General features: G+C 44.5%; 3 protein-coding genes across 4 annotated transcripts; 1 reads left to right on the forward strand and 2 right to left on the reverse strand.

Annotated features, from left to right (window-relative positions):
• Positions 1–11,164: 11,164 nt before the first annotated feature.
• cip2a (cellular inhibitor of PP2A) lies at positions 11,165–24,002 on the reverse strand. 2 transcript variants are annotated; one of them, XM_084187641.1, is made up of 22 exons: positions 23,875–24,002; positions 23,412–23,514; positions 18,482–18,629; positions 18,212–18,324; positions 17,546–17,640; positions 17,332–17,428; positions 16,358–16,480; positions 16,106–16,251; positions 15,691–16,006; positions 15,385–15,547; positions 15,163–15,310; positions 14,984–15,083; positions 14,785–14,903; positions 14,522–14,705; positions 14,208–14,282; positions 13,650–13,760; positions 13,481–13,537; positions 13,240–13,379; positions 13,031–13,144; positions 12,862–12,944; positions 12,407–12,546; positions 11,165–11,569 (listed from the first exon to the last, which is right to left on the reverse strand). In XM_084187641.1, the coding sequence occupies exons 2-22, from the start codon at positions 23,511–23,513 to the stop codon at positions 11,423–11,425; spliced, it is 2,721 nt and encodes a 906-aa protein (XP_084043767.1). In that variant the 5' UTR covers position 23,514; positions 23,875–24,002; the 3' UTR covers positions 11,165–11,422. The 2 variants fall into 2 exon arrangements, with proteins under 2 accessions (XP_084043767.1, XP_084043768.1); XM_084187642.1 differs by having other exon boundaries at positions 14,208–14,276; positions 23,875–23,951.
• A 5,462-nt stretch (positions 24,003–29,464) lies between these two features.
• LOC311143081 (lipase member H-like) lies at positions 29,465–49,659 on the forward strand. The gene is made up of 12 exons (XM_084178888.1): positions 29,465–29,512; positions 39,819–39,871; positions 42,720–42,825; positions 46,240–46,522; positions 46,664–46,772; positions 46,954–47,055; positions 47,140–47,229; positions 47,647–47,814; positions 47,959–48,048; positions 48,990–49,098; positions 49,189–49,362; positions 49,482–49,659. The coding sequence occupies exons 2-12, from the start codon at positions 39,820–39,822 to the stop codon at positions 49,564–49,566; spliced, it is 1,368 nt and encodes a 455-aa protein (XP_084035014.1). The 5' UTR covers positions 29,465–29,512; position 39,819; the 3' UTR covers positions 49,567–49,659.
• Positions 30,207–32,098, reverse strand: LOC311137343 (SH2 domain-containing protein 1B2; the record flags this gene model as incomplete). Its single annotated transcript, XM_084171791.1, has 4 exons — positions 30,207–30,247; positions 30,420–30,588; positions 31,241–31,304; positions 31,959–32,098. The coding sequence occupies 4 exons, from the start codon at positions 32,096–32,098 to the stop codon at positions 30,207–30,209; spliced, it is 414 nt and encodes a 137-aa protein (XP_084027917.1).
• Positions 49,660–56,880: the final 7,221 nt, after the last annotated feature.

Raw genomic sequence — 56,880 nt, forward strand, 5'->3', positions numbered from 1 at the left:
TTGTAACAAGTTTCAGTAAATTATTTTTGGTAGCATTTCTATGTAGAAAAAAATTATTTGGTGCATTTTTCCCCATATTCCATCCAGTTCACTTTATTTTTTATAATATATTACACTTGATCTTTCTTGAATAATTTCCTCCATTTATTTTTTCCTCTAACTTATTCTGAGCCTCTATGGTACAGTTGTTATTGCTATCTATCTGTAATGTTAGTCCTTCCATTTCCTTTATTAATATGGACTCTTTTGACCTAAATTGTTTTTGTTTTAGAGATGAGTACTGAATTACATGGCCTCTAAATGCACATTTAAAAGTGTCCCATACAATAAGGGATCTGCTTTACCTATGTTGTGTCGGAAAAAGTCAGTTATAAATTCTTCTGTCCTAGTTAAAAACAAGTTATCATCCAATAGGCTTCGATGAAATTTGCATTATCCTCGCCCACGTGGAAATTCTGTAAGAGTAATATATATGGCAATTATTTGATGGTCCGACCACATTCTGTCCCCTGTCAACACTTTTTAAACTTTTGGTGCCAGAGAGAATGACATACAGTTGAAGTCAGAAGTTTACATACACCTTAGCCAAATACATCACAATTCCTGACATTTAATCCTAGTAAAAATTCCCTGTCTTAGGTCAGTTAGGATCACCACTTTATTTTAAGAATGTGAAATGTCAGAATAATAGTAGAGAGAATGATTTATTTAAGCTTTTATTTATTTCATCACATTCCCAGTGGGTCAGAAGTTTACATACACTCAATTAGTATTTGGTAGCATTGCCTTTAAATTGTTTAACTTGGGTCAAACGTTTCGGGTAGCCTTCCACAAGCTTCCCACAATAAGTTAGGTGAATTTTGGCCCATTCCTCCTGACAGAGCTGGTGTAACTGAGTCAGGTTTGCAGGCCTCCTTGCTCGCACACACTTTTTCAGTTCTGCCCACAAATGTTCTATAGGATTGAGGTCAGGGCTTTGTGATGGCCACTCCGTAGTCTGGCTTTTTTATAGCGGTTTTGGAGCAGTGGCTTCTTCCTTGCTGAGCGGCCTTTCAGGTTATGTCGATATAAGACTTGTTTTACTGTGGATATAGACACTTTTGTACCTGTTTCCTCCAGCATCTTCACAAGGTCCTTTGCTGTTGTTCTGGGATTGATTTGCACCTTTCGCACCAAAGTACATTCATCTTTAGGAGACAGAACGAGTCTCATTCCTGAGTGGTATGACGGCTGCATGGTCCCATGGTGTTTATACTTGCGTACTATTGTTTGTACAGATGAACGTGGTACCTTCAGGCGTTTGGAAATTGCTCCCAAGGATGAACCAGACTTGTGGAGGTCTACTTTTTTTTCTGAGGTCTTGGCTGATTTCTTTTGATTTTCCCATGATGTCAACCAGAGGCACTGAGTTTGAAGGTAGGCCTTGAAATGCATCCACAGGTACACCTCCAATTGACTCAAATTATGTTAATTAGCCTATCAGAAGCTTCTAAAGCCATGACAGTCTGGAATTTTCCAAGCTGTTTAAAGGCACCGTCAACTGGAATTGTGATATAGTGAATTATACGTGAAATAATCTGTCTGTAAACAATTGTTGGAAAAATTACTTGTGTCATGCACAAAGTAGATGTCCTAACTGAGTTGCCAAAACTATAGTTTGTTAACAAGACATTTGTGGAGTGGTTGAAAAACGAGTTTTAATGACTCCAACCTAAGTATATGTAAACTTCCGACTTCAACTGTAGGTCCCAAGAAGCAAAGTCGTCTCAAAATAAATAAATGTGAAGGATCTCGGCGTTACTCTGGACCCTGATCTCTCTTTTGACGAACATATCAAGAATATTTCAAGGACAGCTTTTTTCCATCTTCGTAACATTGCAAAAATCAGAAACGTTTTGTCCTAAAATGATGCAGAAAAGCTAATCCATGCTTTTGTCACTTCTAGATTAGACTACTGCAATGCTCTACTCTCCGGCTACCTGGATAAAGCACTAAATCAACTTCAGTTAGTGCTAAACACGGCTGCTAGAATCTTCACAAGAACCAAAATATTTGATAATATTACTCCAGTGCTAGCCTCTCTACATTGGCTTCCTGTTAAGGCTAGGGTTGCTCCTACCGATCTCTCCGATTTGTTCCTGCCATACATACCTACACGTATGCTACGGTCACAAGACGCAGGCCCCCTTACTGTCCCTAGAATTTCTAAGCAAACAGCTGGAGGCAGGGCTTTCTCCTATAGAGCTCAATTTTTATGGAATGGTCTGCCTATCCATGTGAGAGACGCAGACTCGGTCTCGACCTTTAAGTCTTTACTGAAGACTCATCTCTTCAGTAAGTCCTATGATTGGTCCAGGGGTGCGAAGGTGAACGGAAAGGCACTGGAGCGACGAACCGCCCTTGCTGTCTCTGCCTGGCCGGTTCCCGTTTCTCCACTGGGATTCTCTGCCTCTGATCCTATTACGGGGGCTGAGTCACTGGCTTACTGGTGCTTTCCATGCCGTCCCTAGGAGGGGTACGTCACTTGAGTGGGTTGAGTCACTGACATGATCTTCCTGTCCGGTTTGTCGCCCCCTCGGGCTTGTGCAGTGGAGGAGATCGTGGGCTATACTCAGCCTAGTCTCAGGGTAGTAGGTCGGTGGTCTGTTGATATCCCTCTGGTGGTGTGGGGGCTGTGCTCTGGCAAAGTGGGTGGGGTTATATCCTGCCTGGTTGGCCCTGTCCGGGGGTATCATCGGACGGGGCCATGGTGTCTCCCGACCCCCCCTGTCTCAGCCTCCAGTATCTATGCTGCAATAGTCTATGTGCCGGGGGGCTAAGGTCAGTCTGTTTTATCTGGTGTTATTCTCCTGTCTTATCCGGTGTCCTGTGTGAATTTAAGTATGCTCCCTCTAATTTTCTCTCTCTCCCTCTCTTCCTCCCCTCCCGGAGGACCTGAACCCTAGGATCATGCCTCAGGACTACCTGGCCTGATGACTCCTTGCTGTCCCCAGTCCACCTGATCGTGCTGCTGCTCCAGTTTAAACTCTTCTGCCTGCGGCTATGGAACCCTGACCTGTTCACCGGACATGCTACCTTGTCCCAGGCCTGCTGTTTTCAACTCTCTCTCTCTACTGCACCTGCTATTTCAACCTCTAAATGCCCGGCTATGAAAAGCCAAGTGACATTTACTCCTGATGTACTGACCTGTTGCAATCTTTACAACCACTGTGATTATTATTTGACCCTGCTGGTCATCTATGAACGTTTGAACATCTTGGAGAAAAATCTGGCCTTAATGGCCATGTACTGTTATAATCTCCACCCGGCACAGCCAGAAGGGGACTGGCCACCACTCAGAGCCTGGTTCCTCTCTAGGTTTCTTCCTAGGTTTCTGCCTTTCTAGGGAGTTTTTCCTAGCCACTGTGCTTCTACATCTGCATTGCTTGCTGTTTGGGGTTTTAGGCTGGGTTTCTGTATAGCACTTTGTGACATCTGCTGATGTAAAAAGTGCTTTATAAATACATTCGATCGATTGATAAGACAGTAGTCAAGACGACTAGCTTGATTGAGCCTCCGCCATGTATATCTCACTAGGTCAGGATATTTAAGCCTCCATATGTCCACTAGTTCCAATATATCCATGACATTTGTGATTTCCTTAAGTGCATGAGGGTGATAGTTTGTAGTGTTATTTCCTTTACGGTCCATAGAGGTATTTAAAACCGTATTATAATCTCCCACCATAATAATAGAGTCTTGTATTGCTTGTAGGGTTGATAAATTATTATATATATTTTCAAAGAAGCGTGGATCATCCTTATTTGGACCGTATAGGTTAATGAACCATATCTGTTTATGGTCCAATAACATATTTAAAATCATCTACCTTGAGGATCTGTTTGGACAATTTGCACATTCGGATCAAAATCACTGTTAATTAATATCATCACCCCTTTTGAGTTTCTTTGCCCATGGTGTCACACCTTGATTTGTTTCACCTGTCTTGTGATTGTCTCCAACCCCCACCAGGTGTCTCCCATTACATAATGTGTATTTATACCTGTGTTTTCTGTTTGTCTGTTGTCAGTTCATCTTATCCCGTCAAGTCCTACCAGTGTGTTCTTGTGCGCTAGTTTTTTGCTTTGTCTAGTCTTCCCAGTTCTGACCTTTCTGCCTGTCCTGACCCTGATCCTGCCTGTCGTCCTGTAACTGCCTGACTCTGATTTGGATTATGACTCTTTGCCTGCCTTGACCTACCGATTGCCTGCCCCTTGTACTGTAATAAACTCTGAGACTCGTACTATCCGCCTCCTGTGTCCGCATCTGGGTCTTAGCCTGAGCCGTGATAGTACGAACTGGCCATGACTTACCCAGCAGACTTGGACCAGCTCTGCAACGCTGTCTCCTCCCAAGGAGCCACCATTGGAAGACACGAAGGGGAACTACAAAGCCTTATGGAGGGACTCCACACCCTGGCAGAACGCCATGACCATGTGTTCAATACATTGCTGGAGCAATTCCTCGGATTCCCAACTAGACAGCAAGCCACAACAGTAACCCCCCCAGACTCTCAGCAACCCTGCCACAAGCTGCACTTATTCCCCGCCTACCCCGGTGTCCCGAGAACCTTGCTTACCTCCTCCGGAGCGTTACGCTGGAGATTCTGGAACCTGCCGGGCGTTTCTCTCCCAGTGCTCCCTCATCTTCGAGCTGCAGCCTTCTTCGGACCACTCGACGATGGCGTACTTGATAACGCTGATGTCCGGGAGGGCTCTCGCCTGGGCTACGGCGGTGTGGGAGCAACAGTCCACCGTTTGCCTCAGTCTGGAGGAGTTCGTGGCGGAGATACGAAAAGTGTTCGATTGTCCGGGAGAGAGGCTGCTCGTAAGCCGCTCCAACTACATCAAGACTCCCGTAGTGTGGCAGACTACACAGTGGATTTTCGCACGTTAGCGGCTGAGAGTGCCTTGAACCCGGAAGCCCTGTTCGACACGTTCTTTCACGGATTATCAGAGGTACAGTACCAGTCAAAAGTTTGGACACACCTACTCATTCAAGGGTTTTTCTTTATATTTACTATTTCCTACATTGTAGAATAATAGTGAAGACATCAAAACTATGAAATAACACATATGGAATCATGTAGTAACCAAAAAAGTGTTAAAACATATCAAAACATATTTTATATTTGAGAATCTTCAAAGTAGGCATTCTCTCAACCAGCTTCACCTGGAAAGCTTTTCCAACAGTCTTGAAGGAGTTCCCACACATGCTGAGCACTTGTTGGCTGCTAACCGGATGTTTGTCCCGGACTCTGCCCATGCTCCGGTCCTGGAATGGGCACATTCCTCAAGACTCACCTGTCATCCTGGCTCCCGTCCGACAACGTTTTTGGTGGCCCACCATGGTTCCTGACGTGTCTGTGTTCGTTGCCGCCTGCTCCCATATATCCTTGGACTTCGTCACGGGTCTCCCTCCGTCAGAGGGCAACACCACCATCCTTACGGTGGTGGATAGGTTTTCCAAAGCCACCCATTTTATCCCCCTTCCTAAGTTGCCCTCAGCTAAGGAGACGGCCCAGCTCATGGTGCAGCACGTCTTCCGGATCCATGGACTTCCGGTCGACATGGTCCTCAGTTCTCATCCGGGTTCTGGAAGGCGTTCTGCACCCTCATTGGGTCGTCGGCCAGCCTGTCCTCTGGTTTTTCATCCCCAGTCTAACGGCTAGTCGGAGCAAGCCAATCAGGACCTGGAGACGACTCTTCGTTGCCTCGTCTCCACCAATCCCACCACCAGGAGCCAGCAACTCGTATGGGTGGAATATGTCCGCAACACCCTTCCTTGTTCTGCTACTGGTCTCTCGCCTTTTGAGTGTTCCCTGGGATATCAGCCCCCGCTCTTCCTGGAGTAAGAGGAAGAGGTCAGCATACATTCTGCCCAGACGTTCGTCTTTCGCTGTCGCCATACCTGGAAGAGAGCCCTGGCCGCTCTTCTCAAGACCACCTCAGGGTATCGACGACAGGTGGACCGCCACCGGACCCCTGCTCCCCGCTACCGTCTTGGGCAGAGGGTATGGCTTTCCACTCAGGATCTGCACCTCCGGGTGGAGTCCCGCAAACTTTCCTCCCGTTTTATCGGCCCTTTCCCCATCCCTAAGGTCCTTAGCCCCTCTGCTGTTTGCCTTCTGTTGTCCCGCACCCTCCGTATACATCCCACTTTCCATGTATCTAGAATTAAACCCCTGTCTCACAGCCTTTTGTCTCCTGTTTCCAGGCCCACCCCTCTCCCCCGTCTCATCGACAGCCATCCGGCGTACATGGTGAGGCGCCTCCTGAGTGTTCGACCTCGAGGCAGGGGATTCCAGTACCTGGTTCACTGGGAGGGTTATGGCCCGGAGGAGAGGCGTTGGGTCCCCGCCAGGAATATCCTGGACCCAGCCCTCATCAACCAGGTATCTCCCACCATAATTGTATTGCTTGTAGGGTTGATAAATTATTATATATATTTTCAAAGAAGCGTGGATCATCATTATTTGGACCGTATAGGTTAATGAACCATATCTGTTTATGGTCCAATAACATATTTAAAATCATCTACCTTGAGGATCTGTTTGGACAATTTGCACATTCGGATCAAAATCACTGTTAATTAATATCAAATCAAATCAAATTTTATTGGTCACATGCGCCGAATTCAACAGGTGCAGACATCACAGTGAAATGGTTACTTACAGCCCTTAACCAACAGTGCATTTATTTTTAACAAAAAAAGTAAAAATAAAACAACAACAAAAAAAGTGTTGAGAAAAAAAAGAGCAGAAGTAAAATAAAATAACAGTAGGGAGGCTATATATACAGGGGGGTACCGTTGCAGAGTCAATGTGCGGGGGCACCGGCTAGTTGAGGTAATATGTACATGTGGGTAGAGTTAAAGTGACTATGCATAAATAATTAACAGAGTAGCAGCAGCGTAAAAAGGATGGGGTGGGGGGGCAGTGCAAATAGTCCGGGTAGCCATGATTAGCTGTTCAGGAGTCTTATGGCTTGGGGGTAGAAGCTGTTGAGAAGTCTTTTGGACCTAGACTTGGCACTCCGGTACCGCTTGCCGTGCGGTAGCAGAGAGAACAGTCTATGACTAGGGTGGCTGTAGTCTTTGACAATTTTGAGGGCCTTCCTCTGACACCGCCTGGTATAGAGGTCCTGGATGGCAAGAAGCTTGGCCCCAGTGATGTACTGGGCCGTACGCACTACCCTCTGTAGTGCCTTGCGGTCGGAGGCCAAGCAGTTGCCATACCAGGCGGTGATGCAACCAGTCAGGATGCTCTCGATGGTGCAGCTGTAGAATTTTTTGAGGATCTGAGGACCCATGCCAAATCTTTTCAGTCTCCTGAGGGGGAATAGGCTTTGTCGTGCCCTCTTCACGACTGTCTTGGTGTGTTTGGACCATGATAGATCGTTGGTGATGTCATCACCCCTTTTGAGTTTCTTTGCCCATGGTATCACACCCTGATCTGTTTCACCTGTCTTGTGATTGTCTCCAACCCCCACCAGGTGTCTCCCATTACCTCAGGTGTATTTATACCTGCGTTTTCTGTTTGTCTGTTGCCAGTTCGTCTTGTCCAACCAGCGTGTTCGCGTGTTTCCTGTGCTCTAGTTTTTGCTTTCTCTACTTTTCCCAGTTCTGACCGTTCTGCCTACTGTCCTGTACCTGCCTGACTCTGATTTGGATTATGACTCTTTGCCTGCCTTGACCTACCGATTGCCTGCCCTTTGTACTGTAATAAACTCTGAGACTCGTACTATCCCCCGCCTGTGTCTGCATCTGGGTCTTAGCCTGAACCGTGATACATGGGAGAAATATATTTCCCCCCCCCCAGTCCTTTCTCCACACAACTTCATCTAAAATAGTTGACTGAGTTTCCTGTAAACAATAGATATTATATTCCTTCTCTTTTAGCCAGGTAAATACTGATAGTCTTTTCTTATTATCTGCTAAGCCATTACAATTATAACTGGTTATACTTATTTTACCATAATGAGATACAAGTTTCAAATATATTTATCATAATATATGTTTGTAAACTCACCATTAAAAAGTACCATAGTGATTGAGTGTCCATGTAGCTGTACCATGATATTTGCATTGCTACTAAGTAAACCTCCAATTGATTAAGCATTTCCTTTGGGGATCTGGTCATTGAACAGGGTTGTTCTCCCTCTGTAAGGCTGGCTCTGTTGCTTGAGCTGATCTGTACTGTAGGAGTGGACGGTCAGGACCTTGTCTTCTGGTTTCAGCCAGTGAATGACTTCCTCACTGCCAGGCTGGAAGCTGCAGTGCAGGACACAGTCCTCTGACAACACACAGGTTACTTGGATGTCTGTAAACAGAAACATACACACACAGGTTCCATGGATGTCTGTAAACAGAAAAATACATGTAAACATGGACATCTGAGGCAGAAACATACACACACAGGTTCCATGGATGTCTGTAAACAGAAACAGACATGTAAACATGGACATCTGAGGCAGAAACATACACACACAGGTTCCATGGATGTCTGTAAACAGAAACAGACATGTAAACATGGACATCTGAGGCAGAAACATACACACACAGGTTACTTGGATGTCTGTAAACAGAAACATACATGTAAACATGGACATCTGAGGCAGAAACATACACACACAGGTTACTTGGATGTCTGTAAACAGAAACATACATGTAAACATGGACATCTGAGGCAGAAACATACACACACAGGTTACTTGGATGTCTGTAAACAGAAACATACATGTAAACATGGACATCTGAGGCAGAAACATACACACACAGGTTACTTGGATGTCTGTAAACAGAAACATACATGTAAACATGGACATCTGAAGCAGAGTGAAATAAGCAGAGTGTAAAAATGTATGCACACATGACTGTAAGTTGCTTTGGATAAAAGCGTCTGCTAAATGGCATATTATATTATTATTATATTATTATTATTATATTATAATACACAACAAAACAAATATATAATATACATCCACATATATATAGTCATTTATGCAGCATTTTGACAATGGCTACATACATTTATGATACTGAGTCTTAATCGGAAAGAGACTGAAAGAGAGACCCATTTGAGATCTAAGCTACAATTGTGTTTGTGATCAGAGAATACTGTAGCTAGTTCTGTTCATAATCATAAACCACTATTCCTACCTAAGTAATGGATTGGGATTTTGGCACATTACTAGTTAGATTAGACTAGATTATACAGTACTAATCCTGTAGTAAAATAGTGGTTTCTCACTTCCACCCTTGACAGTGTGTCAGTTGTACATATTTAATAAAAGCACACAAGTAAATATGTACATATGACTGTCAGAAACAATCTAGCTAGCTAACTGAACGTCACACATATTGAACGCAGGCCGTCAAACCCAGAGTGACTGAGCCTCATTGGAAAGACGATTAATGTTTTTTATTGGGTGTAGCATGGCCTTTATACGGTATGTGTGTACACATACGTGTGTGCGCGCATATTACACATAGCGTTGGTGTGTGTATCAGGCGTAGCATTTCTTCATTTGTTCTCCCTCGAAGGGTGGTTGTAGAAAATGATGATGGTGCCTGTTGTCATGACTGGGGTGACCAGGAACAGACACAGACGATCCACCGTACAAGCTCTGCCACTACAGTTATCCTTCTCCTACAGGGGGGAGCAGGTAAAAGGGGGCTGTCAACAAGCAGCGCTTTCATTTATGTCATGTTCACCTTTGCTGAGCCGTAATGATTCACTAACTCACTAGTGACTACAGACAAACTAATCCTCCCATGTCCTCCCCCTCTTTCTCTCCTCCCATGTCCTCCCCCTCTTTCTCTCCTCCCATCTCCCCCTTTCTCTCCTCCCCATCTCCCCCTCTTTCCCCCCCCCCCCCCCCTTATTTCTGTCCTCCCTCCTCCCCTCTCAAAGGCAAAGCGGGTCCGAACCGGTACTAGATGGGTGTACCTAATAAACAGGCCGGTGAGTGTATGTGAGCGTACACACAATGCGAGCTTTGCTTCACTAATGTGTGGCCTTGCATTAACAGAAATGGTTCATGCAAGCTGCATTACAGATATACTGAACAAAAATATAAACGCAACATGTAAAGTGTTGGTTCCATGTTTCTTGAGCTGAAATAAAAGATCCCTGAAATTGTCCATATGGACAAAAAGCTTATTTCTCTCAAATTTTTCGCACAAATTTGTTCACAGTGAGCATTTCTCCTTTGCCAAGATAATCCATCCACCTGACAGGAGTGGCATATCAAGAAGCTAATTAAACAGTATGATCATTACACAGGTGCACCTTGTGCTGGGGACAATAAAAGGCCACTAAAATGTGCAGTTTTGTCACACAACACCACAGATGTCTCAAGTTTTGAGGGAGCGTGCAATTGGCATGCTGACTGCAGGTACGTCCACTAGAGCAGTTGCCAGATAATTGAATTTGAGTTTCTCTACCGTAAGCCGCCTCCAACGTCATTTTAGAGAATTTGGCAGTACATCCAACTGGCCTCACAACCGCAGACCATGTGTAACCACGCCAGCTCAGGACATCTACACCCGGCTTCTTCACCTGTGGGATCGTCTGAGGGGGTGGTGAGGTGTATTTCTGTCTGTAATAAAGCCCTTTTGTGGGGTAAACCGAATTCTGATTGGCTGGGCTTGGCTCTCCAGTGGGTGGGCCTATGCCCTCCCAGGCCCACCCATGGCTGCGCCCCTGCCCAGTCATGTGAAATCCATAGTCGGGCCTAATGAATGTATTTAAATTGACTGATTTTCTTATATGAACTGTAACAGCAAAATATTAGAAATTGCAGCATTTATATTTCTGTTAAGTATACATTGAGGAGCGCAGAGTATAATTTAAAGAGCAAAATGCCTACTGAGTCCCTGTACACAGTGCTGTAGGTTTTGGATGGGTAAGTTGGATGTGTATAAAACTCTCCTTTATTGTCCTGTAACCCCCTGTGAGTCCAGCCTAATACAGCCACTCTGCTAAGAGGTCTGGACTTTGATAAGAGGTCAGGTCATTCTCCCCATAAAACACTGGGTTGCTGGTTCAAACTCTGCTCCTGCTGTTCCCCCATGTCTACAGAAGGACTGTAGGAGTTTTGATAAAATCATGAATACACTGATCATCAGACCAGTCAATATTTATTTCGACTTCAATACAATGGACAGAAAAACTGAGTGTAAAAGAATGATAAATGCAGGATATATGGACAATAGGTTTAAAAATGCAGATAGCGGTACTTTAAAATGACAGAAATGAGTTACTAATTTTGTTTTTAAAAATCCATTCCTTCTGATCCTGTGTGTGCAGATGTGACAGAGACAGATTGGTAGTGTGTGTGTCTCTCAGAGGGACAGGTTGACGTCGCTGTGTGTGTGTCTCTCAGAGGGACAGGTTGACGTCGCTCTTCTGTTTGCCAGAGCTGAGGCTGTGTATCATGGCGATCATAGAAGAGTGTTTGTTCAGCTCCTCCTCTTTCTTCTGTAGTTTGGCCTCCACCTGGGCTTTCTGCAGCTCCAGAGAGGACGCCTGGAGAGGAGAGGACAGGAGAGGACAGGACAGGAGAGGACAGGACAGGAGAGGTGAGGGGACAGGAGTGGGGAGAGAACCGGAGAGGAGAGAGGGAAGGAGAGGAGAGAGGACAGGAGAGGAGAGAGGACAGGAGAGGAGAGGAGAGGACAGGACAGGGGACAGGAGAGGAGAGGACAGGACAGGAGAGGTGAGGGGACAGGAGAGGAGAGGAGAGGACAGGACAGGGGACAGGAGAGAGGACAGGAGAGGAGGGAACAGGACAGGACAGGAGAGGGGACAGGAGAGGAGAGAACAGGACAGGAGAGAACAGGAGAGGGGACAGGAGAGGGGAGAGAACCGGAGAGGAGAGAGGGAAGGAGAGGAGAGGGGGAAGGAGAGGAGGAAGGAGAGGAGAGAACAGGACAGGAGAGGAGAGAGGACAGGACGGGAGAGGGAAGGAGAGGAGAGAACAGGACAGGAGAGGACAGGACAGGGGACAGGAGAGGGGAGAGAACCGGAGAGGAGAGAGGGAAGGAGAGGAGAGGGGACAGGAGAGGGGAGAGAACCGGAGAGGAGAGAGGGAAGGAGAGGAGAGGGGGAAGGAGAGGAGAGGGGACAGGAGAGGAGAGAACAGGACAGGAGAGGAGAGGACAGGGGACAGGAGAGGGGACAGGAGAGGACAGGAGAAAGGACACAGACTAAGCCAACTTCCTTACCAGAAACTACTTTGTATTAGAATCATTTAGATCTCCCCTAGTGGGTGTATGGAGTTGGTTATTAGCTTATCCAGTACGGTGTACAAGTCAGCTGGCAAGACCCTCCCTCCTCCAATACTTTACCAGTGTGTGTCCTTACCCTGATGCTGGCGTCCTTTCTGGCCAGCTCCGTCTTGTTGAGTTCCTTCCTCAGAATATCCACAGTTTCCTCTAGTTCCTCCCTCTCTTTCTCTTTCGCTCTCCCCCTCTCCTCCTGACCCCGCAACTCACCACGCAGACCTGAGAGAGGAGGAGAGGGACAGAGTTAGCGAGAGAGAGAGAGAGTTAGCGAGAGAGAGAGAGAGAGAGAGAGTCAGTAAAAGAGAGGGAGAGAGAGAGAGAGAGAGAGAGAGAGAGTCAGTAAAAGAGGGAGTAGGAGAGAGAGAGAGAGAGTCAGTAAAAGAGGGAGTAGAAGAGAGAGAGAGAGAGTCAGTAAAAGAGGGAGAGTAGGAGAGAGAAGGGGTTGGGAGAAAGAGAGTGAAGGAGGGACACAGAGGGTAAGAGAGTGGTAACTGGGGTATTGAGATAGCTCTTTCTGGTTTAGCTCAAACTGACCTGTGATGTCACGGTTTCTCTGCTGAAGCTCTGATTGGAAGGATTTAATTTGCTCCTCCCTCTCTTTCAGCTCACACACTGCCCTGAAAGAGAGAGAGCAAAAGAAAAAAAGCTAATTGTAAATAGTTGCCGAGGGAATGTTTTTATTGCTACTGTGTGCTTGTCTTACTTGTCGTGCTGTAGACGTAGTGTGTCCTGGCTCTTCCTCAGCGTGTCCATCTGTTTAGTGACGGAGATATGAGCCATCTGCAGCTCCTTCAACAGACGCTCGCTCTCATTAAACCTACACAGGAACAGGAAACGCGTCATGAAATACCTGCATAAGAAACATCTATGTAGAGAAGAATGTAGAGAGCAGTGTGTGTGTGTGGGTGTAACCTGTTAAGCAGCTGGTTATAGGATCCTTTGAGAGCCTGATGTTCCTGAGAGTCAGCCTGCAGTCTAGCGTTGTGTTGAAGCAGCTCCTCGATGTCTCCCTTCGACCTCTCTGCCTCCAGTACCTGGCTACCTAACTCTGCCTAACACAAACACACACACACTTTTTGGCATCTGCTAGCTAGTCTTTAGCAGAACAATAATGCTAAACCTCTTAGCATGTGCTAACTCTTCTGCTACGAACCTGCAGCTCCTCTCTCCTCCGTTCTGCCTCCTTCAGCATAGATGCTAGCTTACGTGCCTACAGAGAGACAGAGACAAAGGCCATCTGTGTTAGAAGCCAAGGCCTCTGTGTGTGTGTGTGTGTGTGTGTGTGTGTGTGTTACCTCGGCCTGGGTGTGTGTGTTTGTTACCTCGGCCTCTGCCTGAGCTCGTTGACAGCGGTACTGAGCGATGAGGCGATCGGCCTGAGAGAGAGCCAGAGCCTTGGCTTCTAACAGATCCTGTAACCTCCCCTCCTTAGACTGGAGGGGGGTGAGAGAGAGAGAGAGAGAATGAGAGAGAGAATGAGAGAGAGAGAGAGAGATTTATTTGCACATTGTTACAACACTGTATATATACATAATATGACATTTGAAATGTCTTTATTCTTTTGAAACTTCTGAGTGTAATGTTTACTGTTAATATTTATTGTTTATTTCACTTTTGTTTACTATCTACTTCACTTGCTTTGGCAATGTTAACACACGTTTCCCATGCCAATAAAGCCCTTAAATTGAATTGAATTGAAATTGAGAGAGAATGAGAGAGAGAGAGAAGGAAAGGGAAGCAGTTACAATACTAACTCAATTAAAATGTCTCATGGTGGTTACATCAAATGCAAAGAAATGGTGGAAAAGAGAGTTGACCACACCACCATGACCATCAGAGTTGACAGGTGTGGAGTTGGAAGATCTAGTGGGGATACTCACCGCCAGAGCGGAGATCTTCTGTTCATAAACATCCATGATCTCTGACACACGCACATCCTTCATCTGATCCTGCAACTACAACACATACACGTTAGTCATTCACACCTCCTTCTACAACACACGTCAGAATACAGACTCACACACACACACACACACACCCCATCTACAACACACGTCAGAATGCAGACTCACACCTCCTTCTACAACACACGTCAGAATACAGACTCACACCTCCTTCTACAACACACGTCAGAATACAGACTCACACACACACACACCCCATCTACAACACACGTCAGAATACAGACTCACACCTCCATGCCGTTCTGTAGTTTCTCTATGAGGCTGTGAATGCTGTGGGAGGGGCTGGAGGGAGAAGGCCCTGATAGGCTCTTCCCCATGGGGGCCGGGACATCCTGTTGCACAGCAACCCGTTTGACAGACAGCTCAGCCTCCCTCTGGCGATATGCGTTGTTGGCAGCAATGCTCTCCCCTAGACTGAGACACAGGCTGCCATCAGAATAAACACTTACATGACTGACTCATTCATTGTGTGTGTGTGTGTTCAATCACTCACACCAGCGAAGGGAAGTCTGGGAGAGGCGTGGCCTCAAACAGTAGGCGAAGCCCGGTCTGAACATGCTCTCTGTGACTGGACGTCAGAGCCAGAGAGAGGGGCGTGACCATCCTCTGGTCCTGTAGGGAGAGACATTTTATTATGGCAATCTTTTAGCTCGGCTCCGCAGGTAGGTAGGTGTGTGTGTGTGTGTGTGTACCTGTAGTATTCTGTAGAAGCTGGTCTCCATGTCCTTCACCTGCTGTCTCAGTTTACTCATCAACTCCACACTCTTCAGCACCGCCTCACCACACACCTGACTGGAACACCCCCACGCAGGTCTTTACAACTATGTTCTGTGTGTATGTGTGTGTTCTGAGTGTGTATGTGGTCACTGACCTGAGGCTGCTGTCGTGGCCGGTGGGGGGGCAGGTGAGCGGGTCGTTGTTATGGCAACAGGAGAGCAGTAGCTCCACCTGAGAGAGACAGAGCTGGGAGCTCATCTGACGAGACACCACCCTACACACCGATTCCTCACTACACAGCAGTGGAAGAGTTAAGGCTGATAACACACAGACACACAGACACACACACAGACAGATAGACAGATGTAAAGGATATTTAGCAGCAGGCTGGTGGTGTTTGTGGTACGTATGCAGTGTGTTCTGAGCTGGCTGTCTGGTGCGGCTGGGTCCAGCCCCTGTAGTAGACCCAACACCACTGGAACCAACAACTCAACGTAGCCCAACACACACACAGACACGACCTCTGAACCCAACGCCTCCTGGAGAGAAACACATAAGAAAGGACAAAGAGCAAATCAGTGCAAGTCACTTTTTCTGTAGGAGTCATCACTGTGCTAGACAGGATGTAGTGAAATCCAGGCTTCCACTTTTAGTTCTGTGTGTCCGTGTAGAGCTGTCGTACTTCCAGTAGCTCAGTCAGCAGCTGCAGGGCCTGTAGACAGCATAACTCCTCCCCCTCAGCCGGAGAGCTCAGCCATTGGATGAGAGCTAAGCCCGGCTCTGTTGTCTGCCCTGCGTCTAGGCCCGCCCCGTGTCTGCGGCTTGCAGCTCGGAGCCGAGGGGCGGCAGGACGGAACACGACCTCACACAGCAGAGACCTCAGGCCTGACACACCACACAGAGCCAGGAGCAGCTCCAACACCTTGGTAGCAGAGTCCGGGTCTTTGACATGTAGAAGACCCAATACCTGGGACAAGCACACTGAGAAGTGTTCATACCTACAGAGAGAGAGGAGGGAGAGACATACACAACATCACTTTTATTGTTCTATAAAAGTGTGAGTGAGTGTGTGTGTGTGTGTGTGTGTGTGTGTATACCTGGTCAGGCAGTCAGCCATCTTGGGGTTCTTTAACAGGTCCACCAGTAGGTCTACAGAGTACTTCCTGGTTAGGGTTCCATCACCATTGACGATGATGTTAAAGATCAGCTGGAATGTCTGGTGGATGTTCTTAGCATGGAACAGCTGACACACACACACACACACACACACACGTCACAGAGCCCAGACAGAGAGTTGTCACAACCAGAACTAAAGATAGAGAAAACCCTGGTGTGTGTCTGTGTGTTACCTTCTCCCCCACCTCCTCATTGAGAGTGAGGCTAGCCAGTATGGAGAGAGCGAACACCACCACCGTCAAACTGTTGTGGGCCAGGAAGTTAATCAGGGTACGGTAGAAAGTCTTCACATTGCTCTGTAGGAACACACACAGCCAGGTGTTAATCAACGTTCAATAGAACGCCTTCACATTGCTCTGTAGGAACACACACAGCCAGGTGTTAATCAACGTTCAATAGAACGCCTTCACATTGCTCTGTAGGAACACACACAGCCAGGTCTTAATCAACGTTCACTAGAAAGTCTTCACATTGCTCTGTAGGAACACACACAGCCAGGTGTTAATCAACGTTCAATAGAACGCCTTCACATTGCTCTGTAGGAACACACACAGCCAGGTGTTAATCAACATTCACTAGAACGCCTTTACATTGCTCTGTAGGAACACACACAGCCAGGTGTTAATCAACGTTCACTAGAACGCCTTCACATTGCTCTGTAGGAACACACACAGCCAGGTGTTAATCAACGTTCACTAGAACGCCTTCACATTGCTCTGTAGGAACACACACAGCCAGGTGTTAATCAACGTTCAATAGAACGCCTTCACATTGCTCTGTAGGAACACACACAGCCAGGTGTTAATCAACGTTCAATAGAACGCCTTCACACATTGCTCTGTAGGAACACACACAGCCAGGTGTTAATCAACGTTCACTAGAACGCCTTCACATTGCTCTGTAGGAACACACACAGCCAGGTGTTAATCAACGTTCACTAGAACGCCTTCACATTGCTCTGTAGGAACACACACAGCCAGGTGTTAATCAACGTTCACTAGAACGCCTTTACATTGCTCTGTAGGAACACACACAGCCTTCACATTACAACAACCCGTTCCATCAAAGACAAAGGAGAGAAAAGAGGGTGAGTAAGAGGAAAATAGAAAAGCTGGATGGACGGCGGTAGAGAGAGGGTGGTCCTCACCAGAGCTTTGATGTGAGTCTGTACTGACAGGTTGTAGCGACACAGGTTAGCCATCAAACCCAGGCACGGCATGGTGATGTCATCATTGTGCGACTGGCTAGAGGGGGGTATACAAAAGGGGACAAAATGAATACTTACATGTAAACATTCACCTCTGCTTTACTGTAGAGTGGGAGAAGAGAGAGGATGAGGGAAGAGAGGAGAGGTATCTTACATGTTGGTCATGAGAAAGTCTATGAGCTCGTGGATGTAGTTGGCACAGTGGAATATCCGTCCGTTATAGGTGAGCCTCTGCAGCAGCTTTAGACACTGAGACACACAGAGATACTAAAGCAGTAGTTGAACACATCACATCCTACAGACATGTTTACCACTGGAGCTTTGGCTTTGTGTAGCGCCGTAACTCTCCAAGACCAGGGTTCATGACCCCTGGTTTAGTCTCATCATGACCCCTGGTTTAGTCTCATCATGACCCCTGGTTTAGTCTCATCATGTCATTTTGGTGAGTAGCCTGAAGACCCGATGTTGAATTTCATAGAATTCTACATCGGGCAGAAATGAGCGTTTGGGTCAGGAGAGTTTCCTCTTACGACCTCTACAAGCCAGAATGCTGAATAAAATGATACTTTCCCAGTTGCCCGTGTGGTTGGTCATTTTGCAGGTAGGAATGTGTGACAATATATCCACAGGAAAGTAGAATTAAATCAACTTTTCAAAGTGCTGGTAGCGCGTTCAGATTTGCACAAGATGATAATACATGCATACTTTGTCGAGCTCATGCACACGTTTACATGGTTCTGCGCATGATTCAGGAGATAGAAATCTGAACGCACTTCCAAACAAACGCATGACAATGCCAGACTGTGAACCAGAGGTCTACCTGTAGTACGAGCGGCTCCCTGGGGGTGGTGCTGTGGCAGTGGATGATGGAGGCCAGAGTGCTGGTCAGGTTATAACTACTCTGGAGAACATCTCTGCTCTCATCATCACAGGCTGGGGGTGAGAACACACACACATCAACACAAGTTCTATTGTTTTTGTATTGTTTTTGAGTGAGAGACACATTGTCGGCTGTTGACAAAAATGATATGACTGAAATGTGTTGGGAATTAGTCATTGACTGTGTGTGTGTGTGTGTGTGTCTGTGTACCTAGTTGGGCCAGTAGAGAGATGATGGTTCCTGTGAGTATGGGGCTAGTGTTGGGGTCTCCTGCCAGCTCCACAAGTCCACAGACACACTCACTGGGCAGGACCTGGCCCGACGACAGCAGACGAACACACCGCATTCCTGACAGCTCCTACACACACACACACACACACACACACACACCAGAAAGTACGTTTACATGCACACTAATAATTTGATATTAAACTGATTATGGCAGGACAAGTAAACAGCTTACTTGGCGTTCCAGCGGCGTATTTGTATGTGAAAAAATATGCATACTTTCAGTTTTTCCAAACTCACTTCACTCGCGCATAACGCCCGATGTCCACCAGATGCATATGTGTTTTGTTTTGCCGGAAGTCTAGCCCGCATTTTCCGTACATGTGCTTCGATTTTCAACTAGCTAAAAGCTAGCTAGTTGGACTCTATGTGAGTACTTCCGTTTGTACCACCAAACGGTAAAGCAACGCACGAATTGAAAATATTGAACGCATGTGGTAAACAGAACACAGAGCAGAAACACAGTCTGATGCATCTGGTGGACATGAGGCGTAATGCCCCGTTTACATTGTGACGCATTTCATTACGCAGTACGTCATCTTCGCGGAGTCTTGCCCTGCTACTGAACGGACAAGGGTAGTGTATGTAACACAATATGGAAGAGAGCCTGTCTCTCGTCAGAGATCCCATTTATTTTGGGAGATTACAAAATATGACATTTTCATTCAATTCAAGACAGGATCTATACATTGTTTCAAGTGATAATAAAAAATGTTTTGTTTAGTTACTTTTCCTAAAATTGTTTCTCTAACTTTATAGCAAGTCAGGCTTGCTTGAACTGCAAAGCAGCTAGCTAGCTAGCTAGCTACCTCCGTCGTGGAAGTCCCATTAAAATGCATGACACCCGGTGCAACGTAACGGAGTGCTTATGAGTAATGTGAAAGAGGTGCATCTGAAACACCCGTAGCGCAAGCCTCCCTCTTACGCGCGAGTGAAGTGAAATAGTTTTCACATACAAACTTTATATGTCCGAACTCAGAATTAAATAGGCTTTGGAAAAATAACATGGTAGAACGTTTGTTTTGATTGTTGATTTTCTGCATTTATTTAAGTCCCATCAGGTAGCCTGATTTCAGATGTGTCCATGTAAACAGGAGTATTAGGGAAACTGTTCTTCAATGCTTTTAAACAAACTATTACATTAATCTGACTATCCACAATAAGGGATGGATCTAATTTTACATAATGGGTATCTGGAGGAAAATGGGGGAGGGTCATGTTTTTTCAATTCCAGTCAAGGGGAGGGTTTAGTATTATTTTAGTGTTTTATAATTAGTTGCATATTAGGCTATACAGTGCCTTCAGAAATTATTCACACCCCTTGACTTTATCCAACTTTTGTTGTGTTACAGCCTGAATTTAAAATTGATTAAATGTATATTTTGGGGGTCTCTGGCCTACACACAATACCCCATAATGTCAAAGTGGAATTATGTTATTTGAAAATCTTACAAATTAGTTAAAAATGAAAAGCTGAAATGTCTTGAGTCAATAAGTATTCAACCCCTTTCTTATGGTAAGCCTAAATAAGTTCAGGAGTAAAAATGTGCTTAACAAGACACATAATAAGTTGCATGGACTCACTGTGTGCAATAATAGTGTTTAACATTATTTTTGAATGACTACCTTATCTCTGTACCCCACACATACAATTATCTGGAAGGTCCCTCAGTCGAGCAGTGAAGACCAGGGATATTTTCCAATGCCTAGCAAAGAAGGGGACCTATTGGTCTATTGGTAGATGGGTAAAAAAAAAAGAAAAAAGACATTGAATTACCCTTTGAGCATGATGAAGTTATGAATTACACTTTGAATGGTGTATCAATACATCCAGTCACTACAAAGATACAGGTGTCCTTCCTAACTCAGTTGCCGGAGAGGAAGGAAACTGCTCAGGGATTTCACCATGAGGCCAACGTTGACTTTAAAACACAGAGTTCAATGGCTGTGATAGGAGAAAACTGAGGATGGATCAACAGCATTGTAGTTACTCCACAATACTAACCTAGTTAACAGAGTGAAAAGAATGAAGCCTGTACAGAATAAGAATATTCCAAAAAAAGCATCCTGTTTTCAACAAGGCACTAAAGTAATACTGCAAAAAATGTGGCTAAGCAATTCACAATTCACTTCCTGAATACAAAAAAAGTGTTATGTTTGGGGCAAATCCAATACAACACATTACTGCGTACCACTCTCCCTATTTTCAAGCACAGCGTGGCTGCATCATGTTATGGGTATGCTTGTAATCGTTAAGCACTGGGACGTTTTTCAGGCAAGATCCTAGAGGAAAACCTGGTTCAGTCTGCTTTCCACCAAACACTGGGAAATGAATTCACCTTTCAGCAGGACAATAGCCTAAAACACAAGGTCAAATCTACACTGTAGTTGCTTACCACAAAGACAGTGAATGTTCCTGAGTGGCCGAGTTACAGTTTTGAGTTAAATCTACTTGGAAATCTATGGCAAGACCTGAAAATGGTTGTCTAGCAATAACCAACAACCAATTTGACAGAGCTTGAAGAATTTTGAAAATAATAAATGGGCAAATGTTGTACAATCCAGGTGTGGAAAGTTCTTAGAGACTTACCCAGAAAGAGTCACAGCTGTAATCGTTACCAAAGGTGATTCTACAAAGTATTGACTCAGGGGTGTGAATACTTAGGTAAATTAGATATTTCTGTATTTCATTTTCAATAAATGTACACAAAAAAAGATGTTGTACATGTTTTCACTTTGTCATTATGTAGATTGGTGAGAAAGAATTATCTATTTAATCCATTTAGAATTCAGGCTGTAACACAACAAGATGTGGAATAAGTCTAGGGGTATGAATACTTTCTGAAGACACTGTATATCACTGTGTGCCCCGATGTCGCCCCTCATCTCTGACGCTCCGCTGGGCGCGCAATATGAAGTGTGCCTACAGGCTATTTAGTGTGGGCTCAATCAAATGATCCATAGCCTATTGGCTACGAAATGCATGCTCGGAGAAGCACAGAGCAAAGTTATATTTCTAATAAAGCTGCTGGCAAGGGGTAAATAAAACTAGGCTGCATTACACATCGCAATGGATGTTCCAACCCTGAGCCCCGGCCTGCTCTGCTCTTGCTGATCAAAAGGTTTTGGGTGCTGCCTGGCCAACGGCTGTGCTGTGTCAAAGGATACTTCCGCAAAAAAAAAAAAAAAAAATATATATATATATATATATATATATTGCACGCGGACTAGCCTATAGCCTATGTTCTGTTCAGTTTAAGAAGGAGAGTGCAAATATGAGGAGGACCGGAGGTCAACTTTGATAGCTTGTTACTCCTATAATAGATTTTACTAAAAACAATATGTTTCTTGCCCATTATGTATTTATCAGAGTTATTGACCTCACAATAAGCCAGATTTGAGTATCTTAAATTGTGCATATATAACCTACCCATGGCACATGGTTTGCACTTCTGTCAATTTCTTGTAAGATCGTAAATTACCTCAGGCTTGACAGCTCCAGTTCTCAAGTGCCTCTCCCGCCGCAGGGCAGACCACACAGATACAGACCAATATTGTCACTGGGGGTACCGTACTTACTCAGGAAGTAAAAGTCAGCAGGACCGGTGAAAGTTTCTTATGGATTTTTAAGACCTTAATTATGTTTATGAATGTAATACCTTTATTATGCCATGTGATGTGATCACGTGCAATGCTCCGGTTAGCAGAACAACGCATCATTGCAGTTCATATGAGAACGTGAGTACACCTGAAATGGATCGCTCACACGGATAGATTAAGATAGCCAGCTAGCTTGCTAACATAAACACACGTCAGAAGCAATAGGAAGTGCATAAAAATGTTTTCATGATCGCGTTATGCAGTGATGCTGACTAGTGAGTCCATGATCATTTTATGAAGCGTCCGTAACAGTCACATCCGTTACGCTTAGAACGAGCACAGACAGAGAGAAAGGCAACCAATTACACATCACCTAAGCCCTTGATGAAATCATACTCGAAACGCGTCTACAATAACAACTTTTCATCAAAAACATTACGGATGTGACACTGCCTGTCCAAATCAGCGCTCTATCTTTACTAGATTGTAAAATTCTATACTAGCACTCAGTGGACTAAAATTTGTTTGATGTTGTTTCATTAACCTTCCGACTTGGTCAGAAACACAGGGGGACAGATGTGAGTACCAAAACAAGTTATGTGAGCCATTGCCAAAAGCTATGAAATCTGGTTGACTGAAAAGCCTTATGAGACTTTGTATCCTACTTGTAGTAACAAGAACACTACATTTGGAAAATATAAAGGCCAACTGTAGTCTGTACTTCAAAATACACACATTCAAGGTAAATATGAAAGTAGTTTAATTTTTACATTAAAGGAGATCTTTCCAACCCCTACTCTTGTCCAAGGTGGTCTGCAAACCCACAACCTTCTGACCCGCAGCCCTGTGCGCAATCAAAATTCCTGCGTTGCCATGTAATGCTTACAGGACGAAGAACAGTTTCTAAAACTGCATTTCTAAGGCTCTGGTCTGTCCAAGAAGTGAGGGTAAACGGTAGACATGTTCTCTGTTATCCACGTTATGTTTTATTTTTTTATTTTGGGTATAGGAGAGGGTCACTTGTTTTTTTTTTCAAGCGTTCTGGGAGGGTTTAGGTAAAATGCATTTTGCTGAAGGGAGGCCCATCCATTTTCATTTCAGAGGTCCAATTTTCTCCATGTAACCCTTATTATAAATAACGTTCACTCCCAAATTGTATTATTGTGTGCATGTAACCCTGCTCAGTGTCATGTTGATATATCTCACAAAGTAGACGTGTGCTTTGGCACAGTGTGGACATGTTGAAACTGACCTCCACTTGTTTCTGCAGCTGGGCAGCGTTATGGGCCGTCCTGTTGTCTCTGTACTGGTGGATGGCCAACAGGAGAGACTTCAGACACGTCGTTACGTCCATTCTGCAACACAACAGCACTTTTGAGCTCAGTAGCAGTTCATCTGTATTACACTGTTCATCAGCTAAAGGCGTTGTTTGCTGGGAAGCTTAGTCAAACAGTATAGATAGCTACCTACAGTTTTTAAAACGCAATGGCTGAACTACAGCTGATACGGCTTTAGTTTGACAACTTGTTAGCAAAGGAAAACAGTTAATGCTAACTAGCTAGTAGCTAACTACCTAGGCTAACTATTGTTATGGTCCCCGACTAATGTTTAGATGTGGCAAATTATAACTGCATTGATGACCATTATTCACGTAACTTTATGTAATATACATCAATAACATATAGACCAATTAGATTTTTTTTAAAACAACATACATTCGATTATTTCTGTCCTCTTCTGTCAAGCGTTGTTGTACCTCTTCTACTTCCTCCCGCTTTCCACTTCAAACAGCGGAAGCGCCCATGAGATATTGAAGGAGCAGGGGGTAGCTGCATCTCAATATGGCGACCGGAGTATGGGCGAGTGAGTGTGTCGGTCGAAATGAAAGTAGTGGGCGTGCGGAAATTAGTGGGTGTGTCGAAAGCGATCTGCTATAGTTTAGACGGTTTGATTGAGCGGTGGTTTTTTTCTTCCGTTTCTTTCCACGTAACTAACGTACATATTTGAGCTACCATACCGCGAGAGTTTGGACTTTGTTTTTAAGCCAGAGGATGAGTCTGAGTCGTATTTCACTGTTAGTTTTACACAAATAATTGTACATTTTCAGTTATAAAACTGACGATTGTTTATTTTTGATAAAAATTATGATGGGTGTACTGTTGCTTCATGCATGTGCTTACTGTGACTCACGCTAATATTGCTACTAGGTAGCTACTTCCCATGCGTTGCCAGAGAGTAGTTATTGTCAAGCGGGAGCTAAGGGCACTGTGTCCCAGTGTTGCCTTCCATGCCCTCCCCATTGAGTAGGAGGCTATGTATCAAGGTGACATCTAGATGGTTATCAATAGTAGTTATTTCTTGGGTAGGCTGCTATCCTTCTTGAAATAAAATTGTGAGAGAAAAAAAATGGCTAAGTTAGCTACCTCTTGCAACAGGACCGTGATACTCAGTAAGAAGCACTTCAAGTCGCCAGGCAGGCCAATACAAGTGTCTTGCTGCCCATTCAGCCAAGCAAAACGTTATTGAGTGGCAACAAATCTGCCAATTAGCTGATTCGCTTTTCATATAGCGGAGTTGTTTTCCATACACCCACTACTTTCCACCACATATGGATCAGCCAAAAGGCAAGGGTCCACTTTCTCTTGTAACCCTGAAAACTTGCCAAAATGAGCCCTGTTTCAAATTATCACTCTATGAGAATAACTGTTCCATACGCGAGATGCGCATCACTTTGCACGTTTTATGTATTTTGATTATAAAATAGGTGTGTCTTCACTGTGATAAGGGCTCGGAAAATAAGAGTCTTGTCTACTTTAAATTAACAAAACAAGGCTATGCCTATGCACAGCCACAGGCTTCTACAAGCAAGCTCCACTGCTGAGGTTACTGCAATTTTCAAGATTGTGTTCCATGATATAATATAACCAGTTGATATTACGGTTTCAATAAATCAATCTTAAATGGCACTTGTTTTTTTATTGACTGAATTAACACTGAGTATACCCCGTTCAAAGGCACTTAAATATTTTGTCTGGATTTAACAAGTGACATCAATAAGGGTTCATAGCTTTCATCTTGTTTCACTTGGTGAGTCTATGTCATGGAAATAGTTCTTAATGTTTTGTATACTCAGTGTATATGGAGCAATTGTTATCTGTAATGGTTATGATAAATTATGCATTTTTGCACACTGTTGGAATATAGGACTAGATCATGTGACCAATAATCCAATGTTATTGGTCACATGTGCCAAATACCACAAGTGTAGACTTTACAGTGAAATGCTTACTTAGGAGCCCATTCCCAACAATGCAGAGTTAAAAAGTAAGACAAATATTTGCTAAATAATAAATCATGTTTTTTCTGGCCTTGTGGTCTAAAAATACATATAATTTTTCATTAGAGTACTCAAAATGTTTAATCATAATTATTTTGCACCCCCACTTTCAGACATAGCCAGGCGCCCAAGTGCGTGCTTGTGTGTGTGTGTGTGTGTGTGTGTGTGTGTGTGTGTGTGTGTGTGTGTGTGTGTGTGTGTGTGTGTGTGTGTGTGTGTGTGTGTATCGCCATGTCGGAATATCTGTACTTGTGTTCTAGCTAAATAGTAGGCTGATTGGGTATGTGAAAATATAAAGTTTTAGAGTATGTGAAATGTCTATAATTAAGTAGGCCTATCCTTTAAAGGCAAGGATGTCATACTAATTTCAACTTTTCATTTAGTAGAATTCGCTGCAAACCAGTGAAGGGAAAAAGCATATTTTCAGACCCATGTGTGTTTGACATCTGATAATCAGATAAGAGGACAATCTGTACTATAACGAAGGAATGGCGAGAAACAAAGCAATTGCGTATTAAATGATGCATTCTCAGTATGGGTGAGCCTAATATGTTGATATTTGTTGCTTACTACATACATTTACACTAAACAGTACGTTCTAAATAGTATGTAGTATGTAGTATGATTAGTACACAGTATGTAGTTTTAGTAAGTAGTAGGCGAGACCGATTAATAATTAAGGGGACAAGGTGATATCACCTTAACTCTCATTTGAATACATACCGCCTTGAACCAACATGGGAGAAGGCGTGTTTGCCTAAATTCTACTGTAGGGTGTCAGCAAATATAATTAAAAGTTTACACCATTCATCTATGGTAAAGATACTTATATGTTTCCCCTTTCATCTGTGTCTGGTGTTAGCTAGTTACTGGCTAGCTAGGTCTTCAGCCGGCATGGAACCAAAGGGGGGAAGGATCATTCAAAACTCAGACGCAGTTGTCAAGTCAACACATCTGTCAGTGCTGCTGTGAACCGCATCACAAGAGAAATGCAAATAGAAGATGGATTAAAAAAAAAGTTTACACCGGCTTGCCAATTTTTACTAATACTCATAGTCCATATTTACTTTTGCAGTGCCTTCTGTCCTCTGAATCAGGGAAGGCTGGCTGAAAGTAAAACACACTATCTACGGCAGGGACCTTGCAGAGAGATGTGAGAACCAAAGTGTGACAAAAACAAATGGCGGTGGGTTTGGGTGTGAGTGTGCTTGTGTGTGTAACCCAGTTTGAGAATTACAGTCAAAAGTGTGCATGCATGTGCTGTCCCACTGGGCATAGACGTCAATTCAACGTCTATTCCACGATGGTTAATTGAAATGACGTGGAAACAACGTTGATTTAACCAGTGGTGTTTGTGTGTACACAGCAAATAATGGAGAGTCATTACAGCAGAGTTACTGTTATTTGACTCGAAAAGAGCAGCTTTAACTATTTTGGGAATTAAGTGACTGATTGTGACCACTAGAGTCAGAGGTAAAACACAGAGTTCATTCGAATAGAGCGTTCATAAGTATTGCTAGAGTCAATGTGATCCCGCCCACAGATTAGCAGTTAAATTTAGATTTTGCCGCCATTGATATTTTCTTCCTCACGTTCGACTCAGGCTTACCCTGACAGAAGTAGTCTTTTGCATTCAGGTAAGTAATATGGTTTTGAAATTCATATTTGGCCTAAGTCAACCATTTAGACTGGCATATCCTTCTTATCATTTATCATTAGCTAGTTCCAAGCCAAATATTCATTATTACCTAGCAGTCGATCGGTATAGCCTGTTTTTTTTAACCAAGCCAGGCTTGGCGCCATTCTCAAAGCATAGCTACCGTTAGCTAGCTAGCTAGCTAATAATTTTAGTTCAATTTGACAGAATGGACAGACAAAGGTAGGTACTTGAAGCGGCTAAATTCAATTTTTTTTATCACCACAGTAGAATAAACCAATAAACATTTGGCAATGCGACACCAAATGTTTTGTAATGTTACCGTAGCAAATAGCTAACGTTAGCTAACGTTTTGTAATGTTACTGTAGCAAATAGCTACAGCAGTTAGCTAATGTTACCTAGCTAGCTAATAGCTAATGTTAGCTAGCGTGGCCCTTTATAGTAGCTAGCTAACGTTAACGTTTGCAAACTAGAATCACAGATAGAACAATGAGGGTTAGTGTAGTATCTAGACAATTTACAATTTTGCTGACATTTGCAAATGGTCTTAGAGGATGTTGACTCAGCTTGAGGAAGCATCTGGAGACCATTTCTATAGGGGAACCCTAAAACAGAGGAAGTCTGTTATGTGGAGTCCTGGGATTGGTCTGTAGGGGAAAACACCCATATCAGGTTACATAGGATATATATATACTATGGTTTGGGACAAAGGAGGGGAGAATAACATATTAGAGATTGGGGCCGGTTATTCTCCAGATGTCTGCAGAAGTCTGTAAATTGGCGCTGAGATCTTCAATGTAATAAATAATTATAATCGAGGACAGTGTCAGCGGATTTCTTGTTCTCACAGCATCTCAGCATAGTTCTCGACACTACATTAACGGCGACGAGGATGCCCACCCAGGGACACTACATGAATTATACAAATATTTGCTAGAATAATCAAACCAAATTCTGGTTATAGTCTAGCTAAGGTCAGTCATTCATTCATTCTATACACAACTTTGGCTGACCTGAGTGTTGCTTCTTTGGCTAGATAGATGGCTGCTTAGCTAGATGGCTGGCTAGCTAGTAACGTTAGCTGGATGGCTACCAAAGCCACATGTCTAAGCTAGCTAAATAGATAACCTAAACCTGCATTCGGTTTGAGAATTCAGTAATGGATGTGTGCCTGGGTATGACGTCGTTAACTATGTCAGCTTTCGTTACTTTTATTATGCGTGCGTGCCTTGTGTACTAGCTACGGAATCGAGAGTAAAATGTGGTGCGTGCCTCCTGTGCGTTACTAAATATAGAGTTAATTGGTGCAGCACAGCGAAGCCGGGGAGAAAGAAGGGAATACACAGCATTTTTCAAATGACTTTTCAAGTTGCAAAGCTGTCTAACAATACACTGCTGTTATTTACATGCTCCTCCTCAGGCATTCAGGCATTGTGTATGTGAAGGTGACCGAGGAGCATTAAACATTACACAGTCCCTGCAACTGTTCAACTTTTCTTCCAGATTCTTCCAGTGACAAATTTGCTTCAGGTGAACAAAATATTTGTTTATTTTTTGTCTGTTTTTCTAGGCCCACTATTACAATGAAGAAGATGGGAGTGGCTACTTGGCATGGAGATTGAAGCACCTGCAAAAGGAGGATGCAGAGGGAAGAATAAAGTGCCCTCGTATCACTAACAGGTGGGTCCAGCTGGTTGGCATACATAACTGTCTTTTATTTGTGTGTGTATGGTTAGTTCGGTTGAAGGGATTTTATGTAACCATAGCAAATGAAAGCTAGCTAGGTGTTTATCTCAATTTCATATGCTGAAATCTACACGCGATATGCAAATGTCTCGCATGCAACTGTTCGCCTTGGCTTAGTTTTGAGGCTTTCATAGTAGTAAGTTAGTGTGAATATCAATATCGTGTCCTGCATTGTTCATTAGGCTACATTTGTATTAGAATGTATTGAAGTTGAACGTGGCTGGGATCATATAGGCTGTCTTAGGGTAGTGCTGACTATTTTAGATGTGACATTTAATATGAGATAATTAACAGTCTCATTCTCTTTTAGCTAAGGATGCTGGCTGTACCAGTGAAATACAAAGATGAGAAGAAGTTCATTTTTTCATTGACTTTCAATGACTTCTTGGAAGGAGGTGAGTGATTGCCACAATTGCAGTTGTTTACAGAAACCCTAACAGCGAGCCAAATGTACCTTTGTTTAATGTCTTTCAAGTTGTCAAGAAGTGTATCCTGCCTACCATGGACTTAAAAGTCTACAATGAATCTGAGACAGAAGTAGATGAAGAAGTGTTCCAGTATCATCTTTAGAGACCAGACCTCAGTGTGTTAAACATTTATTTACACATGATGGTGAGTTATTTGTCTACAGTACAGAGATGTCATCAATGTATTCATTCATACAATCCCAGCTAGTACAAATGATATGGCCCACATCCATCCAAAGTCCGGCAGGCCGTATCTAATCCTGCTGTCAGTAAAAATCCAAGTGCGAGATCAAATATTCAGAATGCCATAGGGACAAAAACATAATCATGCTTCTAAATTCATATGATGAATGACAAGTAAATTATATGGGAAGTTTCTATAGTGTGTGTGTGTGTGTGTGTGGGCAGCTGTAGAGAAAAATAAACATTGTTACATCAGGTGTGAATGCCATTACTCATTACTACCCCAAACCATTATGAATAAAACAACTCTACCAGAACTGGGTAATGTGAAAGACCCAGCCTATAGGGAGTGGAAAACCTCACTGTCGGCGGTGGGACAGTTTAGATCATAGAGAGAGGGGGAAGGATGTCACACAGCCACAGTCCCCATTTCCCCTCTCTGACGTGTCATTGACATAAACTTCCACTTCAACAAACAGACAAACACTATTCTCTCTGACAACCTCAGTACCCCTGGCACACAGAACAGATAATCCATTGCATCATGATCACTAAACACAGCCTGATCTGATGAAACCACACCCAGATGCTCACAGGCTCATAGATAATGTCACAGGCCAGGGTTCAGGGTTCAGGGTTCAGGGTGTGCTGCTGAATCAGGAGGGCAGGACCTCGACATAGTCTGATTCATCCACATCTAGACGTGAGAGAGGGAGGGTTATAAAGGATAAGTGAACTGTCTAGACGGTATGTCTGAGCAGCTCTGATGAAGGTCTCGGAACACTGAGAGATGAAACTGAAACTAACAAATGGACAGACAAACTGTGTGTGTGTGTGTGTGTGTGTGTGTCGAGGTGTGTGTTACCTACTCTCATAATCAGGCTCCTCATCGATGACATTGGGGGCAGTGAGTTGAAGCAGAGTCTTTCTCTTGACTAAGTGGCGCAGGTGCTTGGCCAATCCCTGCCCTCGATGCTTATAATGTTGAACAAGTTCCTCTAATGTCTTAAATAACTTCTCCTCCACACCAGGAGCTGTCTACACACACACAAACACAGACCATCAGAAACACACAGAAACACAGACCATCAGAAACACACACAAACACAGACCATCAGAAACACACACAAACACAGACCATCAGAAACACACACAAACACAGACCATCAGAAACACACACAAACACAGACCATCAGAAACACACACAAACACAGACCATCAGAAACATACACAAACACAGACCATCAGAAACACACACAAACACAGACCATCAGAAACATACACAAACACAGACCATCAGAAACACACACAAACACAGACCATCAGAAACATACACAAACACAGACCATCAGAAACACACACAAACACAGACCATCAGAAACATACACAAACACAGACCATCAGAAACATACACAAACACAGACCATCAGAAACACACACAAACACAGACCATCAGAAACACACACAAACACAGACCATCAGAAACACACACAAACACAGACCATCAGAAACACACACAAACACAGACCATCAGAAACACACACAGACCATCAGAAACAAATCAAATTGTATTTGTCACATGCCCAGAATACAACAGGTGTAGACCTTATCGTAAAATGCTTACTTACAAGCCCTTAACCAAGATAGTTTTTTAAAAAGTAAGTAAGAAACACACACACACAGGGTGTACCTGCAGGCTGTAGTTTCCAGTGTTGGTCTGGAGGATCCTGTAGGTATACACCACCTTCTGTCTACTGCAGAAACACAACACACACACAACAGTCAGAAGAGGAGAGAGAACTGAATCATTTCAAATTCACTTTTATTTCCTGAGAGGGAACTTCATGTGTGGTGATGGGGTAATACACACAAGCATAGCCACATGAGGTAGGAGTGCTGAGGGTGCTGAGCACCCCCTGATAAATCACAATAAAATAATAAATAATCTTTTTTTTAATTAATTGAGTTTTTCCCCCACCAAATTAGTGCACTAGGCCTTTATTACTCCTGTATGAGTGGAGCAAAAACTCATCAGCAGAGCGGAGAGAATTTCCCCACACCACCCCCAGTTCTTGACTTGGGCAGAAGCTCACCGGAGCTGAGTACCGCCACCTCAAATGTTCTACTGCTTGAGCTCCTGTTCCTCTTATAGAATATTAGCTCAAACGTATTGTGGAGCTCCTGCACCTCAATATAAACAGTACCGCCATCCAACATGAGTACTGGAACCTATTTCAGTCCAAGTCAAGCACTGGTTCAGACTAGTGTTCCCTAAAGCACCAAACCACCCCACAATATTAAAAGCTAGGATTAATTCTATAAAGCATTTATAAAATACTTGGAGGATGGATTGGTGTACATTCAACTTCCTACATTTCCATAAAAAGAACAAGGAGTGTGCTACTCACTAGACACACAGACACATTGCTGCTTGGATGGTTTCGCTGTCTCTGATGAGGTAGGCTCCATCCTTCCCCATCTTCCCCAGCCGATCCTCACACTCCAATTTACTGATTGCCCCGTGGTACACCGCTAGAGCCGACACCATGGTAACTACCCCACCAATGGGGGGGGCAACAGGGGGTTCTTCACTCCTCTATTCTTGTTGTAGGATGATTTTTCTTGTCCTTTCTCCTCTTTCTCTCCTCTCCGCCTCTCCTCTCCCTGTGTTCTCTCTCTCCTTACCCCAGAGAGAGGCTAGCGTCAGTAAAGTTACTCTCTGATGATTCCTGCAATCAATCAACCAATCCCTCCATTATCTGCAGTGAGAGCAGAGACTGACACATAGACAGAGAGCCCACTGCAGCAGTGAGGTGAGCAGACATACAGGCAGAATTTGATTCTCTTCAAAGGTTGAACATCTCAAAGAAGCCTCTCTGGCCACAAGATTACAGGAAATGTGTGTGTGTATGTGATAGACAGAGAGAGAGATAGCGATTGGTGGGTCCTAAACAGATTAGCTATTGAGAGAAAGACAGTGGAAAACTTCAAGTCTTCATGTAAAGTGCCTTCAGAAAGTATTCACACCCCTTGACTTTTTCCACATTTTGTTGTGTTACAGCCTGAGTTTAAAATTGATTTAATATAGATTCTTTGTCACTAAAAATGAAAAGCTGAAATGTCTTGAGTCAATAAGTATTCAACCCCTTTCTTATGGCAAGACTAAATAAAATGTGCTTCACAAGTCACAGAATAAGTTGAAATAATAGTGTTTTTGAATGACTACCTCATCTCTGTACCCCACACATACAATTATCTGTAGGGTCCCTCAGTTGAGCAGTGAATTTCAAACACAGATTCAACCACAAAGACCGGGGAGGTTTTCCAATGCCTCAAAAACAGTACCTATTGGTAAATAGATAAAAAAATTAAAATAAAAAGCAGACACTGAATATCCCTTTGAGCATGGTGAAGTTATTAATTACACTTTGGATGGTGTATCAATATACCCAGTCACTACAAAGATACAGGCGTCCTTCCTAACTCAGTTGCCAGAGAGGAAGGAAACCGCTTCATCCTGTTTGCAACAAGGCATTACAAGGCAATACTGCAAAAAATGCAGCAAAGCAATTAACTTTTTGTCCTGAATACAAAGTGTTATGTTTGGGGCAAATCCAATACAACACATTACTGCGTACCACTCTCCATATTTTCAAGCATGGTGGTGGTTGCATCATGTTATGGGTATGCTTGTCATCGTTAAGGACTGGGGAGTTTTTCAGGATTAAAAAAATCCAGAATGGAGCTAACCACAGGCAAAATCCTAGAGGAAGACCTGGTTCAGTCTGCTTTACACAAGACACTGGGAAATGAATTCACCTTTCAGCAGGACAATAACCTAAAACACAAGGCCAAATCTACACTGGAGTTGCTTACCAAGAAGACAGTGAATGTTCCTGTTTTGACATAAATCTACTTGACAATCTATGGCAAGACCTGAAAATGGTTGTCTAGCAATGATCAACAACCAATTTTACAGAGCTTGAAGAATTTTGAAAAGAATAATGGGCAAATGTTGTACAATCCAGGTGTGGAAAGCGCTTACACTCTAAAAAGAGTAGGTTCCTGGAGTACCCTTTAGGGGTTCTTCAAATTGAAACTGTAGGGGAACCCCTATAATTAATGGATCCTCGAAGAACCTTTTGAATAACCTTTTGGGGTTAATTTTTGAACCCCCCCCCCCTATTATTATTATTAATACGCATAACAATAACAGCAATAACACAATATTTTAGTTGTCAGTGTTTATTATGATTTTAGTGGCAAAGCAGAATAACAAAATCTAAATATGAGGTAAACTCCCAGCAGAGCCCCAAGTCCAATGGGTATATCCCCTGGCATGTTGATGTTAATGTGTTGATGTTCTCCGTATCCATAGCCAGAATGATTTTGCAGTGCATGGTGATCTAACAGGTTTCCTGTTATATTCATCAGAGGTGTAGGGAGGGTGAAGTCTGTGAATCCCAAAAAAATGTAATTATACAGATGATTAACAAAACATGCACATGACAGTATTCATACCTTGGTTTTTGTGGTAAATGTGAATAAAACAAACTGTTTTGATCATATTAATTGAAGAGGTAAGGGAGGAGGATGGTACATGTGATCTGCATAACATACCAATACCAATTGACATACCTTTGTACAGTGGGGAAAATAAGTATTTAGTCAGCCACCAATTGTGCAAGTTCTCCCACTTAAAAAGATGAGAGAGGCCTGTAATTTTCATCATAGGTACACGTCAACTATGACAGACAAATTAAGAAAAAAAAATCCAGAAAATCACACTGTAGGATTTTTAATGAATTTATTTGCAAATTATGGTGGAAAATAAGTATTTGGTCACCTACAAACAAGCAAGATTTCTGGCTCTCACAGACCTGTAACTTCTTCTTTAAGAGGCTCCTCTGTCCTCCACTCGTTACCTGTATTAATAGCACCTGTTTGAACTTGTTATCAGTATAAAAGACACCTGTCCACAACCTCAAACAGTCACACTCCAAACTCCACTATGGCCAAGACCAAAGAGCTGTCAAAGGACACCAGAAACAAAATTGTAGACCTGCACCAGGCTGGGAAGACTGAATCTGCAATAGGTGAGCAGCTTGGTTTGAAGAAATCAACTGTGGGAGCAATTATTAGGAAATGGAAGACATTCAAGTCCACTGATAATCTCCCTCGATCTGGGGCTCCACGCAAGATCTCACCCTGTGGGGTCAAAATTATCACAAGAACGGTGAGCAAAAATCCCAGAACCACACAGGGGGACCTAGTGAATGACCTGCAGAGAGCTGGGACCAAAGTAACAAAGCCTACCATCAGGAACACACTACGCCGCCAGGGACTCAAATCCTGCAGTTCCAGACGTGTCCCCCTGCTTAAGCCAGTACATGTCCAGGCCCGTCTGAAGTTTGCTAGAGTGCATTTGGATGATCCAGAAGAGGATTGGGAGAATGTCATATGGTCAGATGAAACCAAAATAGAACTTTTTGGTAAAAACTCAACTCGTCGTGTTTGGAGGACAAAGAATGCTGAGTTGCATCCAAAGAACACCATACCTACTGTGAAGCATAGGGGTGTAAACATCATGCTTTGGGGCTGTTTTTCTGCAAAGGGACCAGGACGACTGATCCATGTAAAGGAAAGAATGAATGGGGCCATGTATCGTGAGATTTTGAGTGAAAACCTCCTTCCATCAGCAAGGGCATTGAAGATGAAACGTGGCTGGGTCTTTCAGCATGACAATGATCCCAAACACACTGCCCGGGCAACGAAGGAGTGGCTTCGTAAGAAGCATTTCAAGGTCCTGGAGTGGCCTAGCCAGTCTCCAGATCTCAACCCCATAGAAAATCTTTGAGGGAGTTGAAAGTCCGTGTTGCCCAGCGACAGCCCCAAAACATCACTGCTCTAGAGGAGATCTGCATGGAGGAATGGGCCAAAATAGTGTGTGAAAACCTTGTGAAGACTTACAGAAAACGTTTGACCTGTGTCATTGCCAACAAAGGGTATATAACAAAGTATTGAGAAACTTTTGTTATTGACCAAATACTTATTTTCCACCATCATTTGCAAATAAATTCATAAAAAATCCTACAATGTGATTTTCTGTTTTTTTTTCTTCTCATTTTGTCTGTCATAGTTGACGTGTACCTATGATGAAAATTAAAGGCCTCTCTCATCTTTTTAAGTGGGAGAACTTGCACAATTGGTGGCTGACTAAATACTTTTTTTCCCCACTGTATGCCTCCTCCTCTGTATACCTGCAGACACAGACACAAAAGTGAGCAGTTCAGTCATCTGCACCCAATACAGCTAGCCTTCAACATATTCTTATAGCCTACATACTCTTACCTCTTTGTTGATTGATATCCATTGAATTGTGTCCATTTTCTGTTTTAGAAAGATTTGAACCAATATGAAAAGATAGATGGTATAATCAGAAAACAATATCAATTTAGATCATACAAGGAACAAACCTTACCTTAAATTGAGGAGATCTTCATTTATGTGCCTGCACCTGCTGTCCTTTCAAATTCAAATGTTTCAGTTGGGCAGTTAGCTTCCTGCAAGAACCCCCACCAACTAAGGAGGTTCCTCGATGGACCCCACTTCCTATGGGGTTCTTGGAATAACCTTTTGGGGGCAATTTTCAGTGCCAAGAACCCTAAGGTTCTTCGAAGAACTTTGAGGATCTTAGAATAACCTTTATTGAACCCCTAATTTTTTGAGTGTAGAGACTTACCCAGAAAGACTCACAGCTTTAATCGCTGCGAAAGGTGCTTCTACAAAGTATTGATTCAGACACAGCCTTAGTTAAAGTTGTAAATGATCTTAGAGCCAACACAGATGCCAAACAGCTCTCTTGGATTTAAGTGCAGCACTGTTGCATTCGACACCGTTGACCATGATGTCCTTCTGGACAGACTGGAGAGGTGGGTTGGCCTCTCCGGTCCAGTTCTAAATTGGTTTAGGACCTATTTAAATGGTCGTGAGTTTTTTGTCACCCTTGGTGAACATAACTAAGAGAAAATACATATCACGTGACGTTCCACAAGGTCCACACGTAACAAAATGTGGAAAAGGGGAAGGGGTCTGAATACTTTCCAAATGCACTGTACATTATAAATGTATATGTATACGTGCCCTACAGCTTGGCACATTATGAGGTAACCAGGGAAATGGGCACACACCCTTACTAGGGTTGGACAGCTTATGATTAGTTGCTTTTGATGCCTTTGAAGCTCCTGCCCTGTACTCTGCCTGTCAATGACATGTATTTAAACCCCATGCTGTACATTTAATGCTGTAGTCAGTGACTAGTGTCAGTGCTGGGTATAGGCAGGGCAGGGCTGGTTAGTGTGACCACATCTCTGATGCTATTAATATCCCTGCAGATGTAGCGCTCCAGAGGGAGAGACTCCCATCAGAACACAGCTGCCCCACAGAGAGCACTCCTGTCTGGGCTGACTTGGCCAGCTAAGCCCCCTGGTCCTCACATGTTTGGGAGAGTAGGGACTGATGGTATTGGGTACATAGAGGCAGAGAGTAGGATGGAGAGGACCGAGTGTAGAGGGGGAAGCAGAGGAGAGAGGGATGGAGGAAAGAGAGAGTAAAGGAGAGAGAGATGGAGAAAGATGCATAGGATGCGTTTATACAGGCAGTCTAATTCTGATCATTTATTGTTTTACTAATTGGTCTTTTGACCAAACAGATCAGCTCTGAAAAATATCAGATGTGAAAAGCTCTAATGTGATTGGTCAAAAGACCAATTAGTGGAAAAAAGATCACAATGGGCTGCCTGTCTAAACGCAGCCATTGTGACTCATTGGAAACAGAGGAAGAGAGGGTCAAAATATAATCAGTGTCATGTCTTGTACCTTTCTTCTCCCCCTTGCAGTACAATTCAATAATGCGTTATTGGCGCTAAATATTATCAAAGACAAAAAAGTATAGGATTAAGTAGGAATAAAGAAATAAAGTTAGAAATAGTATTCTATACGGAGGTACTTTCTCTTCTTCCATCTACCATTCTCCTCTGTCTGCAGTGAGGTGTGCAGCTCATTTTCTTACACATATATCTTGTAATTGAACAAAATAGTAAGGTGGCCAATAACTGGGGACCGTATGCCGATAATACGGGACGTATTTTTTTAGCAAAACCGCTTATCAAAAAGCTTATAATAGTAGTATTTCCACTGAAATGTCAAACATGCTATTTGCTAACCCATTAGCTAACATTTTCACGACACCAATAATCACAAAACATTGATGGCTTGATCACAGGATAACACTGTTGAAGGTAATATATTTCTTAAATGCTGTTGAATATGCCGATAATACGGGGTTCCATGCTAGGTCTGGGAGGTGTGTAGATCTGTGGTATGTTCAGTGTAGGTCAGTGAGGTGTGTAGGTCAGTAGGGTGTGTAGGTCAGTGGGGTGTGTAGGTCAGTGGGGTGTGTAGGTCAGTGGGGTGTGTAGGTCAGTGGGGTGTGTAGGTCAGTGGGGTGTGTAGGTCAGTGGGGTGTGTAGGTCAGTGGGGTGTGTAGGTCAGTAGGGTGTGTAGGTCAGTGGGGTGTGTAGGTCAGTGGGGGGTGTAGGTCAGTGGGGTGTGTAGGTCAGTGGGGGGTGTAGGTCAGTGGGGTGTGTAGGTCAGTGAGGTGTGTAGGTCAGTGAGGTGTGTAGGTCAGTGGGGTGTGTAGGTCAGTGAGGTGTGTAGGTCAGTGGGGTGTGTAGGTCAGTGGGGTGTGTAGGTCAGTGAGGTGTGTAGGTCAGTGGGGTGTGTAGGTCAGTGGGGTGTGTAGGTCAGTGAGGTGTGTAGGTCAGTGAGGTGTGTAGGTCAGTGGGGTGTGTAGGTCAGTGAGGTGTGTAGGTCAGTGGGGTGTGTAGGTCAGTGGGGTGTGTAGGTCAGTGGGGTGTGTAGGTCAGTGGGGTGTGTAGGTCAGTGGGGTGTGTAGGTCAGTGGGGTGTGTAGGTCAGTGGGGTGTGTAGGTCAGTAGGGTGTGTAGGTCAGTGGGGTGTGTAGGTCAGTGGGGTGTGTAGGTCAGTGGGGTGTGTAGGTCAGTGGGGTGTGTAGGTCAGTGATGTGTGTAGGTCAGTAGGGTGTGTAGGTCAGTGGGGTGTGTAGGTCAGTGGGGTGTGTAGGTCAGTGGGGTGTGTAGGTCAGTGATGTGTGTAGGTCAGTGGGGTGTGTAGGTCAGTAGGGTGTGTAGGTCAGTAGGGTGTGTAGGTCAGTGGGGTGTGTAGGTCAGTGGGGTGTGTGGGGTGTGTAGGTCAGTAGGGTGTGTAGGTCAGTGGGGTGTGTAGGTCAGTGATGTGTGTAGGTCAGTGATGTGTGTAGGTCAGTGGTGTGTGTAGGTCAGTGATGTGTGTAGGTCAGTGATGTGTGTAGGTCAGTGATGTGTGTAGGTCAGTGATGTGTGTAGGTCAGTGATGTGTGTAGGTCAGTGATGTGTGTAGGTCAGTGATGTGTGTAGGTCAGTGGGGTGTGTAGGTCAGTGATGTGTGTAGGTCAGTGGGGTGTGTAGGTCAGTAGGGTGTGTAGGTCAGTGGGGTGTGTAGGTCAGTGATGTGTGTAGGTCAGTGGGGTGTGTAGGTCAGTGATGTGTGTAGGTCAGTGGGGTGTGTAGGTCAGTAGGGTGTGTAGGTCAGTAGGGTGTGTAGGTCAGTGATGTGTGTAGGTCAGTGATGTGTGTAGGTCAGTGATGTGTGTAGGTCAGTGGGGTGTGTAGGTCAGTGGGGTGTGTAGGTCAGTGGGGTGTGTAGGTCAGTGGGGTGTTCAGTGTTGGCAGTGTGTTTCACTGGGTAACCCAGAGCCCAACACACCTCAACGATTACATCTCTCTTTCTTTCTGCTCTCCTCACTGTCAGTGAGCTCTTGTCTGCTCACTCCCCTCTTCTCCCTCCTCTCTTCTCCCTCCCTCCCTCCCTCCCTCCCTCCCTCCTCTCTTCTCCCTCCCTCCTCTCTTCTCCCTCCCTCCCTTGCTCCCTCCCCTCTGCTCCCTCCCCTCTGCTCCCTCCTCTCTTCTCCCTCCCTCCCTCCCTCCCTCCCTCCCTCCTCTCTTCTCCCTCCCTCCTCTCTTCTCCCTCCCTCCCTCCCTCCCTCCCTCCCTCCCTCCCTCCCTCCTCTCTTCTCCCTCCCTCCCTCCCTCCGCTCTCTCTGTTTTACTAAGAGCTCCCAGTCTTTCCTGTCTCAGACAAGGCTCCCTCTAGTATCGTCCGGTCTTCCTCTATCTCTCCCTCCTTCTTTCCCTCTTTCTTTTGGTTGTAGGATGTTACTCTGGCGACTCCTCGGTTTGATGGTCTTCCTCACGCTCTGCAAAGGTAAGACTCCTTTTTCTGTGAACTCAGTGGTGTGGGTGGGTGTGGGTTGAGCTAGTTGTGTGAGGTCTCCCCTCTATCCCCCCTAACCCAGGTCTTACCCTGGACACACTCCTATGGGGACAGCCGAAGAACCCTTTTTGGTTCTAGATAGCACCTTTTTTTCTAAGAGTGCAGTTTACAGAGAGAGATAGAGAAAGAGAGACATTTGTTGTTTTCTGTCTCGTATCTGTCAGCAGATGTCTTTCTACACTCCCTCCAGAACAGACATGTCTCTACCCTCCCTCCAGAACAGACATGTCTCTAAACTCCCTCCAGAACAGACAGAGAGAGGGGCCAGAGAGAACTCAGAGGTAAAAGAACAGCCTGGAACTTCCCTATCTGCTCCAGTTCTGTCTTTGAGAGCACTGTATGTGTGCATTCATGCTTACTTGTGTACATGCATGTGTGTGTTCACAGCCAGGTCATGCATGAGTGACAGAGAGGAGAGGGTGATTGTGGAGAAGGAGAACTGGGGCCACAGCCCTCTGCTCCACCCCTCTGTGTGACTGACACCCATAATCACTAATCACGTCTTGCATATAGGAGGAGGCGGGAGGAAGCTGTGACGGGATGAACTGCTTTTTTATAGCAGTATGATCCAATTGAGAGCAGCAGCAGAGGACATGCCGCTAATCACAGAGCATGGATCACTGCTAAAGCCTCTAGCCATGACGTTGAACGCTAGCCTACATGCTAACACCAACAGTGTATAGTACTTAAGTAAAAATACTTTAAAGTACTACTTAAGTCGTTTATTTTGGTATCTGTACTTTACTATTTATATTTTTTGACTACTTTTACTTTACTACATTCCTAAAGAAATAATGTACTTTTTACTCCATTCATTTTCACTGACACCCAAAAGTATTCGTTACATTTTTAATGCTTAGCAGGACAGAAAAATTGTTAAATTCACGCACTTATCAAGAGAACGTCCCTGGTCATCCCTACTGCCTCTGATCTGGCGGACTCACTAAACACACATGCTTCGTTTGTAAATTATGTCTGAGTGTTGGAGCGTGCCCCTGGGTATCCGTAAATTTAAAAAACAAGAAAATGGTGCCGTCTGGTTTGCTTAATATAAGGAATTTGAAATGATTTATACATTTACTTTTACTTTTGATACTTAAGTATATTTAAAACCAAATGCTTTTAGACTTTTACTCAAGTAGTATTTTACTGGGTGACTTTCACTTTACTTAAGTATGACAATTTAGTACTTTTTCCACCACTGCTAACACTAATAACTGCTGTGGTGTGAACGCTAACAAGGTACATGGTAACGCTACCGAATCATGACACTCAATGCTACATGCTAAAACTGTCATGTGGCTAATGATAAAAGGCTAAAGTCAAAGCCTGGCTGCAGCCAAGGAGGGAGACTACAATATCATACAGCACAACAAACCACAGAGGAGAACTTTCCTGATCAATGGCTGGGGGAGGGGGCGAAGAGGAGACTGGGTGAGAGGATGAAACTGGATGTTTTAAAACCTCCACTCATTCTGACTCAGATCAACAATGAGACCAGGAAAACAAAATGGCAGGAGTGAGGGAGAGACAGAGAAAAAGAGAGAGAGATATACAGAAAGGTGGGTGGAGTCTGAAATTATATTGTATGTTGTTATCTGTAGTATTTGGGAACTGTTGCCTCACTAAACATAAAAACCCTAGCAGTTTAATTATGTGTTTATAATCTCTGCCATGAGATCTGCCATAAGTGCTCATAGAAGTTCATAAACTGTTAATCTATCTGACATTACCAGTTATAAACAGCTGGCCATTTAACCAGTAAACACTCTTCACTTGGGGTTAAAAATCTAAAATATTTCCTGAACTTTCTTATATCTCCTAGATATAGGACTGACACTTGAAAACCTTATTCCTTATGATAATGTTTTTTACTGTCTATTTTGCCATTTATGAATGTGCTATTCAATGTGTTTCTATGGTCACTTTTTTATTTTATTACAATCATTTTTGTATATTTTTGGGGGATACCTAAAGGGGTCTAAAATTCGAAATCAAATACCTAAATGATCCATGGTATGACCATCTTAAAACAATTCCATATGTTAGCTCCCCCAACGGCTTAGACTTTTAGGGGTTAAACAATAAAAGCTAATTTACCAACATTTCTGAAAATGAATATAGTGTTTTGGAATGAAACTCTTCAAATATAACCTTTATTCCAATTGCATTTACTTTTTCTTTTTGAATACCACTGGTAGGGGTGAAGAAGAATGTAAAGAGGAGTTAGAGAAACACTGGCCTGTCTATATAAATGCTCATCTTCATTCACCAGCTGCCTGATCATGTTTAAATGCAATGGGAAAGAAGAAGAAGTTGGGGTTTACAGTAAGAGCAGAGAATGACCTGACCCTGACCTAGGGCTAGCAAGGTATCACTGAACACACACACACACAGCAGAGGAGGCTGGGGGAGGAGCCATAGGAGGAGAGCATGGGCTCTGTAGCTCAATTGGTACAGCATGGCGCTTGTAACGCCAGGGTAGTGGGTTCGAACCCCGGGACCACCCATACGTAAAAATGTATGCACACATGACTGTAAGTCGCTTTGGATAAAAGCGTCTGCTAAATGGCATATTATTATTATTAATGGCTGGAATGGAATTAATGGAACGGTATCAAACACATCAAATGTATGGAAACAACTTGTTTGACTCTGTTCCAATATTCCATTCCACCCATTACAATGAGCCCATCCTCCTATAGCTCCTCCCACCAGCCTTCTCTGACACACACACTGTATAACCCCCTCCTCCTCCCCCTCCCCCTTCTCTCCCCAGGCCAGGATGGGGGTGGAGGTGCACTGTGTGATGACTTTACAGACCTGGACTTCCATGAGTGCTTCCTCGGGACCACCCTGAACGTCAAGCTGCTGCTCTACACCAAGTAGGTTAGACAGAGAAAGAGAGAGAGAGAGTGTGTGTGTGTGTCAGGGAAGGCTGGTGGGAGGAGCTATTTGAGGACAGGCTCATTGTGTGTACACTACCGTTCAAAAGTTTGGGGTCACTTAGAAATGTCCTTGTTTTCGAAATAACATCAAATTGATCAGAAATACAGTGTAGACATTGTTAATGTTGTAAATGGCTATTGTAGCTGGAAATGGCTGATTTTATCTACATAGGCCATTATCAGCAACCATCAGAGGACCATTATCAGCAACCATCAGTCCTGTGTTTCAATGGCACATTGTGTTTGCTAATCCAAGTTTATCATTTTAAAAGGCTAATTGATCATTAGAAAACCATTTTGCAATTATGTTGGCACAGCTGAAAACTGTTGTGCTGATTAAAGAAGCAATAATACCATGTTTTTCCAGGAGACGTGCAGTACCAGCAAATCTTCTGCAAGAGGACCAAACAGTTGGTGGTTAAGAACCCCTACACCACTTTCGGCAGATTCTTATCCAGCTGGCCGTTCACCGCAGACAGGACAAGCTCATCGCCATAAGCACAAAGAGTCTCAGCTTCCCCAGCCCACCATTGCCAGTGTACCGAAGCTGGATAAAGGACAGCCCAGTTCAGATCTTTTTCCCCCTAATTGGTCTTGTGATTAGGACCAATTAGTGGAGCAAATATCAGAATTGGGCTACCTGTATAAATGCAGCCAGTGTGGCACAGCATAAGACCATGTAGAACAGCGGTTTCCTTCCCTGTTCCTGGAGAGCTATCCTCCTGTGGGTTTTCACTCCAACCCCAGTTGTAATTAACCTGGTTCAGCTTATCAACCAGCTAAGTATTTGAATCAGGTGTGCTGGATTGGGGTTGGAGTGAAAACCGGCGGGACGGTAGCTTTCCAGGAACAGGGTTGGATAGCCCTGATGTACAGTGCCGGTCGGAAGTTTGGACACACCTACTTATTCAAGGCATTTTCTTTATTTTTTTACTGTTTTCTACATTGTAGAGTGGTGGTGAGGACATCGAAACTATGAAGTGACACATGGAATCATGTAGTAACCAAAAAAGTGTTAAACAAATCAAAATATATTTTATATTCTTCAAAGTAGCCACCCTTTGCCTTGATGACAGCTTTGCACACTCTTGGTATTCTCTCAATCAGCTTTACCTGGAATGCTTTTCCAACAGTCTTGAAGGAGTTCCCATATATGCTGAGTTTCATTCACACTTTTTTGGTTGCTCCATGATTCCATATGTGTTGTTTCGTGGTTTTGATGTCTTCACTGTTGTTCTACAATGTAGAAAACAGTAAAAGTGAAGAAGGACCCTTGGATGAGTGGGTGTGTCCAAGCTTTTGACTGGTACTGTATATAAGGTCCCACAGTTGACAGTACATGTCAGAGCAAAAACCAACCCATGAGGTCGAAGGAATTGTCCGTAGAACTCAGAGACAGGATTGTGTCGAGGCACAGATCTGGGGAAGGGTACCAAAACATTTCTGCAGCATTGAAGGTCCCCAAGAACACAGTGGCCTCCATTATTCTTAAATGGAAGAAGTTTGGAACCACCAAGACTCTTCCTAGAGCTGGCCGCCCAGACAAACTGAGCAATCGGGGGAGAAGGCCCTTGGTCAGGGAGGTGACCAAGAACCAGATGATCACTCTGACAGAGCTCCAGAGCTCCTCTGTGGAGATGGGAGAACCTTCCAGAAGGACAACCATCTCTGCAGCACTTCACCAATCAGGCCTTTATGGTAGTGGCCATACGGAAGCCACTCCTCAGTAAAAGGCACATGACAGCCTGCTTGGAATTTGCCTAAAGGTACCTAAAGGACTCAGACCATGAGAAACAAGATTCTCTGGTCTGATGAAACCAAGATTGAACTCTTTGGCCTGAATGCCAAGCGTCACGTCTGGAGGAAACCTGGCACCATCCCTACGGTGAAGCATGGTGGTGGCAGCATCATGCTGTGGGGATGTTTTTCAGCGGCAGGGACTGGGAGACTAGTCAGGATCGAGGCAAAGATGAACGGAGCAAAGTACAGAGAGATCCTTGATGAAAACCTGCTCCAGAGCGCTCAGGACTTCAGACAGGGTCAAAGGTTCACCTTCCAACAGGACAACGACCCTAAGCACACAGCCAAGACAACGCAGGAGTGGCTTCGCGACAAGTCTCTGAATGTCCTTGAGTGGCCCAGCCAGAGCCCGGACTTGAACCCGATCAAACAACTCTGGAGAGACCTGAAAATAGCTGTGCAGCGACACTCCCCTGTAGCTCAGTTGGTAGAGCATGGCGCTGGCAACGCCAGGGTTGTGGGTTCGTTTCCCACGGGGGGCCAGTATGAAAAATGTATGCACTCACTAACTGTAAGTCGCTCTGGATAAGAGCGTCTGCTAATTGACTAAAATGTAATGTAAATGTAATAAAACTGGCCTTCTTGAGACTAGTTGAGTATCTGGAGCATCAGCAATTGTGGGTTCGATTACAGGCTCAAAATGGCCAGAAACAAATAACTTTCTTCTGAAACTCGTCAGTCTATTCTTGTGCTGAGAAATGAAGGCTATTTCATGCGAGAAATTGCCAAGAAACTGAAGATCTCGTACAACGCTGTGTACTACTCCCTTCACAGAACAGCGCAAACTGGCTCTAACCAGAATAGAAAGAGGAGTGGGAGGCCCTGGTGCACAACTGAGCAAGAAGACAAATACATTAGAGTCCTCAACTGGCAGCTTCATTAAATAGTACCCGCAAAACACCAGTCTCAACGTCAACAGTGAAGAGGCGACTGCGGGATGCTGACCTTCTAGGCAGAGTTGCAATGACTGCCCATCTTAATCTTTTCTTTTTATTGGCCAGTCTGAGATATGGCTTTTTCTTTGCAACTCTGCCTAGAAGGTCAGCATCCCAGAGTGCTGTAATCGAACCCACAATTGCTGTTGCTCCAGATACTCAACTAGTCTCAAGAAGGCCAGTTTTATTGCTTCTTTAAATCAGCACAACAGTTTTCAGCTGTGCTAACATAATTGCAAAAGGGTTTTCTAATGATCAATTACCCTTTTAAAATGATAAACTTGGATTAGCAAACACAACGTGCCATTGGAACACAGGACTGATGGTTGCTGATAATGGGCCTCTGTACGCCTATGTAGATATTCCATAAAAAATATGCCGTTTCCAGCTACAATAGCCATTTACAACATTAACAATGTCTACACTGTATTTCTGATCAATTTTATGTTATTTTTATGGACAAAAAAATTGCTTTTCTTTCAAAAACAAGGACATTTCTAAGTGACCCCAAACTTTTGAACAGTAGTGTATGTGTATATGTGTGTGTATGTGTCAGCAGTTGGATAAAAAGTAATGACATTTTCTAAATAAAGTATTCTCCTTCTCCTTCCTCCAGGTACAACCTACGCTGCGGCAGAGAGTTGAACCACCACCAGCTGTCCTCCCAGCCACTCTTCAACCTCTCCCTGCCCACGGCCTTCGTCATCCATGGTTACAGGCCCACCGGGGCCCCTCCGGTCTGGGTGGACCATATCGTCCACCTGCTGTCTGAGCAGGAGGACATGAATGTCCTGGTTGTGGACTGGAACAGAGGAGCTGCTAACCTCAACTATTTCACTGCTGTGGCCAACACACGACAGGCTGCCAACAACCTGACCGGCTTCATACTCAACATGCAGGTGTGTGGATTGGGGGACGGAGGGGGTAGGGGGGATTGTGGAGTGTTGCTCGTTTGCTGTGAGTCTTCAGTTGTTCTATGAGTCTTGGGTTAATGTTGCTAATTGTTCACTGTGTGTGTGTGTGTGTGTGTGCGTGTGTAGGCTGAGGGAGCGCCTCTGAGTTCGGTCCACCTGATCGGGTTGAGTCTGGGAGCTCACCTGGCTGGGTTCGTAGGAGCAAACCTGAAGGGCAAGATCGGCCGCATCACAGGTAGGATACACAGAGGGAAAAATAAAGATTGTCTGTGACCTTTAAAGCTATTATTTCATTGATTGATTAATACATTGATTAAATAATGTAGCCATTAATGTATGTATTAAGTGGTTAATTAATTGATTCATTCATTGATTCATTCATTCATTGGGTCATTAATTGATTAATTGTTGTCCAGGTCTGGACCCAGCGGGGCCCATGTTCACTGGAGCGACACCTGAGGAGAGACTAGACGCTTCAGACGCAATGTTTGTAGACGTACTACACACTGACATGAACTGTAAGTACTGACATGCTGTGTGTGTGTGTGTGGGGCGAGGGATTCTCTAGATGTGTGTTTTTGTCTTCCTATTTGTTCATGCAGCGTTTGGTCTCAGAGGTCAACATGGCCATATTGACTACTACGCCAACGGAGGATCTGACCAGCCAGGCTGCCCCAAGACCATCTTCTCAGGTGAGTCTAAAACACACACACAAGTCTCCCGAGTGGCGCAGTGGTCTAAGGCACTGCATTGCAGTGCTAGCTGTGCCACTAGAGATCCTGGTTCGAATCCAGGCTCTGTCGTAGCCGGCCGCGACCGGGAGACCCATGCGACGGCGCACAATTGGCCCAGCGTCGTCCAGGGTAGGGGAGGGAATGGCCGGCAGGGATGTAGCTCAGTTGGTAGAGCATGGCGTTTGCAACGCCAGGATTGTGGGTTCGATTCCCACGGGGGGCAGTATGAAAAAATATATATATAAAAAAAAACATATAATAATGAATGCACTCACTAACTGTAAGTCGCTCTGGATAAGAGCGTCTGCTAAATGACTAAAATGTAAATGTTAAATACTTACCCATGTAATAACTCACCGCTTCTCTCTTTTGTAGGGAAGTCGTATTTCATTTGTGACCACCAGCGCTCTGTGTTCCTGTACCTGTGTGCTCTCAACCGAACCTGCAGCCTCACAGCCTACCCCTGCTCCTCCTACAGCGACTTCCTGGATGGCCAGTGCCTGCAGTGTGAGGTCTTTACGCCCGCCCCCTGCCCTATGCTAGGTGAGGACAGCCTTCCCACTGGTCAACCCAGAATCTCACTCAATCCGTAAACAAGGGAAAAGATGCTTGTCAACAAATCATCGATCAAGTAGTTTGGTTGCCATACCAACCGTCCTGAAGTTTTATCCATGGTTACCGCCCCAGGTTATGACGTCAGCAGGTGGAGGGATATTCTGTTGCGATTGGGTCAGACCAAGGTATACTTCACCACCACTGCCACGTTGCCCTATAAAAGTAAGTTCCACACCCCTGACTATCTATCAGTGATTAACATACACTACATTGTCGAACATCTCATTCCAAAATCATGGGCATTAATATGGAGTTGGTCCCTACTATGCTGCTATAACAGTCTCCACTCTTCTGGGATGGCTTTCCTCCACCAAACTGTTGGCACTATGCATTTGGGCAGCTAGCGTTCGCCAAACCCAGATTTGTCCGTCGGACTGCCAGATGGTGAAGCGTGATTCATCACTCCAGAGAACACGTTTCCATTGCTCCAGAGTCCAATGGTGGCGAGCTTTACACCACTCCAGCCGACACTTGGCATTGTGCATGGTGATCTTAGGCTTGTGTGCGGCTGCTCAGCCATGGAAACCCATTTCATGAAGCTCCCAACGAACAGTTATTGTGCTGACATTGCTTCCAGAGGCAGTTTGGAACTCGGTAGTGAGTGTTGCAACCGAGGACAGATGATTTTTACACGCTACGTGCTTCAGCACTCGGCGGTCCCCTTCTGTGAGCTTGTATGGACTAACACTTCGCGGCTGAGCCGTTGTTGCTCCTAGACGATTCCACTTCACAATAACAGCACTTACAGTTGACCAGGGCAGCTCTAGCAGGGCAGAAATTTTACGAACTGAATTGTTGGAAAGGTGGCATCCAATGACGGCGCCACATTGAAAGTCACTGAGCTCTTCAGTAAGGCCATTTTACTGCCAATGTTTGTCTATGGAGATTGCATGGCCGTGTGCTCGATTTTATACACCTGTCAGCAACGGCTGTGGCTGAAATAGCCGAATGCACTAATTTGAAGGTGTCCACATACTTTTGTAAATGTAGTGTACATAATGCTTTTGAAGCAGTGAGTTCTTAAAGATGCATTGTGTGTGACACATTGTGCATGTGTGTGTATATATAACACATTGTGTGTGTGTGTGTGTGTGTGTGTGTAGAGGCCAGCTACATGGTGGACATGGTGACATGGAACCAGTACCCACGCTGGGGAGTCCTCATCCTCAGACTACACAGTGGCAGGAACGTCACTGAGGCACGCATTGACCGGTAGGTCTCGCACGCTTACACGCGCACACACACATTTGTGACAGCAAGACCTCTATCTATCCCTCTCCCTCTCTCTCCTCTCCTCCACAGTAAGCTGTTCAGGTTTGAGCAGTACACCTCCACCCATCTGTTGGTCCAGTTTGACGAGGACCTTCAACCCATCCAGAAGATATCCCTCAGCATTGCTACCGGAAACGTGATAGGCCCTCGCTACAAAATCAGACTGATCCGCATCCGCCTCGCCCCCCTGGAGCAACCCGACAGGTGAGAGACCACCGCACACCTGAGTTACACACACTTTCCCCTCTTTTCTGCCTTCACCATATACTCCCTCCTTCTTTCTCTAACTCTCCCTTTCTCTCTTCTTTCTCACCTCCCTCCAGGCCGCTGATGTGTCGCTATGACATCATCATGGAGGAGAATATTGAGGTGGCGTTCCGCCCGCTGCCCTGCGACCCTCGTCTCTGAGCCACCACCAGAGGGCCCTCTCCTCACACACAGGGCCTCCAGGGTCTCCCCAGCCACACATCCAGATGGACCACAAGGGGCAGACAACTGACATCATCCCACCCCCTCCCCCCCACACACTGCTTCTGCCTCTGCCGTTGTATAGTCTAGCCAGGCTGCAGGATCACAGGCTTTGGCATAGACGGTGAAGACAAGGTGGAGCCAACACCATGTTTCTTACAGCTCTCCAGTTCCTTGAGATCTGATTACAGTGTGGGTTAGGGGCCATCTTGGTTGGAAAACACAATAGAACACTGGTGGACCATACAGAGATTACTGAAGAGATGAATAATGATGCTGCTGATCAGTGGGGTTGTTGTTGTTGCTCTCTCTCTCCTTTCATTCTTTCTCCCTCTTTCCTTCTCCCTTTCTCTTTCACCGCTCTCTATTTCTGTGCCTTATGAAGGATGGTGGTGTTGCTATGACGATTCTGTATTTTAATGCAGTCAGAGGGCATTCATAACCTGCTATAACCAGTCACATGCTGTTAGAACTCTTCAATGTAGCTCCTGGTTTGTGTCTTGTCCATTTGTATTGCAGTGCTGACATAACTGAGCAGCTAAAATAAAAGACTTGGAACATTTAAATTGTATTAAAAGTGATGTTTTTATAAATTATATAAAAAAATCATGGTAATGTGGTGTAATGTTATTTTTGTATGGACTTTCTACCTACATTGTTTGAAATAAATGCACCGTGTGTTTCACTGTGATCTGACTGGATTTTCTCCCACATCGCCTCTGCTTACTCTTGTGGGGTTAATGATTAAGGCCTGCCTGCCTGCCTCTGGTTGCTCTTGTGGGGTTAAAGGTTAAGGCCTGCCTGCCACTACTTGCTCTTGTGGGGTTAAAGGTTAAGGCCTGCCTGCCTGCCTCTGCTTGCTCTTGTGGGGTTAAAGGTTAAGGCATGCCTGCCACTGCTTGCTCTTGTGGGGTTAAAGGTTAAGGCATGCTTGCCACGGCTTGCTCTTGTGGTGTTAAAGGTTATGGCCTGCCTCTGCTGCTTTGACCTATCTGTCTGACAGGGGCATTAACACTGACCCTTGAATAGTCCTGGCCAGCCCTGTTTACCTAAAGCAGGCCTGGGTGGAAGTAGGCAAGATTGACCTGTTAAATATCTGCAAGGATCACCTCTGTCCCTAACAGGTGAGAGATTTGGACAATCCTGCCTATTAATACACAGGTAATAACTAAATAGACTGTACTCATGTAAGATGCATTACTACCAAGCTAAAGAGCCACTAACATAATAATAATAATAATAGATAGATTAATAATAATAAGCGTGGCGCCAGAGAAGATGGCTGCCGTTTTACAGCCCTCTAACCAATTGCACCATTATGTGTGTTTTTCCGCGTTATTTGTAACTTATTTTGTACATAATGTTTCTGCCATCGTCTCTTATAACCAAAAAGAGCTTCTGGATATCAGGACAGTGATTACTCACCTCGTATTGGACGAAGATTTTTTCTTCAACGAGGCGGCCGCGAAGGATATCCTACAGACACCCGACAAGGCCCAAATCCCTGTCATTCGCATGAGGAAGAGACGGAGATATCGCGGACGCTTATAAGAAATCCCGCTATGCCCTCCGACGAACCATCAAACAGGCAAAGAGTCAATACAGGACTAAGATTGAATCATACTACACCGGCTCTGACGCTCGTCAGATGTGGCAGGGCTTGAAAACTATTACAGACTACAAAGGGAAGCACAGCCGCAAGCTGCCCAGTGACACAAGACTTCCAGACGAGCTAAACCACTTCTAGGCTCGCTTCGAGGCAAGCAACACTGAAGCATGCATGAGAGCACCAGCTGTTCTGGATGACTATGTGATCACGCTCTCCGTAGCCGATGTGAGTAAGACTTTTAAGCAGGTCAACATTCACAAGGCCAGACGGATTACCAGGACGTGTACTCCGAGCATGTCCTGACCAACTGGCAAGTGTCTTAACTGACATTTTCAACATGTCCCTGACTGAGTCTGTAATACCAACATGTTTCAAGCAGACCACCATAGTCCCCGTGCCCAAGGACTCTAAGATAACCTGCCTAAATGACTAACGACCCGTAGCACTGACGTCTGTAGCCATGAAGTGCTTTGAAAGGCTGGTCATGGCTCACATCAACACCATTATCCCAGAAACCCTAGACCCACTCCAATTTGCATACCGCCCCAACAGATCCACAGATGATGCAATCTCTATTGCACTCCACACTGCCCTTTCCCACCTGGACAAGACGAACACCTACGTGAGAATGCTATTAATTGACTACAGCTCAGCATTCAACACCATAGTGCCCTCAAAGCTCATCACTAAGCTAAGGATCCTGGGACTAAACACCTCCCTCTGCAACTGGATCCTGGACTTCCTGACGGGCCGCCCCCAGGTGGTAAGAGTAGGTAACAACACATCTGCCACACTGATCCTCAACACGGGGGCCCCTCAGGGGTGCGTGCTCAGTCCCCTCCTGTACTCCCTGTTCACCCATGACTGCATGGCCAGGCACGACTCCAACACCATCATCAAGTTTGCCGACGACACAACAGTGGTAGGCCTGATCACCGACAACGATGAGACAGCCTATAGGGAGGAGGTCAGAGACCTGGCCGTGTGGTGCCAGGATAACAACCTCTCCATCAACGTGACCAAGACAAAGGAGATGATTGTGGACTACAGGAAAAAAAAGAGGACTGAGCACGCCCCCATTCTCATCGACGGGGCTGTAGTGGAACAGGTTGAGAGCTTCAAGTTCCTTGGTGTCCACATCACCAACAAACTATCATGGTCCAAACACACCAAGACAGTCGTGATGAGGGCACGACAAAGCCTATTCCCCCTCAGGAGACTGAAAAGATTTGGCATGGGTCCTCAGATCCTCAAAAAATTATACAGCTGCACCATCGAGAGCATCCTGACTGGTTGCATAAACCGCCTGGTATGGCAACTGCTTGGCCTCCGACTGCAAGGCACTACAGAGGGTATTGCGTACGGCCGAGTACATCACTGGGGCCAAGCTTCCTGCCATCCAGGACCTCTATACCAGGCGGTGTCAGAGGAAGGCCCTCAAAATTGTCAAAGACTCCAGCCACCCTAGTCATAGACTGTTCTCTCTGCTACCGCACGGCAAGCGGTACCGGAGTGCCAAGTCTAGGTCCAAAAGACTTCTCAACAGCTTCTACCCCCAAGCCATAAGACTCCAGAATAGCTAATCATGGCTACCCAGACTATTTGCACTGCCCCCCCCCCCACCCCATATTTTTACGCCGCTGCTACTCTGTTAATTATTTATGCATAGTCACTTTAACTCTACCCACATGTACAGTGGGGGAAAAAAGTATTTAGTCAGCCACCAATTGTGCAAGTTCTCCCACTTAAAAAGATGAGAGAGGCCTGTAATTTTCATCATAGGTACACGTCAACTATGACAGACAAAATGAGAAGAAAAAAAATTGTAGGACTTTTAATGAATTTATTTGCAAATTATGGTGGAAAATAAGTATTTGGTCAATAACAAAAGTTTCTCAATACTTTATTATATACCCTTTGTTGGCAATGACACAGGTCAAACGTTTTCTGTAAGTCTTCACAAGGTTTTCACACACTGTTGCTGGTATTTTGGCCCATTCCTCCATGCAGATCTCCTCTAGAGCAGTGATGTTTTGGGGCTGTCGCTGGGCAACACGGACTTTCAACTCCCTCCAAAGATTTTCTATGGGGTTGAGATCTGGAGACTGGCTAGGCCACTCCAGGACCTTGAAATGCTTCTTACGAAGCCACTCCTTCGTTGCCCGGGCGGTGTGTTTGGGATCATTGTCATGCTGAAAGACCCAGCCACGTTTCATCTTCAATGCCCTTGCTGATGGAAGGAGGTTTTCACTCAAAATCTCATGATACATGGCCCCATTCATTCTTTCCTTTACACAGATCAGTCGTCCTGGTCCCTTTGCAGAAAAACAGCCCCAAAGCATGATGTTTCCACCCCCATGCTTCACAGTAGGTATGGTGTTCTTTGGATGCAACTCAGCATTCTTTGTCCTCCAAACACGACGAGTTGAGTTTTTACCAAAAAGTTATATTTTGGTTTCATCTGACCATATGACATTCTCCCAATCCTCTTCTGGATCATCCAAATGCACTCTAGCAAACTTCAGACGGGCCTGGACATGTACTGGCTTAAGCAGGGGGACACGTCTGGCACTGCAGGATTTGAGTCCCTGGCGGCGTAGTGTGTTACTGATGGTAGGCTTTGTTACTTTGGTCCCAGCTCTCTGCAGGTCATTCACTAGGTCCCCCCGTGTGGTTCTGGGATTTTTGCTCACCGTTCTTGTGATCATTTTGACCCCACGGGGTGAGATCTTGCGTGGAGCCCCAGATCGAGGGAGATTATCAGTGGTCTTGTATGTCTTCTATTTCCTAATAATTGCTCCCACAGTTGATTTCTTCAAACCAAGCTGCTTACCTATTGCAGATTCAGTCTTCCCAGCCTGGTGCAGGTCTACAATTTTGTTTCTGGTGTCCTTTGACAGCTCTTTGGTCTTGGCCATAGTGGAGTTTGGAGTGTGACTGTTTGAGGTTGTGGACAGGTGTCTTTTATACTGATAACAAGTTCAAACAGGTGCCATTAATACAGGTAACGAGTGGAGGACAGAGGAGCCTCTTAAAGAAGAAGTTACAGGTCTGTGAGAGCCAGAAATCTTGCTTGTTTGTAGGTGACCAACTAGTTATTTTCCACCATAATTTGCAAATAAATTCATTAAAAATCCTACAATGTGATTTTCTGGAGAAAGAAAATCTCAATTTGTCTTGTCATAGTTGACGTGTACCTATGATGAAAATTGCAGGCCTCTCTCATCTTTTTAAGTGGGAGAACTTGCACAATTGGTGGCTGACTAAAAACTTTTTTTCCCTACTGTACATATTACTTCAACTACCTCAACTAGCCGGTGGCCCCGCACATTGACTCTGCACCGGTACCCCCCTGTATATATAGCCTCCCTACTGTTATTTTATTTTACTTCTGCTCTTTTTTTCTCAACACTGTTGTTTTATTCTACTTTTTTATTAAAAATAAATGCACTGTTGGTTAAGGGCTGTAAGTAAGCATTTCACTGTAATGTCTGCACCTGTTGTATTCGGCGCATGTGGCCAATAAAATTTTATTTGACTAACACTACCTAACACCAACACACTAGCCAACATGGTATGAGAAGTAACCTCTTTTATTTGATATCATCAGTAGATCAGTAGGGCATTTCCTCATGTGGAGCGTATCAAACCCATGCCTTTAAAACCAGACAGATCAGAAACAATACCATGGTCTGGCACCACAGGGTACAGTAGAGACAGGTCAACAACATCAACTATGGTACACCGGTCAAACAAACCATCAACATAAACTAATATGATCGTAGAGCAATGAATTAGGTGGCTCCCCATTAACAGGATGCTCGCATTATGTCACTTCCCCTCAATTAAAGCTGCAATATGTCACTTTTTGGGCAACCGGACCAAATTCACATAGAAATGTGTGTTATAGATCTGTCATTCTCATTGAAAGCAAGTCTAAGAAAGGGTAGATCTGTTCTATGTGCACTATTTCTATGCTTCCAGTTCTTAAGTTTCATTTTTGCCTCTGTTACTTTCTGTTTTGTACACAAGCTTCAAACAACTGAAAATACAATATTTCTGGTTAGGGAAAATATATTTCACTGTGTGCTGCAAGCACTTCATGTTTTTGATTTAACTGAACTGGAAGATCAGGTGTGTTGAATTTAGGCAATCATTGAACTGATCAATTAGCTCAGTTTGCAGGGCCAGCGTTATGGGCGGCCATTAAGGGGCTTGCTCCGCCCTACCGTACCTCCTTGCCCAATCAAATAAAATATTGAAATATTGAGCAGTTATTTGACCTAGACACGTGCCGACAGAAAGACATCAATCTCAGTTAAAGCATCGGCTCGAGCAAAACAGCGCCCCTCTGTCTCAGTATGTGTAAACCATGTAACGGATGCTGTCTGGACCAAAATAGTATGGCATGTCGTAATATGTCTTGCCGACAGCATCAGATACATGGGCTACATATAGAGGGGCGCTGTTTCGCTCACTCGGATGCTTTCTCCAGTGATATTGTTTCAGCAGAGAGGAAGAGTCAAAGGGAGAGGGCTCACTCTCGCCAAAATCTGTCCAGTATAAACCCAATGCGTTTCTGTGGGAATAATATGCAGACCTAAGCTTGTCGCCTGCCTTCCCGCCTTTGGGACAAAGACGCCCATTGTCAAATGAGCATCTCGTCATTATATACAGATCTCTGGTTTCAGCCTCTTGCGAATTGGAAAGGAAAGTTGGCGGATGCTGGATTGCCCTCAAGTAAATTTATGTTTTGCAAAAATTCTATAATTACTCCTGTCTAAATAAAAACACTCAAAATACTTCACCAGGGAGCATGACTTAGCCACAGAGGATCATTAACTTCTTTTTTATAATTTTTTAATAGCTGTGGGATCGTTTCAAATCACGTGTGTAGGACTATGCCTATTTGGGAAGCCCACAATTGGGGCAGCGCACGTGGCAATATGTCTAGCTGATCGAGTTGCGCTGTCAGTGAAAAGCATCTAAAATATGTGTGAGGTTAATGTGTTTTGAGTATAATTTAAAATGTTGCATCAAGAAGAAGGGGAGGGATGTGTGGCGAAGATATGGTGCATCTCTCTCCAGAATGCATGCATATAGGAAAGTGCTCATTTGGCAATGTCCGATTGACTTAACTCACCACGTCCACCACTATTAATTAGAGTTTCTCATTCATTTTTTCTTCACCTCACACAAGCAAACGAAGTGTTTTTTTTTAGCATCCATTGCGAATTAGTTCCTCAGTATTTGAAAAATAATTCCAACAATCCCGGCCTCGATAATCACCAAGTCTCGGTGTGAAAGAGCAAAATATCATTATCTGATGATCCCATATAGCCAGTGGAAACGTCATAGCGGTGGGCCCGGAATAGGCTAGTTGATACAATGTTGCAAGTTCGCTAGCAACAGCTTTGGGCCAGATCCAGTTGATGATTTGATACAATGTTGCACTTCACTAGCAATAGCTCAAGTCAACACAGATAGAAAGGGAGGCAGACAGGCGGAGAAGAGAGATGAATGTGATTGAAAGAACCAGAATTTATCAGGATATTTTCTACGGTTTCTATTTGTCAGCTTTAGGACTATGTATTTTACTTACTTGACGATGGAAGTTACAGGCCTACCGCTGCATTGGCCTATAG

This window comes from Coregonus lavaretus (genome assembly GCF_964263955.1).
Source record: "Coregonus lavaretus genome assembly, chromosome: 2".
NCBI classification, from domain to species: Eukaryota; Metazoa; Chordata; class Actinopteri; order Salmoniformes; family Salmonidae; genus Coregonus; species Coregonus lavaretus.

What these genes read in the sequence shown, in the direction of transcription:
- cip2a (XM_084187641.1), bottom strand. Translation starts at nt 23,513, where the DNA reads ATGGACGTAACGACGTGTCTGAAGTCTCTCCTGTTGGCCATCCACCAG. An exon ending in AACTACAGAACGGCATGGAG is followed by an intron (nt 14,283 to 14,521) that starts GTGTGAGTCTGT and finishes TATGTGTTGTAG; the next exon opens with TTGCAGGATCAGATGAAGGA. An exon ending in GAAAGGACGCCAGCATCAGG is followed by an intron (nt 11,570 to 12,406) that starts GTAAGGACACAC and finishes TCTCCTCTCCAG; the next exon opens with GCGTCCTCTCTGGAGCTGCA.
- LOC311143081 (XM_084178888.1), top strand. Translation starts at nt 39,820, where the DNA reads ATGTTACTCTGGCGACTCCTCGGTTTGATGGTCTTCCTCACGCTCTGC. An exon ending in CAAGATCGGCCGCATCACAG is followed by an intron (nt 46,773 to 46,953) that starts GTAGGATACACA and finishes ATTGTTGTCCAG; the next exon opens with GTCTGGACCCAGCGGGGCCC. An exon ending in CCCCTGGAGCAACCCGACAG is followed by an intron (nt 49,363 to 49,481) that starts GTGAGAGACCAC and finishes ACCTCCCTCCAG; the next exon opens with GCCGCTGATGTGTCGCTATG.